The following is a 72,089-nucleotide window of genomic DNA, read 5'->3' on the forward strand; positions in this document are numbered from 1 at the left end:
CAATATTATTGCCTCTAGGGCATATTTCCAACATTAAGTTCATAACAAACAGAGTAATGCTTGAAGCGTGATGACATAATGTATACAAAGCAAGACCAAATAATATGTTCGAGGCCCATCGTTTTACCCTTAATGCTTGAAGCATGATGACATAATGAACCTACTACCAAGCACCTCTCCTATTGAAGATAAATCAATCTAATTGAAGATAAATCAATCTAATTGAAGATAAATCAATCTAATTGGCCAAAGTAAGGACACCAGAAGATTGAACCTACTACCAACCAACTCTCCCATTGAAGATAAATCAATCTAATTGGCCAAAGAAGATGGATAGATCGGAGAGAATTGCAAGGCTATAAAATCACACATAAATAAATCTCAGAAAATAACTCGAATCTGACCGTAAACCCATAAATCATTGGATCCCAACAAACGTGCCGCGAGAATTGTAGATCTCCAAAGAGCTCGTTGTATCAAAGATCAAAGAGAGACAGAGAAAGCCATCTAACTAAGAAAGCCATCTAACTAATGCTATGGACCCGTAGGTCTTGTGGGGACTACTCACACATCATCATGGAGGCAACATGGTTGATGAAGATTGCCTCCCCAATGGTTTCCCCCTCCGGCAGAGTACTGGTGGAGGCCTCCAGATGGGATCACGGAAGAACAAAGGCTTGTGGAGGCGGAAGAATTGTTTCGGGTCTCGCACTAGGGGTTTCTGGATTTTAAGAAATTTATAGTGTTGGAATTAGATCAAACGGAGCCACGTGGGATCCACAAGCTCACAAGATGTGACCCCCCTGGCGTGCCCCTTGTGCCTCCCTCGATCAACCTGTGGTGCATCCATAAAGCTTCTAGGGTATATTCTGGTCCAGAAAAATCACTGTAAAGTTTCATCGTATTTGGACTTCATTTGGTATGGTTTTTCTGCGAAACAAAGAAATAGGCAAAAAACAGGAACTGGCACTGGGCAGTAAGTTAATAGGTTAGTCCACAAAAGGGATCAGTGGGAGGAAGAATTTTGCTGCTCCAACAAATACTTTTCTAAAGGATCAGTGGGAGGAACGGCAATTGCGGCAATCCTTCCTATCTCATCTACACAAGGCAAATCTTTACCATGATGTTGTTTAGTAAACTTAGAGAAATTAAAACAAGCACTTATACTAGCTCCAATATCACACAACCCCTGATAACAATAAGTGTCAATCTAACAGGCACACCAATAGTTTGTTGAATAATAAAACTGGAATATCATCCATAAACAAATCTTTCATACCTATTTCAGGTTGTGTTTTAGATTGATCATAAGGTTCATGAGACTTCTGAAAATCGCATCCTGAGCTACTTGGATCAAGGCGTTTGATAACACAGTTTAACCATAGTTAAACAAAAATCCTCTACGACTGGAATAACAACCGGCTTGACCTTGGCATCCTGTAACGCCCCGAGTCCGATGCGCCAGGTGTCTTCCAGTTATTCGTTGTCTTTGCCATGTCATTTGTTTGCGTGTTGCATTTTGCCATGTCATCATCCGCATTGCATCTGCATGTTTTCAAAACTCGCGTCCGTCCCAGTCTCTCAGTTCCTTCTATTGTCCGTTCTAAGCCCAGACACACTTGCGCGCGCCCGCGGCACCTCCGAAAAATTATTTTATAAGTGGCCAGAAAATGTTCTCGGAATGGGACGAAAGTTGGCGTGCAGTCTTATCATAGCGTAGATAGACCGGCTGTCTAGTTTCATCGCATTCGGAGCTCGTTTGATAGCCCAACCGTTAAACATATAGCGGCATTATAGTCGGTTTATTCGTCGGACGTTTCGGTCCCCAAAACTGTCGTCGGGCCTCTCCTTCTCTTCTCTCCTCTCAGCCCAAGGCCTCTCGTCAGAGCCCACTCCCACTCTAAACCAGCCACCAAACCCCCCTCCGACCGGAACCATCGGATCGCGATCGGAGGTCCGGAAACACCTCCAAACCCCTCCTAACCCTAATCCTAGCCCCCCTTTCCTATTTAAAACCCTCCCCTTCCATTTTGGCAGCCACCTACCCCTCCTCCTCAATTTCCATGCCCCTAATCATCATCCGCCGCCACCCTCTTCGTGTTTCGCGCCGGCCACCTCCCCGCCGCCACTTGGCGTCGTCTAAGTGGCCGCGCCGCCACCCAGCGCCGCTCCTGCGCACTCAGAGGCCGCCACGTCGTCCCGCAGCCCCTCTCCATCGTGCGGCCTGCCGGAGGCCGGATCTGGCCCGCCAGGCCCAAGCAAGCCCGAACCGTGCCGCCGTGCCTCCCGAGCGCCCGCAGCCGCAGGAGCCTTGCTTCCCTCGTGCTCCCTCGTCACTGACCCTCGTGCAACGCCTCCCACCGTCGTTCGCTCCTCCGACGGGTCACCGAAGCTGGCCCTCACCGGCAACCGTGGCCGCCACCTCTGTCAGGTCGCGGCCTCCCATCGCCCTTCTCCATGCCCTCCTCTTCCTTCCTCTAGTTCCTTCGCTCTCCCTCACATCTCTCTCTCCCTGTTTTGCCGCAGCACGGAACCGTCGCCGCCTGGAGCTCCAACCCCGTCGGATCTGGCTGGAACCCCCTGGATCCGCCCATTCCAGCCATCAAACGCCCGGATCCGTCGTCCTTCACGTCGGATCTCGCGCCGCCGGCCGCCATTTTTCCCCTGCATCACGATGACCTGGACCACGCCTACACACACGCGAGCTCTGCCTTGCGTGGGCCTCGAGGAGCGCCAAAGCCCAGCAACCACTCCCAGCGAGCAGCACCGAGTCAGCCTGCCTCCTATGCGCCGTCGGCCCCACGAGTCGGCCTAGCTGTGCGCCCTCCTGCCGGCCTGCCTCCTCCACCGACTGGGCCTCAGCCCTTGGTGAGCCGCCCAAACCACCCCCCTATGCGTTGTTGGCCCAAGAGCAGATTCGGCCCGTAGATGTTTTTTTTTCAGTTCTGCGAATTTAGTAATTATCCAGAGGCTGCCAGTTTTACAGAAAAGCCCTTGCACTTCATGCATTTAATAACTCACAAACCGTGCATCAGATTAAAATGTTTTATATATGTAAAATGCTTAGAATTGCATCTAGTTTCAGAATATGTTACTTCCATCCATGTTAAAAATGTTTAAAATGATGTTTGTGTTTATTTTGCATAATGCCATGTTAAAATGATTTATTTCATAACTAAATAACCGTAGCTCGGAATTAAATAAACTTCATATGTAAATGGGGTAGAAAAATGCATAGTTTAACATGCTGCACTTTATTTTGATGTTTAACAACTTTAAAATATGATTTAGGGCAGAACAGTACCAAATTCAAAATATGCATATGGGGATTTTCCGGAATTGTTGTTTGTTGTTCCAGCCTCATTAAAACTTGCCTAGATAGGTAGTTTTATTATGTTTCACCTCTTGCCATGTTTAACAACATTTAATATTGTTGAGTAGCATAAACGAGAGAGAACTAAATAATTGAATGTGGTGTTCCGTCAATATGCAACTCATTGCATATTGAGCTCCACTTAATTTTTAGTATTGTTTGTTGCACTTTGCCATGCCATGCCTCATTAAACCGGACATGCATCATACTTGATTGTGCATCGTGCCATGTTTATGTGATGGTTGTTTACTATGTTGTTTGCTTCTTTCTAGTTGTGCTTCTTCTCGATAGTTCCGGTTACGTTGTGATTGTGAGGATCCGTTCGACTACGTTGGCTCGTCTTCTTCATGGACGCGTTCTTCTTCCTAGCGGGATTTCAGGCAAGATGACCGTCACCTTGGATATCACTACTATCTTTGCTATGCTAGTTGTCTCGATGCAATCTCTATGTCGCGCTACCTACCACTTGTTATCAAGCCTCCCAAATTGCCATGATAGCTTCTAACCTTTTCACCCTTCCTAGCAAACCATTGTTTGACTATGTTACCGCTTTGCTCAGCCCCTCTTACAGTGTTGCCAGTTGTAGGTGCAGTTGCAGGTTGTTCCATGTTGGAACCTGGATATCATGAACTTTGTTGGGATATCAAAATATCTCTTACTTAATTAATGCATCTATATACTTGGTAAAGGGTGGAAGGCTCGGCCTTATGCCTGGTGTTTTGTTCCACTCTTGCCTCCCTAGTTTCTGTCATACCGGTGTTATGTTCCTTGATTTTGCGTCCCTAACACGATGAGGGGTATGGGACCCTCTTGACAGTTCGCCTTGAATAAAACTCTTCCAGCAAGGCCCAACATTAGTTTTACCATTTTCCTTATCACCTACACTTGCATAGGGACTTGCCGGCCCCCGTGGATTTTTATTAGCCCCCCCTCCCCCGGGCCAGTGCTCCTCTGAGTGTTGGTCCGAACCGAGTAGATTGCGGGGCCACCTCGGGGAAACTTGAGGATTGGTTTTACTCGTAGGATGTCTCATCCGGATGTGCCCTGAGAACGAGATATGCGCTGCTCCTATCGGGATTTGTCGGCACATTCGGGCGGTCTTGCTGGTTTTGTTTTACCATTGTCGAAATGTCTTGTGCACCGGGATTCCGAGTCTGATCGAGTGTCCCGCGATGGAGGATTGTCTTCGCAGATCGTGAGCTTGTCATGGGCTAAGTTGGGACACCCTGCAGGGTTTAAACTTTCGAGAGTCGTGCCCGCGATTATGTGGCAGATGGGAATTTGTTAATATCCGATTGTAGAGGACTCGAAGTAAACTCTTTTAAAATACACCAACCGTGTTGCGTAACCGTGATGGTCTCTTTTCGGGGAAGTTCGAGAAGAGAACACAGTTTGGGCTATGTTTGAACGTAAGTAGTTCAGGATCACTTCTTGATCATTACTAGTTTGCGACCGTTTGCATAGTTTCTCATCTTACTCTTGTATTCATAAGTTAGCCACCATACATTGCTTAGACACTGCTGCAACCTCACCACTTGCCCCTTCCTTACCCATTAAGCTTTGCTAGTCTTGATAGCCATGGTTATGGGATTGCTGAGTCCTCGTGGCTCACAGATTACTCCACCAACAGTTGCAGGTACAGGTTATGCGACGATCATGACGCGAGAGTGATGTTTACGGTTTTGGAGTTCTTGTCTGCTTCTTCTTTGTTCAAGGGACAAGTTCCTAGTCGACAGCCTGGGCTAGCAGGGTGGATGTCGTTTGAGCTTCTGTTTATGTTTCATCCGTAGTCGGATGTTGATCTTATGTATGATGTATTGATGTAATCTTGCGGCATTTCTATGTTCTATATGTATCCCCATCTATTATGTAATGTTGATGTAATGATATCCACCTTGCAAAAGGGTGTCAATACGCGGTTCTATCCTTGGTGGGACCTTCGAGTCTCTTTAGGATAGTATCGCATATTGGGCGTGACAAGTTGGTATCAGAGCCTCGACCGACCATAGGAGCCCTCTTGATTGATCGCTGGCGTTGTTGAGTCTAGAACAAAACTTTTTGAGTCTTAGGAATATATATATATCGGAGAGTAGGATTTCTTTTTACTCCTCAACCCCTTCATCGCTCTGGTGAGGACTCCTAACGTAGATGTTTTAACATTCCTCTCCCCAATTTTCACTAAAAAAATTTAGGATCACGCGGGTATCTTGGAGTTGTTCCAATAATTTTGTGACGAGAACATTGTTCTTGGTGCCTCCTGTCATTTAGGGGTTGTGGCAGTGTCCCGGGGAGTTGAGCTCCGAGGTGTCGTCGTCACAATTTTATCGTTGCAGTTCCAGTATACCTGAGTTTTCGCCGACATTGAAAATCTCTTATATGCAGTTAGTGGTGAGATAACCTCGACGCCACCCAGTACTGGGGTGGGAGTTCAAGAGTATTGCCACAGCTCATATATCGGATGCTTTTCGAAGGTTGAGGTACACGATTTATGGAGTTTTCTTGGTTATGTGTTGATGGATGGATACAGTGGAGCGTAGGGCTTGCTAGTTGTGTGATATATATTGTGCCTCCATGTATCCCCAACACCAGATTGCATAACCAGAAAGTTTCGGGAGTTTTCAGGTGGGAATTCAAGTATCACGTAGGATATCTTTCCAATAGACACATGATACGATATGGGGTCTATCATATGTTTGTTCCGGCTTATTCCGCAAGCCAAATCCTTTGTTTTGTTTTGAGTTGGGGTATTCGAGTTGCTTCAATGTCAAGTGTTGATTCCATACCTTTCCTAAGTGGTGTTCTCATACTTCTATGTGAATACTAATCCTTCTTGATCATCGAGATTGTCTTGTCAATCCTTTTCAACCGGTGCTTTCATCTTCAAGTTATTCCATCCACTTCATCCTTGTAATATCAACTCTTATTTTCTCTACGGTGTCGTTTCCCCATCCCCATTTATCTTCTTTCCCCCCCCCCCCCCCTTTTTTTCACGGAGTCTAAAGTCGCTAATAGAGTATCCTTTTATTCATGATGAATGGTCATGCCAATTCTTTTCCAACCGACGTGCTCCTCTTCAAGTGGATCTGATCATTTTCAACATCCGCAAGATCAATTCTAAGTTTTCTCAACAGTGTTTGTTTCATCTGTACCAAGTTGTCTTTGTTTTCCCCGCCCCCCCCCCCTTTTCTTCAAGGACTCATATTTCCTAATCAAGTATCCTTTTTTTATTGATGGGAAGTCTCTCAATTCTTTTCCGTCAATGTTATTATCCGGTGACTCTCACGAAGATAGTAAGGAAGCTTACAGTTCATCATTCTTCATTCTCTTCCTTCTCTGGTGGTCTAAAATCAAGTTTCGTTGTTATTCATAACTCTTCCTTTTGGTTTACATGATTTCCATGTTGGAATTTCTTATCCATGGATGTCTTACTTATTCACCTCTCTCTATTCATATCCGGAGTGTTGGAGATATCTCAAAAGATTCGCATTTTCCAATTCTTAATCGATTCAAGCTATTTCGAGGTGGATATCTCGTTCAAGCCATTTAAATCAACCGGTGCATTATCTCTTCCGCAGCAATCCTTTCCAACGGTACTTCTTTTCAGTGGGCCCTAACCCATGGGTCTTTTTCCAGGATCTTACCTGACTCTTCTAATTTTCTAGAGTTATTCTAAAATTATTTTCGAAGTTTGACGTAAGTATGGATTTCATCAGCCAGATGCTTTTCCAAGATTGATTTCAAACCATTTTCATTGTTGGATTAACCTCTTCGCTTTATATTCTCCCAGAGTACCTCAACAATTTTGGTGGTGTTTCTTGTCATCATTCTCAACATTTGAAGACCGAAGAAGATTTTTTCCTCTAAATCTTGTCCGTTCTCTTAGAGATTCATGGTTCTAGCTTCATGTTATCCTCTCAAATTGTTTCTAATCATGCGATTCTTTTCTTAACCATCCGAAGTATTTCAGGAGTTGTTTTCCGTTTCGATTATCCGGAGGCCTCCATTTCAGAAGATTCCTTCGTTCCAAGCCTTCAGCTTCGTAAGTTCCTTTATTTGTACCGGTGCTTCGTTCAAGCATTCTTTAATCAGTTCGCGATCTCTTTGTTCTCTTGCTTCTGGATTCACTCAAGTACCTTCGTCCGTCTGTAATGTTTTCTGGAGAGTCATTCTCTTTTTTGTAATTCATTTTCTAATTCTTACGGTGGTTCGTTCTACATTCCTATTCCTTTGTTATCGTATCAATTCATTCGTTCTTTGTAGTCCTACCGGTGGTTCATGAAGACTTTCTCAAGTTTTGCGCGATATCGCCCCTAATCTCTCCCAATGTGAATAAGTAGTATGCAAATCCATTGCTTCTCATCAATCTAATTGGTGGAGGATAAGCATAACACAATTCTTATTCTTCTTTCATCAAGTTGTTTAATCTCTTCCTTTTGGAGTTTGCTCGTCATATCACATTCTCGGTTCAATGTGTTTCATCTTTTCTTTTCCAGAGTTCAAAGTTTTCTCGGTTATATCATCGGAACCTCCATCTTAATCATCGCAAGGCTTTAATCTTATTCTTTTCATACTTCAATTCCATCTCATCATTCTTTTGTTATCGGAGTTCTTCACGGTGGTTCGTAAGGATTTAATTCATTCTTCAAGAGTTCATTAAGATTCTTGTTGGAGGAGTGCAAGTATCTTTTCCTCTTGCGTCTCGAAGTACAATTAATTCTCCGTATTCTTTTGAAGTGGAGTTTTGTTCATCGTTCTTCTTAGCTATGCAATCATTCCCGGTTGTGGCCGATTACCACCTCATAATTTTGAGATATTTTTCCATAAGGCCACAACAAGCTTATTCTTTTCGTTGTTGAATTTCCAACAACTCCGTTCAATATTTCCTTCTAAGTTTGCTTTCGAACTCAATTGTGGTAGAAGATGTCATCTTCTTCTCCGTTCTTTTCATTCAACTCTTTCAATTCGTACGGAGGCCTTGTGTGGTTTCTCTCGTCTAGTATCGTTCCATCTTATCAAGTTCATGTTGTATTCTTTCCATGTTTAGCCGGAGTGCTGCTGGAATTCTTTCGTTCTTATTCCTATTCTATCTTGTCCTAACCAGAGTAGTTTCAGAGTCTTTTTCCTTGAGCTTTTGATTCTCGTCTTAATCATCGTTCCTCTTTTCTACTCGAGTGTTCTCGACTATGTTCATCTTCTCTCTTGCACTCTTGGTTACCTCATCCTCTTTTCTTCCGTCTCGGTTCTAAGATCTCGGGACGAGATCTCTTGTTAGTGGAGGAGAATTGTAACGCCCCGAGTCCGATGCGCCAGGTGTCTTCCAGTTATTCGATGTCTTTGCCATGTCATTTGTTTGCGTGTTGCATTTTGCCATGTCATCATCCGCAATGCATCTGCATGTTTTCAAAACTCACGTCCGTCCCAGTCTCCCTGTTCCTTCTGTTGTCCGTTCTGAGCCCAGACACACTTGCACGCGCCCGCGGCACCTCTGAAAAATTATTTTATAAATGGCCGAAAAATGTTCTCGGAATGGGACGAAAGTTGGCGTGCGGTCTTATTATAGTGTAGATAGACCGCATGTCTGCCGTCGCACTCGAAGCTCGTTTGATAGCCCAATCGTTAAACATATAGCGGCATTATAGTCGGTTTATTCGTCGGACGTTTCGGTCCCCAAAACTACCGCTGGGCCTCTCCTTCTCTTCTCTCCTCTCAGCCCAAGGCCTCTCTCCACAGCCCACTCCCACTCTAAACCAGCCCACCAAACCACCCCCCCTTCGACTGGAACCATCAGGTCGCGATCGGAGGTCCGGAAACACCTCCAAACCCCTCCTAACCCTAATCCTAGCCCCCCTTTCCTATTAAAAACCCTCCCCTTCAATTTTTGGCAGCCACCTACCCCTCCTCCTCAATTTCCGCACCCCTAATCATCAGCCGCCGCCGCCCTCTTCGTGTTCCGCACCGGCCACCTCCCGCCGCCACTTGGCGCCGTCCGAGTGGCCGCGCCGCCACCCAGCGTCGCTCCTGCCCACTCAGAGGCCGCCACGTTGCCCCGCAGCCCCCTCTCCACCGCGCGGCCCGTCGGGCCCAAGCAAGCCCAAACCGTGCCGCCGCGCCTCCCGAGCGCCCGCGGCCACAGGAGCCTGGCTCCCCTCGAGCTCCCTCGTCATTGACCCTCGTGGAATGCCTCCCGCCGTCGTTCGCTCCTCCGGCGGGTCACTGCTACCTCTTGAGCACCGTTGGTTTTCCCTTGAAGAGGAAAGGGTGATGCAGCAAAGTAACGTAAGTATTTCCCTCAGTTTTTTAGAACGAAGGTATCAATCCAGTAGGAGATTACACGCAAGTCCCTCGTACCTGCATAAACAAATAAGAACCTCGCAACCAACGCGATAAAGGAGTTGTCAATCCCTTGGTCACTTACGAGAGTAAGATCTAATAGAGATAATAATAATAATAATAATAATAATAATAAGATAAATATTTTTGATAATTTTATGATATAGATTAAAGTAAAGATTGCAAAATAAAATAGATTGGAAACTTATATGATAGAAGATAGACCCGGGGGCCATAGGTTTCACTAGTGACTTCTCTAAAGATAGCATATTACGGTGGGTGAACAAATTACTGTCGAGCAATTGATAGAAAAGTGTATATATGCATCACGTCCGCGACAAGTAGACCGAAACGATTCTGCATCTACTACTATTACTCCACACATCGACCGCTATCCAGCATGCATCTAGAGTATTAAATTCATAAGAACAGAGTAACACATTAGGCAAGATGACATGATGTAGAGGGATAAACTCAAGCAATATGATATAAACCCCATATTTTTATCCTCGATGTCAACAATACAATACGTGCCTTGCTGCCCCTGTTGTCACTGGGAAAGGACACCGTAAGATTGAACCCAAAACTAAGCACTTCTCCCATTGCAAGAAAGATCAATCTAGTAGGCCAAACAAAACTGATAATTCGAGAAGACTTGCATAGAAGAATCAAATATTATTCATAATACATTGCTTAGACGCTGCTGCAACCTCACCACTTGCCCCTTCCTCCAACAGTTGCAGGTACAGGTTATGCAACGATCATGACATGGGAGCGAGGTTTATTGTTTTGGAGTTCTTGTTCCGCTTCTTCTTTGTTCGAGGGATAGGTTCCTAGTCGGCAACCTGAGCTAGCAGGGTGGATGTCAGTCGAGCTCCTGTTTGTGTTTTATCCGTAGTCGGATGTTAATCTTATGTATAATGTATTATGTAATCTTGCAGCATTTGTATGTTCTGTATATATCTCCATCTATTATATAATGTTAATGTAATGATATCCATTTTCCAAAAGCGTGTCAATATGCGGTTCTCCATCTTCGTACCTAGCTTCACCAACAACTCTAAGCTCCTACAATTGCACCTTATGCCCAAGCTAACTCCACTACAAGTTCGAGTATAAGCTCCACCTTATAATCAAGCTACTCCCTCCGTTCCTAAATATTTGTCTTTCTAGTCATTTCAAATGGACTACACATACGGATGTGTATAGACATATTTTAAAGTGTTAATTCACTCATTTTGCTACGTATGTGGTCATTTATTGAAATATCCATAAAGACAAATATTTAGAAACGAAGGGAGTAGATGCTACTACAAGTTCCTACAAGTACGACACTTATACTCGAGCTACATGCTACTACAAGTTTGAAGCCTCGGGCGACTACTTCAAGTCGGCCACCTAAGTGCCTACAAGCCTCGGGCTAAAACAATCACCACTCCTTCAAGAATTCTCCACCGGGTCATCCCTGAATCCTCTTAGGGCACAAGATTAGTGTTGTATGGTGACAATGGCAAGCGATTTTGCATTAATCCCTTGGTATTGCAATGTGCGTTTTACTCAAAATCTGACCTCCCATAAGTCATTTACGTGGAAATGTAGCATATTTCGTACAAAGGAATGTTTACACAACAATTTGTTCCGAAGTGTAAAACAAGCTACAACAGGTGTGGTATATTTTGTACAAAACCCGGGACTTTGGACCACTAATTGTTCCAGTATGAACCTAGAGAACACCCATGGGTTTACAATATCGGGTTCCCTGAGCAATTTGACAAGCTGGCAACGTCCCCAAAGATCATTGGTTCGCGCTCTGCATCAGCTCAAACCACTGCGCAGCAGAAAACAGCATAGATATGAATCCAGCATCCATTTGTTAACTAAGGAATGACATGAGCCAAAAATGTGTGTTGCTCCATACCTGTCTAAGCAAATCGGCCAGTGTGCGAGGCAGCGCTTCGATGTTCTTCAGCATAACATAGTAAGGGAACGGAAATGAGTCCATATATTTTCCCAAGATTAGCTTGTCTCCTTCATAGCATGCTTCCTGGAAAGAAAATGCCGTCAGAATATAAACTACCTAAGTTAGATGGCTGTGCAAAACAATGTCAGTGAAAGTATTGAAGTACACACCAGTGAGTTCATAATGGATTCCTCATGACTATCTAGGAGTACATATGCAATCATTCTCCTTCTGTTTAGAACATTCCTGATACAGCGCCTCAAATTTTCCTGCTCCCATAAAGTAAACTTCAGCACTAAAACAATAAGCATTGTTTAATCCATAAGCAAATATGAAAGAAAAAGTGTTTATACCTTTTCATGGAACTTTCCATCAGATATTACAAGTATGAGTTGCTGAAGTGGATTTTGTCCTGATGGCGTGCGCGACCTTGCCACAGCAGCATCAAGCATTATATTCAGATGCATCAAGAGATCCGCAACTGGTTGATCCTCAATTTTGTTGTCTTGCTCAAAGGACAGACTAGAGATCATCTGCAGAGAGAGAGACAGAGACAGACAGACGTTAGTATTACTCTATTATAACTGACGAAAGCAAAAGAGATGCCCTACCTTGACTCCAGCTTCGGCATTGAAGATCTGATCAAAATCATGCAAGACTTTAACATTCCCTCTTTTCCCGAAACTTGCAACTGCAAACTGTCCAACCTCAAGCTGCGACATGGCCCGGCAAACTGTAACTAATGCTTCAATTGCAACTTTTCCACACTTGCCCTCGGACATGCTTCGTGAGTCATCGACAGCAATAACCACCTGGTAATTTCGTTTATTGGGTTTAGTTCGTCGCAACCATATCTTGTCCCTGCGAAACTGGCTCGCAATATATGGAATGACCTGACAGAAGAAAAAAATAATGTTTGTATAAGTGCACATTCTTGAGAGGGACATCAAGAGAAAAAGAGGAGAGCATGTTACAATGACTGACAAGGGGCAAAGAGAATACAAGTACCTTCTTCATGTTTATTCTCTTTCCAGTTCTGTAATCTCCTTGAAGCTTACTTGCAAGAGTTGGTTCCATGACAAGGCGCAATTGCTCAGCCAGTTCTTGGGACAATTTCATGGTAGCCAGTTCAAGATTTCTCCAGTCCATGATAGTCCTTTCAGTTTCTTCATTAATTATGTCCAGATCCATATGAGTAGACATCTCCCTGTCACTGGTTAGGGCATCCAGCTGAACCATCCTGTCATCTGTCAGACGCTGCTTGAATGAAACAACATCTCCAAAAGTGTCAATTATTTCATCTTGAACCAAATCCTCAATGGATGCATCAGTCTGAATATCTCTTCTCTCCAATCTGTTGGCACTTTCGGACTTGTTGGCACGTGATTGCGAAGTTTGAAGATGGGGCATTTCAGGCTTGTCATCCCCGGGTATCCTCTCATCGGGTTGTTCAACTTCGGCACGGGTTTCATCTTCTAACATAGGTTGCCTGACTTGCAGCTCGTCATTGATTTGATCAGCTGTCGCATCACCTAATGCTTGAGAGGTGCTCTGCTCACCCTCAGGCACATAACGAAATTCAGTAGCACTCTCATCATCAATATGGTGTTCAGTTTCGGGTTGATGATCCTGGGTATCATCTGAGACTCTTGCTCGTTCTTTCCAGTCCTCCAATGCGTCCCCAATGCTCCTGAAAGGATTTGTCTGCTTGATGTGTGACGGTGGAGCATCAGGCTGCAACTCTGGCTTGGAGTTGGACAAATTTCTTGAACCTTCACCAGAGTTGGGCATAGAGATTTCCAGACTAGGCACTTCATTACTTGAAAAATCGACAGAAGGAGCAACTCGACTGCTCATGTCCATGCTGTTGGCCAAGTTTGCTTCAGATTCTCTGTTGGAGTCTGTTTCCAATTGGTTGGGTTGTATACCTTGTGAAGGATGTGCAAGTGACTCCATTTTGTCCAACTGTTGCTTCTCCATGTTGTTTGGCTCGACATTTCCATCTTCATCATGATCCCCTTCATTATCAACCACATTGTTACCATCATGTGTGGCATCGTCTTCCTCCATATCTTCTGACGCAACTGCACTATCATCTTCTTGCTGCCCCTCTTCTGGGCCCATATCTTCGTTGTCAGGATTGTCAGCACCCATGCCATCGGTTTGTTCTGCATCATCCATGTTGACATCCTCATCATCATTGTCCAGTTCAGAGAGTTCAGGTCCTGTTCGATCATCATATGCATCAGCTTTGTTCATTACATCATCAGTATTCTCATCAGCATCCTCACAAGCACTTGGTTCATCATCCATATTATTATTCTTGCCTTGCTCGTTATCATCTGTCTCCACGGGATCTGTCTCCATGGGACATTCGTCCTTAGCACGCAATTCCCTATCATTCTCATCTGCCCCCTTGGCTAATGAACCCGACTCATACTTCTCGTCAGACGTCTTAGAATCATCATCTTCATTCTTGTCCCAGGATTTCTTGGCAACCATTTCACTGGCATCACCAGTGTCACCCATCTGATTATCCAAGTTGTCTTCACCCTCGCTGCCCGAGTCATTGCTTTCATTCTCAGAAACATCAGCTAATTCAGCAGCAAAATCTCCTTCCATTTCAATTGCTTGATCATCATCCTTAGGAGTTTGATCTGCCTTACACTGAGCATCCTGCTAAATATCAGCAGACGGGTTAGCTTCACTAAAAGAATCTAAGATTAAAACTATTGTTCAAACACACTAACCATTTCATTGGTGCCCTCAAGTTGTGATATATCATCAATTTTAGAGCTTGCACTCTCTTGACCTTCCCCCTCACCCATGCCAGTTCCAGTTCCTGTTGCATCTTTCTGTCCGTCTGAAGCATCTTCAGCTGCATCTTCGACACAACCAAACCCCTCCGCACATAGATAAATAAAAAGATCCCCGAGTGCATGAGTCATTTCAGATGTCTGGAACCATTAGGGGAAAAAGCCAATGAGAAGGGGGGGAGGGGGATCATTACAATCAAAGCAGGGGAAAAGGACAAGTAAAACTTTACTAAACCAAAGACAAGCTTACTCTTCTGTGAGCTTCCAAAAGTTCAGAAAGTATGCCTTCGGCTGATGACAGGATCACACGCAGCAAAACACGAAGATGCATTAACTGCGCCTCTATTATAGAACACATCTCAGGTTTGTAGTCCAACAATTTCCTCTGTTGGGTAACAATAAGGATCAGATGGCAAAGCAAAAAAATCCATAGGTATTAAAGGTGAAGGAACACACACCAAGAAGACAAACAAAGGGCGAAGGAACATACCACTAAAACAGAAAGATTTTCACCAGCGTCACAGACATGGTCCATTTGAAGATTCATGACATACGAATGCAAAATATCTTTCCAGGAAGTAATATTTCCCTCTAAGGAGGGTTCTTTAGTTTCATCAACGGATCTCCCAAGACCAGTGAGCTGTCCTACAACACCAACAGCTAGTGCGAAAGTTTCCTTAAAAGCTTCTGTGTATGAATCTTCAGGCTTTCGTTCATCAGAGAATAGTCCATACTTGTCTTTAAGTTCTCTAGAGAAACTCTCTGTTGCTATCTTCCCCTACACGACATTAACCCATGCTTAAGAACCAAACATCCATACAACACAAACGAAATGCATCAAATAGTAACACATGAGAAATTCCTCAAGCATGATTGCAAAATGAAGAGACAGAAATTTGAAATAACTACATCCATACAGGAGCAAGATATTATTAGTCCACCTGCTGCAACATCAGACCAAAACATAAATTCTTCTTTTTCTGCATTTTGGGGATGCCTATAGTAAAAAAAGTGTTCTGTAGTGCATAAAATAGGAAGAAGTCTACCAGTCACCCAGCAAAACAGGGCAACTGAAAATGTTACATAACTCTCAGTAACATTTCTGCAGGACCTACACTCTTAAGCATACTAGAGGAAAAACTAATAAGCATATCACCAGTACAACAATCAAAACACCAAGCATCCTTTGCATTACACGTCTTAAGCATACTAGAGGAAAAACTAATAAGCATATCACCAGTACAACAATCAAAACACCAAGCATCCTTTGCATTACACGTCTTAAGCATACTAGAGGAAAAACTAATAAGCATATCACCAGTACAACAATCAAAACACCAAGCATCCTTTGCATTACACGTCTTAAGCATACTAGAGGAATAAAATTAAGTATCCTTTGCACTGGTAATTAACACGAACCTTGTCCAGTAACTCTTCGAAACGAGAGAGCAGAACTTTCTTCACAGATCTCAGTGAAACATCCTGGTGGCATAAAACCTGTATATCCTCTCTAAATGTGTCGACAAGCTGGCAATTTGCAGCAACAAGTTGCTCCATCTCTATTGTAGCAAGAGGCATATTTTTGTGGGCACCAGCAAGGATATTGTTGGATCCAACTAAGAATTTGTCTAATAAATCCTGCAAAAAAATAGAACAGAATTATGAACTTATTCGAAGAATATTCGGCTCAGATGGAGCAACTTGTTATAGTACTCAAAGAATATCCGGCTCAAGTTATTGGACCAAAAAGGCACATTGCAATGTCATCAACTTATTCGAAGCATGCATAAAAAATAAGGCATAAATTCTCAGATGACAACCAAAAGGACCCCTACCGTTCCTGGTTTCAGCTAGCTCATACACATACGATACGCAAGCTGTAAGTGTCAAGAAACAAACAATCTTACCTTGGATTCAGAAAATCTTGTAATAAACTTCTCCAAAAGAGTTGACATCGCGGCAACTTCTACTTCAAAGTTGTCACAGGAGGCATGATGAGAACCTTTGAAGGTTTTGAGCAACAAGTTGGTGTCCATGGCCATAGCTAGCACATTGTCAAAAAATTGCTACATAAAAAGTGCAAAAACACGTGTCAATTAAATACATAGAATCCATACAACTTCAAAGCTCGAAGTAGTGGAAATCATACCTTTTGCTGCCACATGGAAATTAGCAGTACATTTTGGCAGGATGATAGAGATTCGCTCTTCCCTACAAAAGGATAGGTCATAAGTTTTCACTTAGGATAAGTCATAAGTTTCACTTACTTAAATATATAACAGGAAAAGAAAAGGCACAGATCTAGAGGTACCTCCTGAACCTAATAATAAGATCATATGCCGGAATTGGTTCAGCTGCTCAAATAGATCATAAGCAAGATGTCTTTGTTCACATAACGTAGTCAAAAGATGGTTCATAAAGGACGCAGCCTTATTAACCTGCAAAAGATGGCTCAACCAATTAAACCATAAACACGAATTCGATAATGCATCATCTGTGGCATCAAAACAACAAAACGTAAAGGAACTAACCTCTTGCAAGTCTAGATCTTTGTTAAATTTCAAGGAAATTTGCCTAAGTTGTTGCACCGTTGCCAAACATCTGAAGTACTGCTGATTTGCAAGCTTCCAGTTATTTGCGCCCAATAGGGTAGAATGAATAGTGCTAACATCTTCACACGCTTTTTGCGTGATCACTTGGAGTAAATGTGTTGTGTTGTATGACTGCTCCAAAAACAATGGGCTTGGTGCATCCAACTCGTTTCCCCACTAGAAGACATTAAGTTGTCAGAGTCAATTTTGCAGACAAAAATCAAGACAACATTAAAATAAATAAATTTCTTTTAATTTCACATCACAGCATTCAACAGCCAAACAACATATAGCGCAAGTGGAAAATCAGTTTTTGCCATTAGCAGTACCTCATGACTAATTGGCCTGTGCTTTGAGAGTCCACATTCCTCAAGTGTCTTGAACAAACTGGACAAAGCAGTTTTCTTCTGGTTCTTTTTACCATGCTTCAGTATAGAACCAAAATCAGCCGCGTTACAAATCCTCTCAAGTGCATACCAAAAGAATTTCAATTTGTCGTTGAGTTCAGCTTCATCTTGTTGGTGGTCCATATTGTGCACAACAGCATACACAGATTCTGTGAACAAAAAGAACAATGGTTCACAATAATAACACACACTAAAGGAAAATGAAGGGACAAAACACGTGGGAAAAGAACAAGTTTCCACAGAGGGGTGGGTGGGGGGTTATCACCTTTCACGTTGGGAACTGCAGCAGCACTATCGTTTGCATGCAATAATGTTTGCAATGACAGAGAAGCCTGGCTTTTCCACTTGTTGTACCACAAAAACCTGGAAGAAAGAGGGGAACCTAAGAACATGCAATGGTGCAGATTAAATAAATATATGGTCCTTATGGGACAACCTTTCACTAAGTTTCTCCGTGTCAACAGGAAACTGTGATTCAGGTATCTCAGGATCAAGCCAGCATGGAACTTTTCTTGCTGTAGCCTCTTCATTCAGTAGGGTAATAACAGGTTTCTTCAAAATATCCTATAAAAAAGTAAACTGCCCAATAAATGTATTTTCCAAAATTGTTATTGAAGATAAGCATAAATGTCAGAACAATGGAGCACTAAGCAATACACCCTTTATTCCTGTATGCAGGATGCATTAGGTTTTGTTAATATAAGGCTTTGGACATTACTCCATTAATACATGTTTATATGATACAAATCAAAGTTACCAGTAGGTACTTTTGAAAACGGATCTAGTGATACCAATTTAATGTCAATAATTCTTTTATGGAACACATAAAGTAATTCTTGGTGTGAAAACATTGTATTCACGAAACTTAATATGCCCTGCATACGGAAAGAGAGGGAGTGGTAGTTTAGAAACCCTATTATACATGATTGCTTCGATAATGGCAAAAAGACTAATGGAAGTGCTAACGACTAGCAGAAAAATGTTTCTGTTGTAATTACAACTAGAGATCATTCGAGAGGAAATTTCCAACTAGAAATGTAACTAAGTAATTCAATTGACTGTTGTTTGATGGGCACAATAGGGTTGCAGAAGAAGCCCTATTCACAGTAACAGAATAAGCTAAGCTGCCCTAGCAAATTCATTCACATGAAAATAACCACAGTAAGCAATTAGTACATACATTGAACCGTTGCAGAAGCTTAAAAATTTTCTGCCTCGTCCTCTTGAAATTTTCAATCGAAGCAAGACTGTATGGATCTTGATCCCATCGATAAAGCTTAACCTGATCTTTCAACTCCTTTTCAACTGATTCTTTACTGACCTCAATTTGCTGAAGAACACTGAGGAGCAAAAAAACCTATTATAATCAACCATTAAGAAATGAGCTAGCAATAACTTCACGTGACAAAAACTTACAGTGACAAAAACTGCATGTAGTAACCAAACACGTTGTACAGAATGTTCTGGATTTTCTTCACTGGAGTATGCCAAGAGAGAGAGAAGATATTAATATATTAAGGCACATTTTGAGAATGAAGGGACCAGTTTGAAAAATATCAGAGATGCAAAAACACGAAAAACCCAACTTCCATAAATAACATGAGATCAACTACACAGCAAACTCTAGACCTCACCTTAAATAAACACCCACACTAGAACCATCAGAAAATTCACCATGGAAGGCAAGGAGGAGATGCAATCGTGTCTTGAATTCTCCAAGATTTGATGTTTGGACGAACTCCTCTATGCTGCATTTTGGATCAAGCTAACATAAGAAAATATAGACAGAGACATGAACAGAGAACAAATGCAGAAGCACTGAAGCATACCTCTTGATTATAGACAAATCATCATTCGTTGGAATGTCACAAGACTTTGAAAGCAATGCTCTCAGTGGAAACCATAGCTGCACAGGTCCAACAATATATTATGTTGAGCAAAACTGAAACTATTAATAAACTATAATGGCACGCAAATTAAATACAAACTCACTTTTGCAGCATTAGTTTCATACTTTCCCTGGACCTCCTCAAGCAGGATAGGCCAACATTCTAACTCAAGCCTTTGCCATGAAGATAGAAGCATGAATATTGCTGGAAGATGATCTGTGGGGGAAAGAATTAGAGCAATTGAACAGCATAGCTTCGATTTACCAGAGATTTGAGATGCTGGAAATGTTACGGCCGTAATACAAAACAAATTATACAATTTTACCACAAAAATTTTACAGCACGTAAGCACAAGTAAATAAACAGTCCTACATTTTAAAGTATACGATGTTACCACCTGAACACAAAGGTGGGAATGAGAAACTAGAATTCGTCTTGCTACTGAAGATTCAGCCTTTACCTTTAAGAAAGAACTTGGAGTCATTTTCCTGCAATGTTTGAGCTTTCCCAGCCAAAAGTTGCAATCCAAGTAAGACCTGCAAAAATAAGGGGGCAGTAGACAAGGATAGCTTAGTATTGAGCAGCAAATTAGTATTATACAAGCAATTTATTGGGTACCAGACCTTAGAAAGTGGAGCACTCAGGGGCATTGCCAAAAGGGAAGCAATTATCTCCAATATTTTCAGTAAACCTGGATGATCGGGCCACTCGTCTAAAAAGGTCCTAACTTTCTCTTGAAGTGCAGTTAGTGGCTCAACCATTTTGAATAAAACAGGAGGATTCGGGTCCTGCAAATAAGCAAGTAAACTTAGTAAGAAGGAACGACTGGGCATCAAAGGTATAACTTGCAGGACTCGATACCTTGTAAGCATTATAACTATTGCTGCCTAGAGAGGCTGCACAGGTTCGCTGATATTCTAGACAAACACGGAGTAAATGCTCAGGCATGAGTTTCTCATCTAGTGTTGAAGAAGTCAATTCTGGCAGGCCTGGAAAATGATATCAAAAATCAGCAAAGAGTCCAGCATACACCACTGTCTGAAATCATAGTCCATGTACATACCTTTCAATATTCTTGCACCAAAATCGTACGAGTCTACAAAAGACTTAAGTTTCTGCTGATCACTAATTTGGAATCTTTCAGTCTGAAACAAATACATCAAGAAAAATATTAGTTAGCTATGAGAATGTACAAATTTTTCAGTCTGAAGTTCCTGCGTTCATCTTATTTATTATCTTGGCCTCCTATGTCAAAGAAATTACCATCTAAAAGAAGGTCAGAAAGCCAACACCCAACAAAGGTCAAGAAAATTATCAACTACTGTTACCGTGAGCATCCATATAGGCATTCGAACTGATCATGAAAGTTAACAGAAGATGCATCTTCTTTCTCATGTTACTATTTACCTTTTCAACAAGATCAGGAGATCCAAACAATTGGTTATGTGTTAATATAATACATTTCAGAGCAGACTCTGGAACAAGATCCCATTTGTCTTCAACAGAACCATCATCTTCGTCACTTCTCTCCTGAATAAAACAATAGTGTTCAATAAAAATATAAAATGAAAATACAAGCACTAGTAAGGAATACAGAACATTGGAATACCATAATTTTGAAAAACTCAAGCTCCAATTTTTCTTCATTATCTGGACCAGCATTGCCATCAGAGTCTATATCTGAAATTGAAGGCACATCTCCTTCAAAGATGTCCTGTATATCGATGATACGGGACCTGAACTTGTAATACTGAGAACCATCATTTTCCCTAGCCTTCACGCTAGATTTCATATTGATCCACATGCTTTCAAAATAATCGAAGATCTTCTTCAAAGACTGGAAAGAGAAACTGGTAAGACACACATTATTTCAATTCGAGGTTTATTAACCATGACGATAGGAGTACATACCAGATAAGAAGTTTTATCCATGATAAGGGAATGAAAGATACGGTATGTTGTCCGTACTAAAGAAACGTGATGAAATGTTACTAGCATCTGCGAATGGGATCTCTGCAATCAGTACAGAAAACACTTACAAACAGCTTCATTCTCCAAATACTTATAATCTACAGAAGCATAAAATTGAATAGGATAGAAGACGGTTCAATTAACTAACCACTTCATCTGCAACTTCGCCAACATTTAACTGACTCGACACACGAGACAGCTTCTCCAATATATCTACATCCTTGAACTCACTGTATTGAGTTTCCAATTGATCACCCATTGAATAATTTGTTAAATCTGGAACGCCCACTACAGTCATTCCAGCAACATGTCCATTGGGAAACTGCATAAAAGTAAAAACTGCACCCTGCAGAACAGAAAATGATAACAGTACAGCCATAAGCACCATATATTCATTGAGTGTGTTCCTATTAACATTAACCAGGGACATTATATTGCTTCACAACATCTTCAAACAGATGTGAACTATTGTTTGGTGAAGAACAAATTTGACTATATGAAGTGCACTCTAGACATTATATTCTAAAAGATTGTCCATGGAAGAAACTTGCATATTTCAACTTCAGCTGCAAACATATACATACCAGAACTTTTTCAATATCATCTTCTTTCACCTTCTTCAAATATTCTCTCTCAAGAGAACCAGATAGAGCAATTGCCAAGCCAAGTTTCATTTCGTATACGGCAACTTGCACTGGCTGAATCAAATCCACATATTCCCCATACTCTTCTGTCAGCCTCTTAATAAAGTTACTTGATGTTATCTGTCATAGAATGATTGCACGACCAATCAATTTTAACTGCGGTTATGAGGAGTGGAAGAGAAGAATAAAAACAGCCCCATGGCTATAGCTAAGACATTAAAATCAGTCCCAACAAATCTCACCTGCCAATTGCAGATTCTATTGACCTCCAATTGCCCAGCACCATTGCAGTTTAAATGAATTAACAGATCCTTGCAGTCAGACAACCGTCCCTCAAACTCACAGCATGCTGCAATCAAACTCTTGTGTTTAGACTGTCGAGGTCGAAATACAACCTGCAATAGTGTATGAGGACAAGTAAGAATCTCGTCCATTTGCATGCATAGATTACATAATGCAAGATTCAATAATCAAGTTGAGGGCTTGGCATGCTTCATCTTATGCAATAGCCAATCGATCCAAACATTTAGAGATAAATTTCATATTAGCCAGCTATTCCAGCTTGTAGCATCACCAATTCACCACCATGGCCAAGAAACCACCGTAGCACCATATCACAGAGAGAACAATGTACATTATGCATTTTATCAATAAAAAAAAGCACATGCATACAAGATTGAATAATCATGTTGAGGGCTTGGCATGCTTCATCTTGTGCAATAGCCAAGCGATCCGGACATTTAGAGATAAATTTCATATTAGCCGGCTTTCCACAGCTTGTAGCATCACCAATTCACTACCATGGGCAAGAAAACACCGTAGCACCATATCACAGAGAAAACAATGTACATTGTCATGTTACTTCCGGAGATAGGACATTCATCTAGCTGTGAAACATGAATATTTACAATAGTGCATCTAATTCCTGACCAGCAAAGAATTAAGAAGTGAAAGAAAAAACTAGCAGCATGGTAGAATCGGCAAGATACCACGGGATTAAAAAAAGTATGAAACATCTAGAACTTAGAATTGAACTGCAAGCTCTGGGTGCTATGCTATTATAAACAGAACCTTTGACCGGAGATTATTCTCTTCAGTTTTCAGCTCTTGCATTAACTTCTGATCATGACAATCTCCTGCTAAGTTAGAGCCCGCCAATTCTTCACATTCATGACGAACCTATTAGAAAAAAGATGTCATAAATTTACTTGACCTTTTCTTGAGTAAAGACAATGTCTTATGAACACCCTCTAGGTATATGATTTTATAAAACAATCAAAATACAGTTTCAGCACTAACAAAATAGCAATGACTTTATATGAATGACTGATACAACATAGAAAGTTGGATTATATGAGTTCACGATGCTTGCATTGCACCATTCTGTATAGCACAAAACAGCTTACAGGAGCTATGTGCCATAAACAAGAGATTTTTACCTTTCCCTTGAGATCTACGAGTGAAATCTTCTCCAGAATCTGAGAATGCATAAAAGCAGATAGGAACGCAGGATCTGGATTGTATGAGCTCAACAATAGCTGGAAACGCAACATCCCAATATATACCCAGGCAGCCCCAAGATGCAATAAAGAGTCTGCAAGCCCAAAAAGATAATTAAAAATAAGTGCACAGCGTCTGCTAAAATGAATAATCAGAAACAACAAAGAGAGCAGAATTCAAAATATTGTAGCAAGCCCTTCACGTTGAGACAGCCTGTTGCGGAATAACACGTATGAAGGATTTGTAAACTGTAATGGGTGGTGCTGTGCCTAAGTGTTCTCCGTAGTCACTCTTTATCCTGTGCTAAACAGGATACTATCTCAACAACTCATCAGGCCAGAAAGCAGCACATAATTGAGCTAACCAATGTAAATCCATATATATTCCGTTAAAAAAGCAAATACATATATCATACCAGCAAGTTTAGACACTGTTGAGGCTGAATTGGTAAACTTGCGTATATCACAAATCATTCATTCTAGTTCTAGAGATCCAAAAAGAACATACCACGCGAGTACGATGAGTACAACTCCAGAAGCAGGGACCCTATGAGTTTATTTGACCCTGAGAATGAAGCAAGTACTCCATGACTTGATGAAGATAACAATGCACAAGCAGTATGGAGGCATTTATCCTGCGATAGAGCAAGACATGTCAAGAAGAATGCAAGGCCAGAAAATTGTTTCAAGAAAAACAAAAGGTCGGCAATCAAGGGTACCATCTACCAAGATGTACTGTGATTATTAGTGACAATGGAAGACGCCACATAAGAAGAAATTACAAAGACCATAATATGATGAAGTTCAGAAATTACCCTGTATAATGTTGGTCGATTATGTTCACATTACTCAGCACCTAAGAACAAAACCTACAACCATACTAACTTGTGTTGCTTTGGATGCACACAGGCATCGGTGTGAAAGGATTTCTTGTTTGCCATTTACGTGACTGTAGACAATCCTTCAGTTTTTTACTTGTTTTGCGCCCTTATTAACTACCCATCTTTCAATCCCCAATACCAATAAGAATTTAATAGGCACATCTGGTGAAAAACTTGTCCTTGGAAAACATATCGAAAAGTATTCGCAACAAAAGCTTCCAGTGATGACATATATTTGGATTGAGATAATATTGTTAGATTTCTATGCTAAAATATAACCCACGGTTCAGGTTTCAAGCATGAAAGCTGGTAATCGCAGTAAAAAACAAGTGTGTACAGGAATTCAAGGTCACCATTATCATTCATTATGTAGTGTGCCCACAAATTTTCCAAACAGAAATTAATAAATTTCAACAGTAGCTTAAAATCTAAACCATAAAATGTCCCAAATAAACGCTGGCGGAGTCTCTGGCATAGAAAATGCACTTCCGCGTGTCAGCTAAAATGGTGACTATGATTAGAATTAAAAGAATGTAAATAAAGTACATGCAACTCGCAAGTAATGTGGTACACAAGACTTTAAACAACATCACAAGGATGATACACAAACCTCCAGATGATGTTCCGATTGTTGAAACAGGATGTGCTCCAACTGGCTGTACTCTTCTGGCTTGAGATGCTTCTTATGGGCAAATATGATCTGCAACAGATTGTCAGAACTCAGAACAGCAACTAAAAGGGATGGTTGCAAACCAAACAGGGATAGATAGAACATTACCTGTTTGAAGAGGGAATCAGCAGCAGAATAGAGACCACCAACTAAGTTTCCCGCATACGAGACACCTTCCCAGAGACTTCTAGATGACATTCTAAGCATTAAACTGTTCTTCTGATAATCCATCACACATAAATCACCGCGGCTGCAGAAACAGACAAACAATAAGAATATTGTCATCCTGTAGAGCATGTACAATGGGGTGTTGTCAGCTTTCTCTTAGGGATGCCACGTAGGGTAACTGCTAAGTTGGAAGAGAGAAAATAAATAAGGGGTGTCCCTTCTCTTTACTAAGAGATGACCTCTTAGCGCTTAAGATAAGACATTTTTCTCCATTGTACCACTGCCAGATGTCATCTCTTAGTCATACGTTTGCTTATTTAATTTTGATCACCACATAATTCTAGGCGCATGCAAAAAGTAACTGCAACAGATAACACTAAAGAGATAAACCATTGTATAATGTGCTTTTATTGTCATAACTAGATGAAGACATGGAGGCTTAAACAGAGGACTGCCTTCTCAACCACTGTACATGCCCTTAAGGCACAAATATCAGCATAATCACCTCCAAGCAGTAGCGCATAAATGAGAAACAAGGAACAAGCACTATGTGAGATGACATACATAATAGTATTGATGGCGTCCATTTTTGTCAGGTGTGCTAGATCAGAGGTTTCATCGTGTGTAAGAGGGAACAGGGCCTGAAAATGAATAAAATCGTGAGGAAAGAATCATGGTTGTATTAAAATACTTACGGAACTGTATGTAAAATCTAAGAGAAAAACCTTTGGACTTCCAGAGCAATAAGTCCACAGAGACGTATGATAGTTGTACCATATTTCAAGAAGCGAGCTAGCAAATTTTGCATCGACTGCACAGCATTTAAGTGTCAACTTCAAGTTATAACCCAAAAAACAGACAATGAGTTGCACCCAAAGTAGAGATATTGATTTTTACCATTCTCAACTGTGTCCCAGGTATGATGAATCCACCAAACGATCTTATGCTGGGTAAACTCCAAAGGAGATCTTGACGATAACTCCAATGAGTAGTCAATAGCATATGTAAGCAGGGCTTCTGAGTTTGCTATACTCTGTGTAGCAAAAGAAAAAACTGCATAGTATTACAAATGTCTGCCTCCTACTGATATCTCACAGAAATTATTCAGTTATCATGGGAAAGAATAGACAACAAATATAATGGGTTCAAGAGCAACAAATTGTATGATCGATCAATGGAGAGGACAAAATAATCCAAAAGTTAAGTGAGAGGGAGAGAGACCTGGCGAATTTGAGAAGAATCTATTTGTATCCACTTGGATAGGCATTGAAGTAAAGCAGTGTCCAAGTTCAAGCTCTTCAAATTGAGCAAAGGAAGACTCGCTAACCAACCATTGAAACCACAAGTGTTACACAAGATATCAGATGAGACTGAGCAACAGACTTTAACTTCAGCATTGGAAGTCTTCAACAATAATCCTAGATTATTCCTCTCATACTCAACCTTTCGAACAAGACTCTACATCAGGAAAATGTAGTAAGACAAACAGTTGAGGATAAAGCCATCTTAGGAAAACTACAGGTAACTAAAAAACCTTATGAATTTCATCCAACTGGGCCAGAACTGTCGACTCCTCTTCCTCAGGCTCAGATACAGCACATAAAGCTATATAAACACCTTGACACAAAAACAATAGTCATAAAGGGTTAATGGGTCAGAATGTTTCAAACTGGTAATATTATACTTAGCAAATGAAGTGAAAATACATATTAAGAAAGCAACTAGACCTTCGTCAGTTAAACAAAATTGTGTTTCAGCTACATCTAAAGATCAAACCACAACTAACATAAGAGAAAAAGAAGATAAAGTATATTGCCGAACATAAAAATAAAAATGAGGAAAACTCTTCTTTATAATAAGTGTAGCTCTTCCTACAAGTCCTCCGTATAATACCCTAGAAAAAGTATTAGCATCAAGGAGATCTCTTGGAATAATAACAGGAGTACCTTCCAACGCAAGGCATCTAAGATCCTGATTGGCTGACAACATGGCATCAATTATTTGTTGCTTATCTGCAAGCAGCAAAAGGTAATTAAATTTGGATGGGACCAAGATAAGAACAAGTGATTCTTTTTAGCTGCCAAATCTGCAATATATTACCATCAAGCTGTTTCTTTGAAAGATTCTTGCATGGCCAAACAGCTGCAGAAAATGCTACAATTTCTTGGAATTTGTAGAAGACTCTTCCAGATGATGGTACAAGAGGATGGCCACCATGGATCCACAAAGTTGGTTTGCTATTTTGTGAATTGAAATCTTGGAGGTTGTTCAGATTGACGCTTTCCATCTGTATGATTGTGATGTCAGTTCACAATCATAGTATATTACCAAGAAAAAAATGATAATGATTATAACTTACCAGAAAGATACCAACTACTTCTGGGAATTTTGGCTGCAGCTTCAGAATTTCCTTCCTCAGAAGATTCCAAACAACTGGTAAGCCCTCAAACTGAGACGAGACTATCATCTTCCATATTGATCTGTGATAATCCAGGATACGAGTGTATATCTGCAGCAGCTTCCGAGAGCTCACAATCAACTTGAGTACCTCATCCTCCAAGCATCTGAGGGACTTCAATGCCGGCAACAAAGCAGCTTTTAGAACACCAAAATCAGGAAGAACTGTCTCAGATTGCCATTGCCATAATGTAAGCCGCAACAAGTTCAAACCATTAAGAGCCTTATGAAGCCGCTTTTGGCAAGTTTTAAGGGTGTCACAACCAGCCATATCCAGCAACCTCGTCGACAGCAATGGAATAGGATGAACAGCATCAACCTTGTGATAAGCAGTTATTTCCCCATAACATTCGAGGATGCTATGCCAGACAGGATGCTCGGATTCTTGCTTAAGAATATTACCATAGTTTTCAAAGAAGCTGCAGTATGGCTGGAGCAGACCATTATACCATTTAAACCATATCCCATACAAATCAAGATCGCTCTTCGTAGATTGCTCCATTACCCAGTTTGCGGCAATGAAAAGCATCTGATCAGCTAACTCTGAATTAAATCCCCCAGTTACACGAGTCTTAAGAGAATGCTGACCGGACAAAGTCGGAAATTGCAGTGCATATAAGCTTGAAGCAGGAAGAACATATGGATGGATGTTACTAGGTCCTATTAAGGATGAACTACCTTCCAAATTGTTTAGTTGATAAGCAGCATACTGGGCACCCAATGATTGTAGATACATGCAGTTTCTTTGGACACAAGATTCTTTCGAGTACCAAATAAAATCCCTTAGTTTCAGTTCAATTGGCCAACCACCAGGCAAGGACAACGAAAAATCACAAGGCAAACCAGCTGAACAACCGTCAACATTGGTCAAAAACCTTAATTTTCCCTCCTCAACAACATCAGATCCACTAACTTGACCCAACGAGGGTAGGTAAGTGTGTTCCCAACTTAGATGTAGGCTCCAACTAAGCTGATTTCCTTTAATAAGAAGTTGTTGGAACAGTTGAACCCATCGTGTGATCTCAAGAATGGTAATATTTATACCAAGACGTAATCCCGCAGCTTTTGCATAGAGGTGTGCTTCAGTCATTGATGAAATCAATTCCATTCTAGGTATACCACAAGAAATTAAAAATCTTGTCACGTCCTTCCTCTCACTAGTCTCAGGCACATTCGGGCACCCTTCCAGACACCGACTTTGCTCCATCAGAAATATCTCCACTCCTCTATTTCGCATGGCTCTTGAAACTTCACCATACTTCGCATTAACTGTCAAAAACATTCTGAAGTTAGTATGAGCCTTCAGAACTACAGGATTTCCATCAACGAGACCACATTCATTCACTACAATGGACCTTTCTTTCTCAAACAAAGAATTTATTCTATCAAGTACCTGAAAGATCAAAGAAACAAAAATTAGCAAAACCAAATTGTAGGATAAATGACAGAGTACAAGAGATTAGTAAACATACAGTAGGATTACACAAATTCGCATTGTCCAGAATAACCCATTCACCGCGTTCAATGGCCCTGATCAAGTCTCCAGCGACCCATTCAAATTTAACTGGTTGGTATAGAGCTTCTTTCTGCTGCAAGCTGTAGATGGACTTCAGTGTTTTACTCAAATCACCTTTGGTCAGTGATATAGGCAAGTCAAGCAATTCCAGATCACTCTTCATCTGCTCAACTATGTCTATGACCAAGCTCAATGGTGGCAAAGATGCATTCCTGCCCATCTCAATAAATGTGGAAGTGTCGATTGAAGAATACTTTTTCGCAACCACAAATTTAAACCATTTCTCAAACAAACCCTTTCTGACCATAATCAAATCCTTCTTCCAACGTATATCCATACTCAAGCTGAAATATTCATTAACATAACGCTCAACTTGTGATATGACCTCTTTGTAGTGTCTGAAGAAGTTATACTGTTCAAAGCACCCCAGCAATTCTGACACATCAGTTGCAGATGACAAATTCAACTCATTCAATGTATTGCCAGACAGCTGAGCAAGCAAGCGGATTAACGAGGTTTTCCCAGATGAGTGTTGTCCGACAAGAATGCACAACCAACCTTGATGGATACAGTGGATAGCAGCTTCAAGGCTATGAAGAATACCAGGAAGTATGTTTAGTTGGTTAATCTGAACTGCATATGACCGGGAATTATTTCTTCTAATAGACGCATTTCCAACAACTAAGCAATGCGCATTGACATAAAGCATTTTCGACTGATGAATGCTAGGCTTTATCTGAAAGACTTCTTCAAAAAGCTTGAGAACTTCATTGCGGTCAACCGCAGTTCGCATTCGTTGAAGATATACAGTATTTAGAAAGCAGTCATTCTTTGAAGTATCTGGCGAATCTGCTATCATCTGACAAGACCTCATAATATCACGTAGATTAAATTCCCAAGGAGAACCTCCTTGGCCATACTTCCTGTGTATCATGGTATCTGTGAAGAGCCTATTGTTAAAGCAAATCAGGTTTCTGAGCAGATCATCACCGAGTAATGGATATTCTGATTTACAAATGGAAAAATAATCGTCTTCTTTTAATTCATCAACATAAACCTTGGTGAAGCGGTTCAAGAAAGACTTGGGGAGGCCTTTCCGCCCACCACCCTGTGATGAAGGATTCTGGCACGCAAAGACACGAAAGGACTGTGGACATTTGTAGGTCTGGCCAAGCTCGGGTATATAGACCTCTGCACGGTGGTCTAGAATGGCATTAAGACCCTCTAGGACAGATTGGGGGGCCAGATTGAGTTCATCCAACAGAACCCAACTTCCATTCTTTAAAGCCTGAAGAAGAATACCATCCGACCAGGCAAATTCTATTCCATTCTCCCCTTCAAGTGGTAAGTCCGAACCTAAAAGATCCATCATATCTGTCTGCTCAGATAGGTTTATTCGCACGACATTGTGACCAGAAAATCCAGCTAATGACATAATTAAGCTTGTTTTACCAACTCCAGGACTACCTTCTAACAAAAGAGGTTTGGGTAATTGCATGCCACGCAATACTCGCAAAACATTCTTGCTGGTAGTGGGTGCCGTGAATAAAAATCCCTGTTGCTTACAAGCAAAATGACCTTTAGTGATATAGAATGGTGCAATGCCAAAATCATCTGGATGATTACAATCAATATCAGTTTTTGTTATATCATCACCCCAGCCATAGTTCTTTAGATCATTCAAGCCTGAATTTAAGGGTTTCCCCTCAACCTTCTGCAGCTCTTCTAAAATAAAGGACATGCATGTTCTTCTCAACTCAGTAGCCTCCGATTTAGCAAGATTCATTCCCAATGTGAGCCCATCAAGTAGTACAAGGAACAGACCATGTATTAAAGCTTGTTGTGATCCAAGTTTCATCTCTGTCAAATTGATAAACGAAATCCAGGATAACAGATCGCGTATGGTGAGCATTCTTCCAGTGTGCAGGTGGTTGAACCACTTCAAGAAATTAACAATACAATCTCCAAAGCAAGAGAGTTCAGCTTCGCTGAACCTCTCTACAGCTATGCTCTTGAGTTCATCAACATCTGTAACAGCTGGAACCCACAATTCTGTGAATCGGTTTCTTAGTGCTGGAGAAAGCTCTTTTTTTCCATAGTCGCCACCTGGATTCATTGTTGCAAGGATAAAGAAATTTGGATGTGCTACAATCTTCTCTAGCACAGAACCACCTTGCTCGGCCAGTGACTACAAAATAATAAAGAAGACACAAATGCACAATCATAATTAATAAAACTGAATTTCAAAAGAGAATAGTTGATTGTTCAACAAGCCTTTGGAATCAAAGACAACAATTGCATGATTGGATAAGCAGGGGTAAGCATGAGAGAACTATTGTTATGGCGCTGCTAGAAGGAGGGCGCAAGAAGGCCGGCCGGGGGCCTTTTGCCCACGGCCGGGCAAGATGGAAGGATTTCCTTCTTAATTCTTGCTTGATTAGATTGATACATCTCCTCTCTTTATATAGAGAGGTTTACTTGACTCCCAAGCAAGGCTTACTTGACCCCTAAGAAAGCGACTCTTATCTCTAATTAACCCTAAGACTAACGGGCCTATTAGGCCCATTACGTACTCTAACACTACACCCCACCTGGACATGCAGCTTGTCCTCAAGCTGCAGCCTAAGAGCATTACTAGTAGTACCCCTAAACCCTCAAACCCTCATAAATAACCGCTTTTTTGCGGGTTGCAACAAAAAAAACGCAAAGACTAGAACCCCTAAACCCTCAAAAAAAAAGTAAGGGTCCAACCCTCAAACCCAATTTCGAACCGTAGAAGTGAGGGCTGGAGGGGGGCGCTCGACCCCAGCCCGCACTCCCTTCCCCCGTCGCGCAGGAGGGAAGTTTCCCTTCCCAACCTCCCGCCTCCCGGCCTCCCGCGCCGCCGGCCGTCGCCCGCCGCCAATCCGGCCGGCCCCCCGCCTCCCCTCGACGCCGCCGCTGTCCCGCCCCTGCGCCACGCTCCCCGCCGCCGGATCCGCCCTTCCCCGCCCCGCCTCCCCTCGACGCAGGCCAGAGGCAGGCCGGCCTCCTCGAGCCGCCGCGCCAGACGCCCCCGCCTCCCCTCGACGCCGGCTGTCGCCCGCCCCCAACCCGCAGCAGGTATGCTTCCTGTTCTTCCTTTTTGTTTTATTTTTTTCCTTTTTGATTCATTGTTGGCACCCACAATTTATTGTTTGTTGTATTGTGTAGATGGAGGTGAACAACAACGACATGGACTCGTTGTCCGATTCGTCGGGTTGGTCGTCATCCGACGATTCGGACATCGACGAGTTGTTGCAAGACGACGACGTCGAGATGATGAGCCTCCTCATCGACGTGCAATCGTTTGAAAACCGCGTGAGGCTGATGGATCAGAGGAGAGGGTCGAAGATGGGGCGAGTCACCATCTACCGGAACCGCGCTCTCGGACACGAGCATTTGATGGAAGACTACTTCGCAGAGGTACCTACATACCCTCCTCGTCTCTTCCGCAGAAGGTACCGAATGCAGCGTAGTTTGTTTGTGAAGATTGTCAACGATTGTGAGGCCGCCTCCTATTACTTTAAACGTCGTAGATCCGCCGCCGGTATCATGGGGTTTAGTGCATATCAAAAGATATCAGCAGCAATGCGGGTACTCGCTTATGGCATACCCGCGGATTATACCGACGAGTATCTTCGCATTGGGCAAGATACAACCACGGAGTCAGTCCGTAGGTTTGCCAAGTTGGTCATTCGGCTGTACGGTGAGCAGTATCTTCGGGCACCAAACGAGGAAGATACAAAGAGATTAATGGAAATGAATGAAAAAAGGGGATGGCCGGGGATGCTAGGTAGTCTTGACTGCATGCATTGGAGGTGGAAAAATTGCCCAAAGGCATGGCACAGAATGTATTGCGGTAAAAGCCGTGATGCTACCATTGTGCTTGAGGCCGTAGCATCTCAGGACACATGGATTTGGCATGCATTCTTTGGGTTGCCGGGAACACTCAATGATATCAATATCCTCAATAGATCTCCTTTGTTCAAAAGATTAATTTCTGGGGATGCTCCAGCTTGCAACTACAAAATCATGGACAATGAGTACTCAATGGGATACTATCTCACCGATGGCATCTATCCCGAATGGGCAACTCTTGTGAAGTCCATCAAGGAGAAAAATGGGGTGCCCTTAACAAGAAAAGAGGCTCATTTCACCAAGGCACAAGAGGCAGCCCGCAAGGATATTGAGAGAGCTTTCAGTGTTTTGCAAGCAAGGTTTGCCATAGTTCGTGGTCCAGCTCGGTTTTGGGACAAAAAAACCTTGATGAACATCATGAAATGTTGTGTGATTCTACACAACATGATCCTAGAGGATGAAAGAGGGTTAAACCTCCCTTGTTTCTATGACAATGTTGGTACCCGTGTGCAACCGGAAAGAAATCCTTCTCGCATACACGCTTTTCTTCAAGCACATCGTGAGATTGAGGATGCAACCACTCATGGTCGGCTCCGGGATGATCTAATAGAGCACCACTGGCAGTTGGATGGGCGGCGCATTGGCCCATGATGTATCTTTGTTTTACTTTTCTATGTCCTATTTGATTCGAACAATTAGTGTAATTTGCTCAAACATTGTTGTAATAATTTGAATGATTGTTGTTTTATTCGATGTTGTAATAATAACTAGAATGATTATTGTTTTATGTCAAATGTGATGGAATTTGTGATATGTCATATGATGAAATGTGATGAAATGTGTGATATATGAAATGACAGTTTTAAAGGTTGGGGTTGACGCAAAGACTAGAACCCTCAAATCCAACCCTTAAAGCAGTTTAAGGGTTGGGTTTGAGGGTTCTAGTCTTTGCCCCTGTTTTTCAACCCTTGAAAGTGTCAAAAAGTGGCACTTCTCAACCCTTAAAACTGCTACAAGGGTTTGAGGGTTTAGGGGTTCTACTAGTAATGCTCTAACCAACTTATAACCATGACTCGACGCAACCCAAACCTAACACCTAAAAACAAGCCTTTTACATCTCGGCTTGTTTTATTATTCTCAACCTGAAATGGACTGGGACGATTTATTTTGGACCTCTTAACAAAAAGTGGATACCATCCGCACGTCGGACGTGCACGTGTACAGCCACCTGGATCCCATGGACACCATCTGGACAAAAGGAGTGCATGTGTATGGCCACCTGGAAGTGGTCGCAAGAGTGACCAGCAGAGGCGCCCTTGCGGCGCCCGGTGACGGAATGCAGTGGTGCTACGTGGTGCGTTGTTGTCGGTGACACCATGCCTTCTTCCTGCCGGACGGCTGTTGGTCTGCACCGCACAGGGAAGAGTGGGGGGCTTGCGATGGAGAATGACGAGGAGGGGTGCGCCCCCCCAACCGCCAATGTCGCAGACTTGGAGGTCGCTGCCCGTGGGGAAAACAGCATGCCCGCTGCCCGTGGGGGAAACCGCATGCCCAAGATCCCCGGCGCAGCGGATGAGATCGAGGTCCTTTGTGCAGCGAAGGGCAACTTGGAGGAGCGGCAGCTGCAGACCACGCATCTCCCGCACACGCCGACGCGCTAGGAGGCCGCGCGGAGTAGCCTGCAGCCTCACCGCCGCCGACACGTGGCGGGTAGCGATCCAAGACGGAAGCGGTGACGGCGACGGCGGGGACTGGACTTGGTGGAGCGGGACTCCCGCCGACGCGGTCGATGCGGGGCCGGAGCTAACCGGCGGTGGCTGCGGCGGTGGCGCACCGGGCAGCGGCTGCTGCGGCGGAGCGCCGGGCGCGGCGGAGGCCGGCAGGAGCGGCGGCTGCCAGTGCAGCCAGGGCCAGGCGGTGGTGGCGATGGATGGCAGCTGCAGTGGCCCGGCGAGCGCGGCGAAGGCCGCCTAGTGCGGCGGCTGCCACGACAGCCAGGACGGGGCGATGGATGGCAGCTGCAGCGGCTGCTGCAGCAGCCCGGCGAGCGCGGCGGGGGCCGCTTGGTGCGGCGGCTGCCACGGCAGCCACGGCGGCGCGGTGGCGGTGAAGGGCGGCGCAGCGGGTGTGGCCCATAGGACCCGGCCAAGAACAGGTGGATCTCCTGGACCGCCTGTGTTAGGTCCCGCAGCGCCCCGGACACCTCCGGGGTGAGGACGACGGGGGCGGGCGCGACGGAGGATCCCGGCGCGGGCAGGAGCGGGGCGACGGTCGTGACCGGCAGCGGAAGAGACGGGTTGGGCGGCGGTGAAGACATGATCGAACCGAAGCTAGCTGATACCAAATTGTTATGGCGCTGCTAGAAGGAGGGCGCAAGAAGGCCGGCCGGGGGCCTTTTGCCCATGGCCGGGCAAGATGGAAGGATTTCCTTCTTAATTCTTGCTTGATTAGATTGATACATCTCCTCTCTTTATATAGAGAGGTTTACTTGACTCCCAAGCAAGGCTTACTTGACCCCTAAGAAAGCGACTCTTATCTCTAATTAACCCTAAGACTAACGGGCCCATTAGGCCCATTACGTACTCTAACAACTATTAAGAGGTACTATAAAGGCACAGAATAGTGTAGAGTTACATGAATCTTAGGGCCAGTTCTTTTGAGGTGCAGCTTATTCATAAGCTGCGATGGGAATAAGCCTCATAGAAGCTGCCGTGGAAATAAGTCCATGAGAATAAGCTATACAGTTCTTGTCTCAGCTTATGTTCCGAGTTCTCTGGAGAAAAGTCTAGAATACCCCTAAGATGTAATTGTATGACATTTAACTGAATTTTCTGTATATTGTAGCAGGAACTTGGACAACTTCATTCATACTCTCTTGCACTTGCAGAAAATACTAGCAGGACCAAACCAAATAACAATCAAAATGCTAGTGCTTGCATACAAATTTCTGAATGCATTCACTAGCAACATTCATCCTTTTTTTACAGCAAGTAGAAACTTGGACATGACCAAAAACTTCCTGTCAACAAAAATCAGCTACATGTATAACTATGTATACAGTTACCTGACATGTAACTGACAATTTCTCATGAAAATTCATATGCATCTCCGTGAATACTTCATTTAATCGCCGTGAGATTGTCAAGCATTTGCTGCTCGATGGACAATCAGAGAACTAGCAGTAGGTGGCCATGGCGTCCAGAGAAGTGCAGGTGTCGGGGCAGTGTGTTGACGACAACGGCGGCGATGTACCAGGGGCTTCTTTGCCATGGGACGAGAGTGAGCGGAGTGGGGCGTCGGGGAGGAGCAGCCGGCATCGATCCATGCGGGGAAGGGGTCGGCGTCGATCCAGTCGAGCCCGGAAGCCGACGCCCACGGCCGCCGAAGGCGGGCAGCCGTCCTGCTTGCCAGAGGGGTAGCCGGTGTGGAGCAGAGCAGAGGGAGGCGGGGGAGGAGCGCGTCTACCCAGCACCGCCGGCGTCCGAGAGGCGAGGCGAGGTCAGCGGCTGGAGGCGGGGTCGACGGCGGCGGGGAAACCCAAAAAATTCTCAATCGCGGGAGGAGAGGGATGACAGGGGTGCAGAGCGCTGCGGGTGTTTTTTTCCTTCAGGGGTGGTACAGGGGAGGGGCGCGGTGGCATTTCAGCTGTAATTGTGTTCAAGTGCGAGGGCAAAGGGATATACCGCTTCGGTTTTTAAGTGATTGCCGCGAGAAGCTGCGGGAAGCTGCCCTGCCCCCAGCTTTTTTCCATTGTGAAGGAGAGAGCTGTGGAAATAAGTTAAGCTCCACTTCTGAAATGAGTTCTTTTGGGCTTTTGGCTTATTTTCACAATAAGCTGAAATAAGCTGCAAAAGAACTGGCCCTTATGGGATAGGTCAGGTCAGGGCTATGAAAGGAACTGTCTTTTATGAGAACAAGGAAGAAGAAACGTCATTGCACTGTAGTATTTGCTATCTCTAAACCCCTCTCTCATCCAAATATATGTACATCCCTTCTAAAACCCAATCCTCTTCAAACCATGTCATCTAACCATCCCCGCAAAAAAATGTTTGTAGTTAGTAACAAGATAAGATCTGCCTTTGCATCATGATAAGAGAAATCGATAAAGAATTTTAACAAAGACATGTGCCTAAGTTTATCTATACCAATATAAAAAGACCCAAATGGGCAGATCCAAACTATCTCGACCGTCAAATCATGTTATCTAGTGGTTCAAATCGCTCCAATGTTGAGCACCAAACACGTTTTGACTCAACACTATCCCTTGAAATCTGCCATGTAATTAATATCTTACCATTCCCACGAAAAAATAATTGATATCTTACCAAATACCAACATGCAACAGATATATCTTACCTAAAATAACGTGCAACTAATATCCCACCTAATATAAATGTGCATTGCACGTACATTATTACTAGTAGCTTAAAAACTACGTTACATGAATGGATGAAAACCTAAAATTTTACCAGATTGCTAAGGTTTTACTGTAACTAGATTCCACAGCAAAGCACGGCAATGCAAAGCTGGCTCAAACACCTCTACACCAGGAAACTGAACTTAACAATATCATCAGTGTAAATGCACAAATACTCCCTCCGTCACATATTAATACTCCCCGAGTAACATTTAGAGTAAAGGTATATGTGTTATCTAAAAATTGTGTTATTTAGGCCCTATAGTTTGCACGTTTATCATCTATTAGGTGCCCAAATTTGCAAGGTTGTATCACTTAGGTCCATAAGCTTGCGAGTTAATCCATTAGGCCCCTAAATTTGCAATTTCAGCTCCTTTTTTATTAACCTAATTATCCATGAGTTGCTACTTTAGTAAGAAAAGCAGGCAGTTCCAGCATAAAGAAGCAAACTGAAGAAAGCATACCAATTTTCTTTCAGGTTCCAGAACACTGTTCAGCCGTTCAAGTACACTGTCGTCAGCCAAAGAAACTTCGTCAATAAGGAAAAGATCTCCGCTCTTCATTGCTTGCAAAAGTGGCCCATCCTGCCAAAGAAAAATTGCCTTCGACTTCTGATGAAGATGCATCAATTTCAACTTAATTTGCTCCATGTCATCAATATCTTGAGGTGGCACCTCCGGAAACAGTTCCTTTTCTTTTCTGTATCTATCAAGTATTTCATTCATACGATTCACGACGCTAATGGCTCCAGATATATCAGATGGAAATAGCTGTGAACAATAGAGAATCAGTTACCTAATTTGAGAAGTGTATATCTGCTGTTGAAATACCACATGTTAAAAACAAAGAACATACCACATCTCCAGCAACATGAATGAAAATTTTCATTCCCTTCAATGTTGAAATAAGATGCTTGTACTCCAACGCTATTGTTGACCTATCACGCACAGGACAAAATCCCTGCAAGTAACAGCATTATGCTAGTGAACCAAATATCTGAAGCACAGCAACAGCAAATAACAACTCATGGTAAAAACTTGAGAGACAACAAAACCTACCCCGATGAAGTCTGATGTCTCAGTATATTGGTGGCAGTTCAAAATGTGTAACTTCACTCCAAGAACAGCACTCAAGACCTGGCATACTGTTGTTTTCCCCCCACCAGTTTCACCAACAAGGAGGACAGGTTCCCGTGACCTGTAACAACGCTCAATGAGGAAGAATAGCCTCCACATACTTTTCGTCCAAGTGATACTGCAAAGCTCAAAAAGATATTGCATTAGATGCGGAGAAGGCAAAAACACATGCTGTAGCCTAAAGTAAATGAGAACTCACTGTCCAAAGCTTTCTTGTACTCTTTGTCTTATAGCATGAGAAGATAAGCTCTCCCCGTAGATGCTTTCCTGCAAAGAAAAAAACACTCAATTAGACGACTGGCTCAAAGGCCATGCAGCAATCATCAAACAAGTATCAACATACAGAAAAGCATAAATATGCCATGCAGAAACTCTACTTCAATATTTTTTTGCATTAATAAATAACATAACAGGGAAAGGTCACTGCAGAGCAAACAATGTCAAAAGAACAAAGAAGTATTTTCTAGAATGAGAATCCTCGCCCATCAAATAACATCCGTCCTCTAGTAGAGTATGTCAGCATATAGTTTCCAATGTATTGCAAAATTTCATACATGTACATCAACTACAAATCGACACCTTCTAGTACCTCACATTTAGAAAAACAGTCCAGTTCATTTTTACATTGAATACCTGCTAAGCAGCATCCACACATTTTCAGAAATTTAAATCATGTTATTTTAGTATCAAGTGCCATATAACATGATATCAGTGCAACATTATGATTTATCCACAAGTGTTTTTAAAAAAGTGGACTTTCATCTACCATGACATCGAATAGAAGAAAGAAAGTTAATGAATAGTTAGACATACGCCATAGAAAGATTCAACTTACCAAGTTATATAGATCAGGGATGTTGAGTTTAACACGTAGGTGACGTTCCAATGCTTCTTGAACAACTATTTTCTCATTGTCGTCCCTCAATCTCTCTGCAAGAAGTAAATACCCATCCTTAGCCAGATCCTCATATGACTTCCCCTCGAATGTTCGGTACCGATTGGCCCAACGGAATAAATCTCTTGGTGTAATGAAACCATGTCTGCCGGCAAACACTCTACTGTTTTGTCTATGCATTTGCAGATCTTTCATAACTTGAACCATTTTTGTGGCATAACTGCGAGCAACCATACAGCGCTGCTCCAAAATTGTGATTAGCTCATCTTCTGGGATTTCATCAACATTCACTTCAATGAAACGGTTGCGGAATGCCCTAGACAGCATTTTACGTCCCCCATAGAGCACAGGTGGATTTTGAGTAGCAAAAAGCATAAAGTTAGGATGAGCAGGAATAGTCTCTTGAAGCTCTGGAACAAACAGCTCCCTGTTGTCATCTAACAGCCGATTCAAAGCTTCCAAAACATCAGAAGGTGCAAGATTTAGCTCATCCAACACAATCCAGTGCCCCTCACGTACAGCCTTCACCAAAGCACCCTCCTGAAACTGAAGCTTCCCGTGACTGTCAGGGACATACGTACCAAGATATTCTTGAAGATCCGTATGCTCATGGTTGTTTATGCGGACAAATTCATGGCCAGTTTTTGCAGCAAGATACCTCACTAAGCTAGTTTTGCCACTTGATGTTGGACCTTGCAGGAGAACAGGATATCTTTTAATGTAAACAGCCCGGGCAAGGTTGACAATGTGCTCAGTAACACTGCTGGTTAACACATAGCTGGACAAAAATTCATCTGATTCGGAATCATTTAGTTGCTTAGGCTTTTCAACAAAGTAGTCAGCAAAAGAAATGCTTGGTGGCACTCTTCCATTCAACAAAAGAGATACTATTAAGTTCTTAATGATTTTTGCACTAGGGACATCCAGCATTGTAAGAAAGAACATACAGAAGCCATCATAAAGAGCTTTTCTGAAGCCAAAAGATTTCTCTGCCATTTTTACATAACCTAATGCACGAGAAAGAGATCTCAGAGTAAATTGGGGCTTCTGATTGGCTCCATCCTGCAGCTTCTCCTCAGATTCCTTTTTCGCCGCCTTATAGAAACAAACAATGCTATCTATAACTCCTTTAGCAGTATGCAGACCATCCAAATATTTACTGACAAAAAGACGGAGATCATCATCATCCATGAGATCATCAACAAAGCATTCTGTAAATCTGCTCCTAAAAGCATATGGCAACTCTCTTTTCCCAGCATCCGTTGCCGGATTCATGCAAGCAAACATACGAAAGCGAGGATGACGTTCAATATAATCCACATCACCCCTTTCAGCAAGGCACAGCGTGCCCTTCTCTCCATCCAGTACAGCACCAATTCTCTGAAGAGTCTCTGGAGGTGCAAGGTTGACCTCATCAAGCAAAATCCAATGGCCATTTCTTAAAGCTGAAACAAAAGCACCCTCTGCAAACTGAAATGACATGCCACTTGCTGAACCAAGTTGACTATGGGCAACATTTAGCCTGGAAAAAAGGGAGTCCCATTCACCCAAAGACCTTTTTCTCTTATTGGAACCCCCTTCAAGTAGCTTATGAGCATTCTTAGCACACTTCGCCAACGAATTTAATAATTTTACCCAATTCTTCTCCATTGCATATACATCAAAATAACGTAAAAGATCTTCATTCCCCTGAACAACCAAACAATTCAATTAATAAATCAATGTAGATGATCTCTATGGCTTGCATCGTGTATGCAAATCTTAGGCTTATGAACAAGATAATCTTGGTCAATAATGCAACTTATCGTTCACTTCACCCACAAGCTTAAGCCAACCTTGCAATAAACCACGAGCCACAAAAAGAAAGTTTATATGTCTTAAGCTGAACAAAATAACATTTTTAAGATTTGTCTTGGTAAGCGCATCTTAAACTTATGATCTATTAGAATATTAGAAACAATAAGATCCCAAGCTAACTGCAAGCTACATTGAGCAGGTTAGTACGGGGCAAAACCATAAGAAGCTAACAATGGCCGCACCTTTTTAGAAAAACTTTGAAAAAATAGATCCTTGAACTCCATATAAAGAGGAAAGCATATTGACCGAGCATCTGTAGGCTTAAATCCACCAAGGAGATCAGATATATCACTTTGCTGGCTTAAGTTCTGAAAGATGTCAAGACAAGATATTAGTATATTGCAAATCTCAAAAATTGTGCGACCCCGCTAGATCATATAAATTACAAAAGAGAAACACATTTTGGACTTTTTATGCCATGGCAAAAATGGAAATACAGATTTTATGCCACTAGCTGATAATCTTCTGTCCTTTCAAACATTTGCAAACAGTAACACTGACACATGCTGTATTGCTGTGCCCAACTTCCACCATGGCCACTGGTGAAGCAAATGGTAGCCAGGGCAGCACTACTGAATGGTGTAGAGGTGCTTTAGGAGATTATATCCTTTCCACAATATTAAAACTTTTGCACCAGCATAAGCAGATACAATCAATTTCTGGGTAACAAATTTGATAATCAATGGATTTGCAATGGTAAACAAGTTATGCTTTCAACACAAGGTAATTTGTTACTGTTTGTCCGTACCACTACAGTCAAAGGTTGTTTAAGCCAGGAAGCAAGATTTTGCACGAGAGTAGTCTTCCCCGTGCCGGTTTCGCCAACAAGAAGAACAGGCTCATTGAACTTTATTGAACATGCAACCCTCTCAAGAACATCTAGTGCGCTGCGAATATCAGCAAAAGGCCCCTTCTGAATTAATGCCTGCATAGTTTTTAAACCCAGCGTGAGCAAACAAACAGAAGCTTACAAAATAATACTCCCTCCGTTCCTAAATATAAGTCTTTGGAGAGATTCCACTATGGACCACATACGGAGCAAAATGAGTGAATCTATACTCTAAAATGCATCTAGATACATCCATATGTTGTCCATAGTGAAATCTCTACAAAGACTTACATTTAGGAACGGAGGGAGCACCTCTGTAGTGACCTAAAACGTCTTATAAAAGTTTACAGAGGGAGTATGTACTAAAGAAAGGAATAGTAATTACTGGTTTGTCGCTGCATTGCAGAGTAACTCTGCCAACTTGCAAGTCAGTGTGCCGAGCCTGTGTTTTAGGAACTATTAATTTTGTCAAAACCAAATAAACAAAACATGTGTTATAGATAAGAAATTGCTACACATGCCTGAATAATGGGCTTGTCGGTAGGATGCATGGTTTCTGCCTGATGAAATAAACCCAATATTCTAGCAATTTCTCTTGCTACATATTGCCTTTTATCCGGAGATGATAAGGAAGCAGCAAAAATATCAGCAGCCTGGATTTAGGAAGACAAAGGTTACTGAGAGCCTGGAAAGCTCATGGTATCCCCATGGGAAGTTGTTTCTTATGAATCACTGGTTCCCACTAGGAAAATGGCATGGCAACATGAGTGCATATCAAAAAAAATCATCTTTCCTACCATGTACTTTATGTAGGTGCCTTTTCACAGACAGCAGTACTGTTCTACATTATACAGCATAACCATACTGCAAGTCCATTAACACTATATCCTTAAATAAAAATACTGTAGACAAAGTTTAGCTGCCAACATTTGGCCTTGTATCATGGGATTGGAATTCAACTCCAAGAATAGTAGTGTTTTGGAGTATTGCATCCAAAGTGATCGTAAAATACATGTCTGATGATGAAGAATTATACAATGGTTCAGTTCTCAAAGTGTTATTACATTCATAAAAGCAGAATAATCAAATAGTCATTTTTTCTTCTCAACGCATGCATTCGGATACTCGTAAACAAAAATACTTTCAATCATGTCCAAGATGCAAGTTGAACAAGCTGGTTTTCATCACATTAATTCTAGTTATAATGGTATTGGAGTATAGATAGGGCAAACCAAAACATGTTTAAAAGTGACAAATCTAGATTATGCAGTCACAACATTTGACTGCAGGCTTCCCACAATGACAAGGGCCGGTAGCCACAGGTAGAATGTCAAAATACATATTAGAAGGAAGAGAAAACAAAAACCTCATAATAGATGAATTGGTAACCACTAGATGCAAGTCCCAGACCCTCAAAGTTGAGATCAACTCCAACTATTCTCTTGCACCATTTGAGCAGGTCCCTAACAAATGAAGATTGTAAGGATTGTTCTCATCGAATGTTAAAATAAGAAATACACTGTAACAGCAAGAATTATGCACCTTAATGAGAATCTGTGTAGAATGCCATCAGAAAAACCTCCAGCTAAGTTGAGCCCACCAAACTGGTAAGATACCAGAGAATTGACCTTCTCAAAGGTATCTACATGGAGATATGTTAGTTACACAATTCACAACAACAAAAACGACAATATAATTCTATCTACCTATGAGTTTAGAGGAGATAGTATCCAAGCTTGGGTAGCATCCATTAACTATATTAACCATGTCTTCACGGTTAGGTTCTCCCAGCATCACTTTTCTCCACAGGCCACTATAGGTTAACCTCCCTGATTGAAAAGATTCAAACAATGAATGATTGTCAGATTACAGGTCACTACTTTGCTCATTGAAGATGAGAAGTTGTGGGGTTGTAAAAATGTACAACTATCACTCTGTGGTTGAATAGTTTGTATCACGACTCTGGTTTTATGTAATTTTCAAGTACACACCTATGAGCAGAAATGTTTTGTGGTGCATAGTAAAGCAAGATGTGACATATTATGCAGTATTTTAATCAAATGGACAAACCTTCCAGGGCATGTGAAAAATCATGCTTTGAGGTGGTGACAGTAGCAAATAAACGGAAACCATCGGCAACTTCAACTGCCTGCGTTAGAAATTAAAAATCCGCAACTGGTAAGCACCACCAGGCAAGTGGCATTCATCAAAATGTACACATATTCGGTACTTTTAACAACAGAAATAATACACCTCTTGCAGTCGCATTGTAGTTATAATTACGTTAAACAATTAAAAGAAAAAGGCAATTTCACCTCCGCATGCCCAATTGAGAAGGAGCTTGAACCTTCCAATAAGGGTAGTAAGATTGACTGCACATCAGTGGGTGCCTTGTCGATGTCTTCAAACACAATCCAAAACCCTTTGACAATGGCCTGACCCATAAGATGGTAAAGATAAATATGTGAGAACAATCCCCCAGAAATATATATAGGGTCTGACCAAATCAAGGTGCCAAGGCACTGGTGCCCCAGATAATTTACCTATATACATATACATACATACATACATAAAGAGAGAGAGAGAGAGAGAGAGAGTGAGAGAGAGAGAGTAATGCTCATGTACAGACCTGTGTGAGAGAACCAGGAGCCCACTTGAATTCACCAGGTTTTTCAGTGCAAACATAACTCCCAACTAATGTCCGGCCATCCATTTGCTCGTCCATGTGGATAAAAAGTACTGCAAACATAATTGGCAATAAGCACTTAGTAAAAAATATGCACTGAGAATTACCAGTATCAGGGATGACATGATTAGTTGAGTTCCAAAAGTGTCGAGAAGATATAGTTTTCAATGGACAAAATTACAATGAAAGAACACTTTCATTCAAACTTACTATGACAAGTGCAGACCATGGGTTTGGCTTAACTCAAGTACTGCATGATAAAACAGGGAGTTCACCTCTCTATTGCTGGAACACAACATTCCTATGCAGCTATTTTCATGATATAAATATCTAACGAACCTCTATTTCCCCTTTCTGATTGTCAAGTGCAAGTGTCAACACATTAACAGTGAAATAGATTGTGTTGTATACAAAACTGAATACTGGCTGTACATGTTTTTCTGGAATAAACAGGCCAACATGTATATTAATAAATTTCAAGTCAGAAATTAGCAGACAATAGAATGCTTTACCGGTGAGTATACAACAGTTTCCATGGTATACTCCCTACAGGTGAGTACGCAACAGTTTCCATGTGCGCTCTCTTTTATACATATATAAGTACATAATCCTATAGAAAAATCAATTGGGCAGAACCTTCAGGGTAGTTTTGAACTTGCATAAAACCTTCTAGCAGATTTCTAAATGTTATACCAGTTGCAGGTTACAGATATATACCTCGATTCCCGCAATTCTTTGCCAACTCATTAATGAGTGCGGTTTTCCCCGCTCCAACCGGACCATAGAGAAGTACAGGCCACCTCTGGCTAACTGCCATCAGAGCTACCTCATGACTCTTGTGCATAGTAGCAGTGAGCACAAACGGACTAACAGAGAAAAACAACTTAGAAATTGTATAAGCAAGATGAATCTAGCAAGCCATAGAGCAATTGTAGTTAGATGAAATGAAATGCTCATACCATATGTTACATCCAATGTTATATTCCTTTCCCGTTGTAACCTCTGACCAATCCAACAAAGTATCAGACAAAGAAGTTAAATCAATGTTAGAATTGCCTTCCTCAGTCTGCAGATACAAAGAGGCTTTCTCTAACGAAGTGTCCGTGCAAAACTCCTTCCATCTACAAATCAATAAGTGTACCATTGAGACATGGAAGTCGACATCAAGAGAAAACAATATTAAAACAGAGTGTGAAAAGGAACCTCAGTAAACATGTAAATGCATCATCCGCCCCAAGACCAAAACTTGCATTGCCCATATCACTTGCTTTAAAAACCACCACGAGTATTTGTATTGCACACCATCTTAAATCCAATACAACACTATGAAGTGAGTCGTCCGCTAGCCTATAATCAGTTGTACCATTTACAAGGTCCAAAAAGCAAGACCAGTCCCATTGTTCACAAAATACCCTGGGTTCCAATTCTAGAAACCGGTATGATACTTGGGTGGCATCAAGGAACAGATGTAATCCCTGAAAGCAAATAACAATAATCATGTCACCGCACTGATAAAAATGGTTTATTAGTATGAACTCTGCGGAAGACGCGCCTAGAGAAAAAGGCTAGTAGTGCCACATGCAAAAAAAAAGAAATGCAGCACAAAAATCGCATTATGTCTCCACAGAATGTATAAATATTTTAGCAACACTAACTTGCCACTTTTTAAACTCACATTAACACACTGCATTCATCAAAATAATGTTACTTTGTCACTGATTTAGTACAACTTTGTACTTGTACTAAATCGGCGACAATTAATATGGATCAGAGGGAGTAACATTATGTGAACAAGCAAATAAGTTGCTGAGGTAATTTTGCAGAAAGGAGAAAAAACATGGGCTTCAAATTTACCACATGAATATTAATACCTTAGTAAACGATGAAACACCTTCACAAAGAAGTCTCTGGAATGGCGGTGGAGAGAACTTGAAATACTTTAATACGCGTCTGCAAAAATAACAGTTTTTAGCTAATTATATAACATAGAGCAGCTCATCATCACTTACATGCCATGATTGCACGAAATAGTTAATGTAACTGTGGAAGATGAAATTTATAATAAGTGAACAGCAGTTATTATAAAATTAATCAAACCAATAAACCAAATACGTCTTGTGAATTCTAATCCATTAGTTCTCTCTGATGGGCTTATGTGATTTGCTGAGAAGTAGACCACTAAATCACTGCATGCTACTTTTCAATAGAATGAATTTATCACTAGTCCTTAGGATGTACTCCCTCCGTTCCTAAATATTTGTCTTTCTAGAGATTTCAACAAGTGACTACATACGGAGCAAAATGAGTGAATCTACACTCTAAAATATGTCTATATACATCCATATGTGGTAGTCCATTTGAAATCTTTAAAAAGACAAATATTTAGGAACGGAGGGAGTAATAAATAACTCTAGCACCAAGTGAAATAATATCACAACATACTCCCTCCTTTTTGGTTTGTTAAGGCACACGTGTACTCCTAGATCATTTTGATCAACGAAATGTGAGTTATGTGCCACCGAAAGTATACTATTAGAAACGTCTTTCATATACAAATTGAATGGTACTGTTTTGTACAATATAATACATATTTAAGTAGTAAAATTGATGATCCAAGAATATGCAAACGCCTTGTAAACTGACAGTCCTGCCTGAAAATTACAATACCTGTGTAAGCATGCTTGAATTCTTGATCCTATCTGAGACTAGTGGACTGTAGCTTTACAGATTTCTCAAGATAAAATAACTAATAAAGCCTGCCATAAAGTTTTTCTGTGTGACTTGGACTTGCTACATGTAATTCCAAGATTTAAGTGAACCATTAAATACCTACCCAGAGAGACTGTCAAATGCAGTAACTATTGTCCATACTCACTATATACAGGCATGGACGGTACACGTGGTATTGCCTCAATTCTGACCAGAGGAGATTTTAGAGGAGATTTTGATCATTTTTCAAAGTATATATGTGGAAGAAATGGAATTTCATGAAGACCTCTGTCCATGTCACTTTCCAAGCTAAACGGCTAATGGCAGGATGGGGCAACAGCGCTGAATGAAGTTTAACTAGCCAAACATAGACAGCAGATCCACCAGAAATCATTTAGGGTAAATTCCGCATGAAAATCATTGAATCATACATAAATCTATGTTAATTGTTGTGAATACCAAGGGTCGTTGCTAAAGGAAATAACCAGGACACAGACAGTGACACAAAAGGAAGCAACAAATTTTCACGCACATTCAACTCTGAGGACAGCATGGACATACCATACACAATGATCCTGGTCAAGCAAAAATTGTCCAACTGGCAGATCAAAATGACCGCATCGTTATTGTTAGCTAAGACCTGAGGTTAGATGCATTAACTATTTTGATAACATTGCATTGGTTATTGGAGATAACTAAGAGAGGACTCGTCCTGTTACAATTAAGAAAATTAGATGAATTATTAGTCTAGACCGCCTCTCCTTGATTTAGTTCCTCTTTACCTCAGCAAGAACCATCTGCCACCCTCTTCAAAGGGTCATTCTTCCTTCAAACCAGTGACGCCAACCTCTTTTCTACATTATTTCCTCATTAATGTAGTAGTGTACGACACAAAGGTAGCTATTTTTGTTTTCCCTATATAAATGCAAGAGATACCACTAATATAATTTATCAAACTGCGAGTATCTACAAATTGATTTCCATTGCCCTTCAGTGTTTAGCAGTTGCCTTTTAACAGGATTGTAGATAGCCTCAGCAAATGGCATATCACTTCACATACTTTCTCAGTGTCAATGCAGAACTTTGTGTGACGCAACCCCTAACTTTTCTGATAACTGTAAAGTCAAATGTAATGCGACGCTCCCCAGGAACATGGGAGGTCAATGGGTTCGTGTATGTTGAAATAGACCTGGTCCCAGAGTACACGATATGGGATATTATACCACAAAATATAAACAAATACAGAATCTAACTCAAATGAACACTGAAGACAATTTGATACAGAGCCTGACTCAGATGAACTCAAAGGTCAAAACTGAAAACGATTTGCCAGATTCCACACATCGTCAAAATTCTACAGAAAAGACGTTTATACTGAGTACAAAGCATTGAAAGTTAAACCTTCTGTGTGACTCGACCCATTAAACGAATGCAAACATTTCTAGTGGCATGGAAATTTTGGTGTGTCCATACCTAATAGAAGGTCAGTGTTGCGGTGACTTTGAGTAATAACGAACTAAATGACGAGTCAATTTTTTGTACCGAAATACAGATGTGCAAACAGATAAACACGTTGATTGTAGCACTCGAAATTTAAATTCCATTGAATCATGCGAGAGTGGCGTGGGAAACGACAGCCAGTTTACCGAATCAAGTGGGGCGCAAGGTCGAGGGCCCGGGAGAGCGCGAGGCACGCGAGCTCGTGCAGCCGCAAGCCCCTTCCCCTGGAGAGGTAGAACTCAACGACGCGGGTATCCCCCTCCCCGACCTCCTCCTCCTGGCTGGATACACTGTCGACGAGGAGGGCGGGCGCTGCGGTGCGGAGGAGCTCAGAGGCGTGGTCGACGAGTGCGGGCGCGAGTGGACGGAAGCAGCCGATGATGGGGACGGTGTAGCGTGGGTGGAGGAGCGGCTCGGCGAGCGCTGCGGCGAAGTCGTCCCAGGTAGGTGCGGCGGGCGCAGACGCGAGGGCGAGGAGGCACGGGTCGGCGCCGAGCGCGGGGCAGCGGGCGAGGAGGCGCGAGAGGGCGGCGGAGGTGGAGAAGCTCCGGTCGAGCGACATGTCGGGCGGCAGCGACACCGGCAACGGCGGTTGGGGGGAAGGGAAGTCGTCAAATTTCTGTGTGCGTTGCGTATATATGGGGGCGCTGGGTTTAGGGTTTTAGGTCGAGTCTTGCCGGTGCGGAGGTAGCGCCGTGGCGGTCACGTTCGGCTCGGTTGGGGACCTGATTAGGGCGGTTTGGAGGATTTTTATAAAAAACACATAGAAATAAGGATCTTGGAAGAAAAAAATTATAATACGTTCGGTTTGTAGGAAATGTGTATAGGAATTTCGTAGAAATACTATTCATTTCCTGTGTTTTTGAAGAAAATTACACATCCACTCAGGCATCCTTTGGTTCATAAGGTAGAAAAATTGTAGGAATAGAGAAGTCATAGGAAATGAGATAATATGTATCTCAAACCCTATGAGTAGGAATAGAAAAGAAGATGCCCTTTAATTCACATCATATGATTTTTTTTTCATTGAGTCTAGGCTAATGTTTATTTTCCTATAAAATGTGGAGAATAGGAAGAATTTCTCCATAAAAATAGGGTTCCATTCCTACAAACCAATGGGCTCTAAAGGAATTTTTCCTATAGAAATCATATCCCATAAAATTCCTACAAGATTCCTATAAACCAAAGGAAGCATCAAAACTTATTTTGCGCATAGGAACGAGGCGAGTCAATTCCTTAGGGTGGCAAGTGTCATCCTATAAAATTCTTATACTAGTCCTAATTCCTACGTTATGAAATCCTCCAAACTGAATGAGTCCTAAAACTTTTTTTTTCCTCTGTATATACTCTACTACTACTCCCTTTTGTTTCAAAATAATTAAAGTCTTGAGATTTTTATATTTTACTCCCTCCGTTCTTAAATATAAGTCTTTTTAGACATTTTAAATGGACTACAACATAGGGATGTATGTAGACATATTTTAGAGTGTAGATTCATTTATTTTGCTCTGTATGTAGAATGTAGTTATTTGTTGGAATCTCGAAAAAGACTTATATTTGAGAATGGATGGAGTATAAATTATAAGCTTTTTAAAGTTTAATCAAATCTATAGAAATATATACTCCCTTTGTTCCTAAATATTTGTTTTTTTAGGGTGTGCTTGGCTGCAGTCATGGGCCGAAATGTCACGGGTTCAATCCATTCTAAGGCCTCGTTCTCGCGTTCGGTTATCAAGTGGAACGATCATCCCCTCGTTCCCACAAACCGAATATTCGGGCCAAATCCGAAACGGAGTGAGACCTCCAAATCGAGCGGACCACGCCGAACCGCTCTTCTCCTCGCGCTCGCGCAACCCTATCTCTCTCGGGCGATTTGATTTTTTGCCACCCCTTACTTTGGACTTTGATAATTTGCCAATCCTTACTTTGTAATTGATCTGGTGACACTTCTTTGTTTGGACTTTGATCGTTTGCCACTTTTCAACACAAAACAAACTTTGTAAATAATAGACAACATAAGTGAACAAAATAGAGGACTATTATACCCTTGTACCTCTCTGATCCAAACATACCACAGGATGAACTCGTACTCCTGTACCTCCCTCCTCTCCTGCACCTTCCTGCTGCTCCTTGCTGGCCCTTGCTGCTCCTCGCCGGCCCTTGCTGCCCTGCTGCTGCCGCCCCCTCTTGCTCCCCTCATGCATCTTCTACCCTGCCGCTACTGCCCCTACCACTGGAGTCTCCTTTTGCTGCTGCTCCTCGTCAAGTTTTGGTCCAAATTTGCTCAAACTAGTTGAAATGCATAGATTCGTTGAACCAATGATCCAAATTGCATGAAACTTTCTCAGATTAGTCACACATATATGAATGATTTACTGTATTTTTTTCAATTTTTTCTGACAACTTTTAAATTTCGGTCAAAATGTGGTCAAACTAGTTAATCTGAAAGTTGAGATGCATTTTCCCGTTGAACCAATGATCCAAATTGCATGAAACTTTCTCAGATTAGTCAAACATATATGAATGATTTACTGTAATATTTTCAATTTTTTCTGGGTTGTTCGGAAAAAAGTTCAAATTTTGGGCAACATATTGGCCCAATTTGGACAGCATTTTGCTTGTTATTTCACTTTTCAAGATATGTATGCACAGAACAGAAAATTCAAACATATATTTCCAGATGAACATATTCATACACCATGACACAATATCAAGACAATATAGCAAAATAAAGCAGTTTAACATGATCATACACCATCTACCATAAGGCCATAATTTCTGCCATGTTTTACAACCAAAAGCAGGAGGCCATTGTAACTGCCATGTTACAACCAAAAGCATAACACAATAGTTGCTGCCATGTTACATCCAAAGTAAAGGATGCTAAGTTTGTCATATTACAACCAAAAGCATAGAGAAGATCAAGCACAATACTAGTACTTCCTTCTCTTTGGGGTCAACTTTCTAGCTTTCGAGCTTGAGGCCATGTCATATGTTATCATGGTGTCCTCCACAGTTGGGGTAGGTTGCTGCGACGCCTCATCAGCCAATGCCATGGCCAACATCCTTCTTGTGACTGGATTGGGACTTCCTTGGAGACTCTGTGGCATAGTGATCATGTGCCTGGTTGGAGTGACAGCCACATCAAGTTGTGGTGCTGCATGTGTTGCCTCATCAGCCAACGCCGAAGCCAGCATGCTGCATGTATCGAGAAATGTAATAAGTGCAAGTTAAAATAGACATTGTTGTAGTATGTGGATGTGTTACCTTCTTGTCACTGGTTTGGGACTGCCTTAAAGACTTTGTGGCATGGTGATCATGTGCCTATTGGGAGTGACAACTTCAGGTTGTTGGGATGCCACTTCAGGTTCCAGTGCTGAGGCATCATCATCAACTGGATATCTTGGTGCTCTCTTCTTTCTTTTCCTGCACAAGGTAGTACACAGTAAAATAAGTGATGAAATAAACATTGATCATTACAAGTGATGAAATAAACATAGATCATTAAACGTACCTTGGCCTTGGTCCATTCAGCGGACAGGTGGACTGCCTGTGGCCTAAAATGTGGCATCTTTTGCATCTATTCTTGCTGCCTAGCTGTTTTGGTTCTTTCTTCTTTTTAGGACCACCATCTCCACCTTCAAGGAAGCTCTTGTACATGTTTTTTCTAGGCCTTCCAACACCTATTTTCTTGTCTAATGGAGCCTCCATGTCAAATGGAAATTGTACATGTGGCCATTGAGACCTATCTGTCAATGGCTCAACCTCTCCAGCATATGCTGCCCAAAACTTCTCTAGAGAGAAATAGTCATGCACATAATCCTCCCATTTGGGGTTCCTTCTATCCAGCAAGAAAGCAAGTGCATGCTCACAAGGCTTCCATGTGTGCTGCCACTCCAAGCACGTGCATTCGCTTTGGGTAGTTTTCACAACATGTCGCAAGTTGTATTTACTTGTATCCCTCACCTCACAACTTGCAACTCCAGATTTCCCAACTTTCAAATGTTTAAGTCCCCTTGTCCTATTATGAATTTGTTGGATGATGGCTGGAATAATTTTTCCTTTCAGTTTCATTCCAATCTTTCTCCTTTTCTCACGAAGTTTCATGACTAGCTCTCTAAGAGTGTCAGCTAGCTCATCAGGTGGCAACTCTTTGTAATCTTCAATCCAGCCATTAAAAGACTCGACAAGGTTATTATTGATGTAATCACATTTAATTGAGGGGTCAAACATGCATCCCATCCATTTTAAGCTATGGTATATTGAGAGATACTCATGCACATCAGGTGCTTCTGCTAGGATTTTATTCATGTGGTAGTTAAAAACTTGTGGCCTATATGCCCTAGCAGCTGGCCACATTCTGCCAAACACATCTCCTTGGAACTTTTTAGAGAAGTTAGCCATGAGATGCCTAAAACACTCTCTTTGATCTGCACGAGGGAATATTTTTTTGACTGCATTCTCTAAACCTTTACATGCATCTGTGCATATAGCTAGAGGGGAAACATGACCTAATGCCCTGTTTAGTTGTGACATGAACCATGTCCAATTTTCATCGGTTTCACCGTCAATGAATGCAAATGCTAGAGGGTACATCCAATTATGCCCATCTAATGCTGTACAAGCTGCTAAGTGACCTCTCCATTTACTGGTGAGTGCAGTTGAATCTATACTAAGATATGATCTACAACCAACTTTAAAGCCATCAATGCAAGGTTTAAGAGCCATAAAGATTCGGTTAAAGCGAACAATACCGTGAACCATCTTCATATCCACCTCTACAATGCTGCCTGGGGATCTCTTCTCAACTTCTGCTTTGAAGTTAAACAAATATTGAAAACTCTGCCTCATGCTACCATATATCTCTTTCTGTGCTATATCTTTGCCTTTCCACACTGTATGATACTCAATGGTTGTGCCATATGTATCTTCCAAATGCCCCAACAGCTCTTTGCATCCAATAGTAGGGTCACTCTGTATAATGGGTACAGTCCTCTGTGCTACCCATCCTTGAGATGTCATGCTGCTTTTTATTCTACCAGTAGAAGAGCACTTGTGCTTCACGGAAATCTTGGTAACCTGCAATACAAGAAGAAACACATCACAACATAGGAAAAACTTATGAAAAACATAGAAAAAACAACAACAATAACAATCCTTAAATAGAACGTTAGTACCCTTATGCTTTGTCCATCAGTCCTTATTCTAGCTGTAATCCTCCATGGACAACCCTTGGCTCTACATTTGCCAAGATATCTTTTCTTATCAGTCTTATATCCCCAAATGTCAATTTCCCTTTTAATTGCATATTGTCTGATAGCCATCCTAAAATCTTTCATTGAAGGAAACAAAGCACCAAGATACATCTGCGGGTTCTCTTTGTCATATGCAATCTCCTCCTCTGGTGGCAGCCTCAATGAAAAGCTGACGATCCTCCTCATCGGTCATGTAAACTTCCTCACTAGGTGGAGAAGGTGGTGGCTCGGGGACCGCCTCATCGTTGATACCAAGAATATCACACATATTCTCTTCGGTTATGAGAATGTCGACATCATTGATACCAAGAGGATCGCACATATTGTCATCACATATGGGAGGATCTATCTCAATCAAGCTCCAATCTATGGGTGGTTCTTCCTGAGTAAGCACAGAGGACTCACATCTCTCACTACTATCAACCACATCACAAACACTTTGAAATTGCATTGTAGCTGGGTGGTCAACATCATCCGGTGAAAACTCCATATCATCTGGAAAAACTCTATACTGACTCCCCATTGTCTGTGCCAACTCAAAAGCTGACAAGTTTGAATTATCAACAACCATAGATGAGCTAGCACTGCATTCTACAGAAGTGTTTGTTGTTGCCTTCTTACTAGCAACACTTGGCTTTTGGGAGCTGGTGGGTTTTTGGGTTTTCTAGGAGCACTTGGCTTTTTGGGGGCAACTAATTTTTTAGGAGCTGGTGGTTTTATGGGATTTGTTGGGGCAGTTGGCTTTTTGGGAGCCCTCTTCTTTCCTACTTTCTTTGCAATCGGTGCCTCCAATGTAACAACCTCAGCTAACAGAAACGATTTCTTGGCCTCAAAGTCCCAATGATTGCCAATAAAGTGCGAACTCAGTTGTTGACCATTAAGTACAAGATCAACAGTGCTCTCAATGGTGTCTAATGCAAACAACCGCACCTCTTGGCCAATCCCCATTTTGATATGTTGTGCCACAGCTTCATTGAAGCTAACCCATGACATACCGGAAATGTTAAAATCAAACACAACATCATGCTTGTCAACAACTTGCTCGCTTCCATCATCAAGCTTGTAGACATAAGGAGCTACTCTAATAGTTAATGTATACACCAGCGGCGGCTGATGCGGCCTACTCGATAATGACCAATAACAAACAACATACGATGGAGTTAGCGTTTGTTCACTAACGTGCATTCAGATGAGCACCAAAAATAAGCTACTTTGCTTTCTCACCTCGGCTTGGGAACAAGCAAAGGAGGAAAGTCGAAGCCGTCTGCAACAACGTGCTCACCCCTCTCCGGTTCAGCCATCTCCAACACCTAGCTCATCTGAGTTATGTGGCCTGTAACAGCAAGAAATCAAGCAAACATCATGAGATATACAACAGCAAGTAAGCAGCTCGTGTACAGAATGACTTAGAACATCAACAGGGTCAACTTGCTCGTGTACAGCACATAGCTGCAGCAGCAGAAGCACACAAAGCAGCGGTGGCACACCACGGCCACAACCAAGCCAGAAGCCGCCTCGCCGCCTGCCCTAACCCTAGGGTCGGCCGCCGCTGCTCCGCCTAATGGTTACCCTAACCCTAGGGGCGCCGCCGGGGAGATGAGCGCAAGAGAGGGAGGGAGCAGGAAAGAGGAAGGGGGGAGAGGGACTCGCCAGGGCCGCCGCCGTCGAGTATCCCCAGGGCCGCCGTCGTCGCTGTCGTCCAGTAGCCGCCGGGGTTGTCGTTTGTGCTGGAGAGGGGATGAGAACGAGCTCCTCTATTCCTGGTCAATCGAGATGTAAGGGCAAGTATGTCTTTTTCTACAGGACCCATATGACAGAGGGTAAAATAACAAACACCCAGATAAAGAGTGTCATCAGATTAAATACAAAGTAAAAAGTAGAAAATAGTCAATGTACCAAGTAAGGGGTGGCAAATAATCAAATTGCCCATCTCTCTCGTACGACTCCTCTCCCCATCTCTCCTCTCCCGCGATTTGCGCCGCTGGCCCTCCTTCTCCGGTCTGCGCCGCTGGCCATCTTCCTTCGATCTACAACGCCGGCTCCCTCGTCTCATCCTCCTCTGAAACACAGTCTCCCTCTCCTCTGAACCACGCGTGGCGAGCGAGCGGGTTCGTGTCGATCTTGCAACAGGGCAATAGCGGAGCCACACGTCAGAAAAGCGCCGCGCCGCCATGCTCGACGGAGAAGCCGGCTGTGGTCGCGCGTGGGGACGCCAAGGCCAAGCCGCTTATCCAGCCGGTCGCCACGCTCGGCTGTTGTTTTTCTTCTCTTGTAGTTGTTATTTATCTTGTGGTTGAATTCGATTCTTGTATCTCACACCCCTGTTCGTTGCGTGGATGGATGGATTCTATTCATTGATGCTCAAACAAAAATTGCTTGAGTCCGGTTCGATGATTCTCACACCCCTGTTCAGCGAGGCATACTGCAGTTTTGTTGTCCCGGTTCAGTTCTGTGAGGCAAACTTCAGTTGCAGGAACTACTTATCCAGAAAAGAAAAAGTTAAATGTACAATGACTTTGTTTTACGTGAAACTTTGGCACCGATTTAAAAAGTAAAAATGTTTATCTCCATGTATATGTAACGCCCTCGATGCGGCTATATCTCCCGCGTGTCGAAGCACGACTTAGAGGCATAACCGCATTGAAAGCAATGTCGCAAGTGAGGTAATCTTCGCAAACAACCCATGTAATACAATAGGGGAAAAGATACATAGTTGGCTTACAATCGCCACTTCACACAATTACATGAATAAAGCATTACATCATCCAAATACAAACAAGGTCCGACTACGGAACCAAAATAAAAGAAGAACCCCAAATGCGACAAGGTTCCCCGATCGACCCCAACTGGGCTCCACTACTGATCAACTAGAACGAAACAACACAAAGGACAAGATCTTCATCGAGCTCCTCCTTGAGCTTGGTTGCGTCATCTGCACAGACTCATCGGCACCTGCAAGCTGGTTTTGGAAGTATCTGTGAGTCACGGGGACTCAGTAATCTCGCACCCTTGCGATCAAGACTATTTAAGCTTATGGGTAAGGAAAAAAGGTATGAGGTGGAGCTGCAGCAAGCGACTAGCATATATGGTGGCTAACATACGCAAATGAGAGCGAGAAGAGAAGGCAAAGCACGTCCAAGAATCTATGATCAAGAAGTGATCCTAGAACAACCTACGTCAAGCATAACTCCAACACCGTGTTCACTTCCCGGACTCCGCCGGAAAGAGACCATCACGGTTACACACGCGGTTGATGCATTTTAATTAATGTCAACTTCAGGTTTTCTACAACCGGACGTTAACAAATTCCCATCTGCCCATAACCGCGGGCACGGCTTTCGAAAGTTCAAAACCCTGCAGGGGTGTCCCAACTTAGCCCATCACAAGCTCTCACGGTCAACGAAGGAATATACCTCCTCCCGAGACGTTCCGATCAGACTCAGTATCTCAGTTCTTCAAGACACTTCGACAGGTTAAAACAAGTCCAGCAACACCACCCGAATGTGCCAACAAATCCCGATAGGAGCTGCACATATCTCGTTCTCAGGGCACACTCAGATGAGACATCCTATGAGTAAAACCAAACCTCAAGTTGCCCCGAGGTGGCCCCGCAGTCTGCTCGGTCGGACCAACACTCAGAGGAGCACTGGCCCCGGGGGGGGGTTAGAATAAAGATGACCCTTGAGTCTGCAGAACCCAAGGGAAGGTGGTAGGTTGTTAGTGCAAATGGTAAAACCAAGGTTGGGCATTGCTGGAGGAGTTTTATTCAAGGCGAACTGTCAAGGGGTTCCCATTATTACCCAACCGCGTAAGGAACGCAAAATCTGGGAACATAACACCGATATGACGGAAACTAGGGCGGCAAGAGTGGAACAAAACACCAGGCATAAGGCCGAGCCTTCCACCCTTTACCAAGTATATAGATGCATTAATTAAATAAGATATATTGTGATATCGCAACAAGTAACATGTTCCAACAAGGAACAAACTTCAATCTTCACCTGCAACTAACAATGCTATAAGAGGGGCTGAGCAAAGCGGTACCATAGCCAAACAACGGTTTGCTAGGACAAGGTGGGTTAGAGGCTTGGTTCAACAAAGTAGGAGGCATGATAAGCAAGTGGTAGGTATCGCAGCATAGGCATAGCAAAAGAGCGAGCAACTAAGCAAGCAAAGATAGAAGTGATTTCGAGGGTATGATCATCTTGCCTGAGATCCCGCAAGGGAGAAGAACGAGTCCATGAAGAAGACAAATGGACGTAGACGAACGGGTCCTCACAAACGCGACGTTATCGGAACCAACCCGAAGAAGCAACACCGGAAAGAAGCAAGCACCATAGTAAACAACCACCACATAACATGGCATGATGCACAACCAAGTATGATGCATGTCCGGTTTAAATATGCATGGCATGGCAAAGTGCACAAACAACCCTACAAATTAAGTGGGGCTCAATATGCAACGGGTTGCATATTGACGAAACACCACATCAAGTTATTAAGTTTGATCTCGTTTATGTACCCAACAATATTAAATGTTGTTAAACATGGCAAGAGGGTGAAGCAAAGAAAACTACCTATCTAGTCAAGTTTAAATGAGGCCGGAAACAACAAACAACAAGTCCGGAAGCTCCTCATGTGCATATTTTAAGGTTTGGTACTGTTCTGCCCTAAACCATGTTTTAGAGTTGTTAAACATGCAAGATGAGTGCATCATGTTAAACTAGGCATTTTCCCACCCCATTTACATATAAAGATTATTTAATTCAGAGCTACGGTTATTTAGTTATGAATTAAAGAATTTAAGCATGACATAGGAGCAAATTTAAACAAACAGCCTTTTAAACATTTTTGAACATGGATGAAAGTTGGATATTATGAATCTAGACAAAATTCTAAGCAAGTTTCATATATAAAACATTTTAATCCGATGCACAATTGTGAAGTTATTAAATGCATGAAGAATAGGGACTTTTCTGTAAAACAGTCATCTCTGGAATAATAGACAAATTCGCAGGGCACAGAAAAAAACAGCTACGGGCTGAATCTGAGAAGAACTGGGCTGCTCACCGCGGGCCTTAGCAGGCCGGCTGGCCTAGCGGATCTGGTGCGGCTGCTAGGTCTGCGCGGATGGGCCAAGGGTAGGTTGGGCCTTGGAGAGGCAAGGAGGCCCACGCGAGGCGAAGGAACTGGGCAGGTCGGCTGGCTCGGCTCGCTGGATCTGGACCAAGTCAACAAGGGGCGGCCTCGTTCGTGAAGCAGGGCGACGGCTGCGGTCAACGGGCAGGGGCGGTTGGATCGAACGAAGAGGAAGGGGGCGCAGTCAACAGCGAAGCGAGACCAGGCGCTGGGTTCGTCCTCCTCGCGTGCGATGACGAATCAGAAGGGGGTGGCGCAGGGACTTGCTCCGGGATGCGAGGAACGGCGTGGGAATGGAGGCAGCGACGGGGATCTCTGGTGGCAGAGCTCGACGCGGAGGCCGGCGGTGGCTTGACTCCGGTGGCGCAGGGCTGATGCAGGGCTCGGGCGCGAGGGCGCCATGGCAGGGAACGGTAGCAGCACTTCGACGAGTGGCTCCTTGGGAGGCGCGGGCATGGCCCAGGTTGAAGAGGCCGGTTCCCGTCCGGATCGAGCCGATGCGAGGTGGTCGGGCGGCAAGCTCCTGTTTAGAACAGAGAAAGAGAGGCAGGGAGGTAAGAGGAGGGAGGCAGATAAACAGCAGCAGGAGGAGAAGGGTAGCTGTGCTCATCTCGTGATCGCCGGCAGCGGCGCCGGTCGCCGGATGATGAGGCACGGTGGAGGAGCACGGGGAGGCTCGTGGCTCCAAGGATACTGGCGCGGTGAGGAGATCGGGACTCGGGCAACCCGATTGACCAAGCGCGCAAGACCAGGGAGACGGTCGAGGAGGATTTTGGATCGGGGAAGATGGAGGTCGCTGGTTGGATCGATGGGGATCCCGAGGTGGAAGCGCCCAGGCGGCGGTGTGCGGAATGGGTGGATGGATGGGACAAGGCTAGGGTTCCGTCTATTTATATAGCAACGAAGATTTTTGGTTAGGGGTATTTGGAGCCTCCGATCAAAATCGGACGGTCGCGAATAAAATCGCTAGGGAGTCCAAATAAGAAAACGGTGACGTTTGGGGATGATCCGGATCCAACAGTGATGACTGCCCGGGTCGGGTCCGGAACAATTTCGGACGCACACGTGAGGGGTTCGGTGCACTGTGCAGAGAGGGTTTCGGACCGTGCGGTCGCATCGGACAACTCCGGAAGCGAAGAGGGGAAGGAGGATGGACTAGGTGGGCTGTGGCAAGACTGCGAGGGGGAGAAAAGAGAGAGAGGGCCCGGCATCTGTTTCCGGAGACCAAAAACGCACGACGATAGACCGGCTATAGTGCCGCTATAGTTTAACGTTTGGGCTATCAAACGAACCCCGAATGCGATGAAACTTGACAGGCGGTCTATCTACACTATAATAAGACCACACGCCAACTCTCATCCCATTCCGAGAACATTTTTCCGGCCACTTATAAAATAATATTTCGGACATGTCGTAGGTGTGTGCAAGTGTGTCTGGGCTCAGGACGGACAACGGAGAGAGACTGAGGGAATCCAGACGAATGCAAGTTTTAAAACATGATAATGCAATGCACATGATGACATGACAAGATGCAACACGCAAGCAAATGACATGGCAACGACGGCGAATAACTGGAAGACACCTGGCACATCGGTCTCGGGGCGTTACAGTATAGATGGGCACTTACAAATCCATTCCATCCCATCCATCAAACCAAACATCAATATGTAACCATTCCATTCCTTTGAATTATCCGCACCAAACATGAGAATGGAACGGACCCATTATACTAGAATGAAACTATGACATTCCATTACACTTCGTTCCCGAACCAAACACACCCTTAGAGATTTCAAATGGACTACCACATATGGATGTATATAGACATATTTTAGAGAGTAGATTCACTCATTTTGCTCCGTATGTAGTCACTTGTTGAAATCTCTAGAAAGACAAATATTTAGAAACGGATGTAGTATATAATAATTATATAAAATCAAATACATGCATATATATAATATGAAAATATATTCCATAATTAATCTAATGAGGTAATTTCGGTTTTGTAGTTGTTGACATACTTTTTATATAGACTTCGTCAAACTTTAATGGATTGACTTAGGACAATTCCAGAACTTCAATTTTTTGCCAGCTCCAATGCATGACCGCAAATGGACACGGTTTTTGTCCGCTTTTCATCCGTGTGGGTCGGCCAAAGGGGCGACGACCGGCCTCTTCTCTGTTTGCGTGGGCAGTGCGCCCAACCGGCCGGCACATTTGTTCTGCGTGGATAGCATACCGTCACATAAAGTAATCATCATATGCTACCACTCCCTCCCGAATACGATTGAACACATGTCTCGCCATCCGGAAGCGGCACCGGAAAATCTTGGGATTGGAGTTGAAATACGTGCGAGTGGAAGATTTGACTCGGGAAACAGCAACCATGGAAAAGGGAAGGGCAAGAACTACGACTCGGATGATTGGAGCTGAAATATGTGCGAGTGGAAGATTTGACTCGGGAAACAGCAACCATGGAAAAGGGAAGGGCAAGAACTACGACTCGGATGATGAGAAGAAATCAAAGAAGTTCTTCAAGAAGAAGGACAATTACTCCAAGTCCTCGTCAAGATCTTCCTCACGAAACCCTCCAAGTCTTCGTCCAACCACGAGAACACCTCTCTCAAGGCCAAGGGTACATCAGCAAGGAGATGGACTCTGATGAAGAAGAATCATCCGACTCCGAAGAAGTTGTTGAATCTGAGGATTATTTGGACTTTAGAATGGCTGGCATAGCATGTGCTTCTGGCCCAACAACGAACTTCTTCGAGAATCATTTGAGCGACAACGAGTGTCCAGCCTTCTGCTTCATGGACAAAGCTTCGAAAGAAAAGGACTATGTGTTAGAATACAACTTGTATTAGGATTATGATTCCTACTCGGTTTGTAATAAGGCTAGGTTAGGTGCGGCTTAGCTCTTATATATACTTCTTGTACCAGCACAATATTGCATCAATAATTATTCAATATAATTATACATGGTATCAGACTTTCGATCCTAGGGTATGGCTAACCCGCCAGCCCTGCCACCGCTGCCGCCGCCCGGCTACTTCGAGCGGCGCGCCACCATCGTCGCCGCCAAGGTCGCCGCGACCATGGCCTCCTCCGCCTCTACCTCTACTCTAGCTCTACCTCCACCAATACCCCCTTCCATCTCCTTCACCGACATCATCTCCGATATTAGCCCCTACATCCCCGTAACCCTAGACCTCGCTGCTCACAACTACTACGTCGACGTACACCTTGGGCGATGCAGTCTCCGCTCTCACGTTGCCGACGACTCTCTTCCTGAACTTCATGATCTACAATGGGTCAAGGATGATCTTGCCATTATTTAATGGATCTACATGTGAGTCTCCACAGAGATCTTCAATCTCGTCCACTGTGACGGTGCCTCCGCCGCCGATCTACGGGCGGCCCTTCGTCAGCTCTTCCAGGACAACGTCGATGCTCACGCCAACAATCTCCACACCGAGCTTCAGAATACAGTGCAAGGTGATTCACCAGTCAGCGTCTACTGCCAACGCCTCAAGGTGATCGCGGATGAACTCCGCGAACTTGGTGATCCGATCGACGATCGCCAGCTCATCAACGTCCTCCCCGTTGGGCTTAGCGAGCGGTTCGAGAAGAAGACCTCCTTCATCCCTATGATGCATCCGCGTCCCTCCTTCGCCGAGGTTCGCTCGATGCTCCAATGGGACGATCGTGCCCTAACTACGAAGGACTCCCGTCCTCAGGTCCTCATTGCTTCTCCTCGCCCGCCTGCGTCGACGCCGCCACCGCCACCTCCACCAATAGCACCTCCTCAACCATCCAGCTGGCGTCCAAGTCCCAACTACCGAGGCAAAAACCCTAGGCCACCACAGTTCCGCACGATGCCCGCTCCTGCTCCGCCCCCGGCTCCACCAACTGCACCACCACCGCCCCCGGCTTCATCAACTGCACCACCACCGCCGCCCAGATGGCGCCCATCTCTTGATCCATGGACAGGGCTAGTCCAGGCGTGGCCTATGCCATGGTCCGCCCCTACGCCATATGGTGCCCCGCCTGCCTATACCGGTGGCTGGCAGCCCGGTGCTCGCCCTCACACCGGCGCGCCCGTCCTCATGCCTCGACAGCCGACGGCCGCCTACCATGCTGCTCCCTCTACACGCCACCTATCTACAACACCAGTCCGTATGCATCCTATGGCGCTCCATCGCCCTCCTACATGCAGTGGTACAATGACGGTGTCTCTCTCTTTACGCCGATGCCGCTCCTACTGCCGACGCCACCACACCCGCAAGCTCCCATGCCTACACCGGCCTCTACTTCTACTCCGAGTTGGGACCAAGTTGCTTTTCTACAAGCCATGAACAACTTTGCTGCACAAGGGAACTCAGGTATGGATTGGATTTTTGATTCTGGTGCTTCTCGTCACATGTCTGCATCGACTAATTTGCTTTCTTCTTGCACACATTCGTCTTTTCCCTCTATTACTCTCGGTGATGGATCTTCTATTCGTATTTACTGTGTCGGTCAGGCTCAAATCCAATCCCCAATTAAGCATTTGCTTCTTCGTGATGTTCTTGTAGCTCCTGCTCTTATTTAAAATCTGATTTCTGTACGCCAAATCACCACTGATAGTCATGTTTCTGTTGAGTTTGACCCCTTTGGTTTGTCTATGAAGGACTACCTGACCAAAGCCGAGATCGCTCGATTCAATAGCTCCGGTGATTTATATTCTCTCCATGGTGCTCCGATCGCTGCTCCTCCAACATCTATGGTGGCCTGTTGATCTATGGCGCCAACGTCTCGGCCATCCCAATAAAAATGTGTTATCCACATTTCTTAGTGAATTTTCAATACCTTGTCATAGAGACTCTCATAATTCTTCTATGTGTCAGTCATGTCAATTGGGCAAACATGTCCGCCTTCCCTTTAGTTCCTCTCAATCCTCTAGTACTTCTCCTTTTGAATTACTTCATTGTGATCTCTGGACATCACCCATAGAAACTGTATCTGGTTTTAAGTATTATCTCGTGATTCTTGATGATTTTACTCATTATGTTTGGACTTTTCCTTTACGTAACAAATCCGACGTTCATAATATATTCCTTAACTTTCAGCGCTATGTCTCGGTCCACTTTTTCCTCCCTATAAGATTCATCCAATGTGATAATGGTCATGAATTTGACAACTTTAAAAATCGAAATTTCTTTCTGCGATATGGAATTCTCTTGCGCTTCTCCTGTCCTTATACCTCCCCTCAAAACGGCAAAGCTGAGCGTTCTCTTCGTACTCTTAATGACATCATTCGCACTCTGGTTGTTCAATCTTCTATGCCTCCGAAGTTCTGGGCTTAGGCCCTCCACACGACCACATATTTACTCAATATTCGTCCATCCAAAGTTAACCCACAAACTACTTACTTCTCTTTATTTCTCTCTCATCCAAATTACTCCGACGTTCGCATCTTCGGTTGTCTTTGTTTCCCAAACTCCTACTCCACTTCTCCTAACAAACTTTCCCCGCGCTCTACCCCATGTGTCCATCTAGGTTTTTCTGACGAGCACAAGGGTTATCATTGTCTAGATCTTGTTAGTGGCCATGTTCATGTGTCTCGTCATGTAACATTCGCTGAAAACATTTTTCCCTTTTCTGAGCGTCAACAATTAGATCCCAACTCACCCACGCCGTCCACTAGTTCCTCTCGTCACAATCATCATCCCTTCTTTCACCCGCCGACCTATCCAGCGAAACCAGCTAAATCCTCTACCGTGGTAGCGGATCCTGCCACGACCACTTCTCTCATTACCTCTGCTCCGGCAAAGGAAAAACCATTACACTCTGTCGCGGCAGACCTCCTGCCACCGCAGTCTTCACCGCCATCTCCCGCGTCCGCTTCCTCCGTTGCGCTGGACACGTACACCACATCTTCCCCACCCCTCCTACTCATGCTATTCCCGTTCCAGCACCGACTAACGATCATACCATGCGCACACGTGCCAAGTCCGGGTTTTGCTTACCTGCAAAAGATCGTCTCAATCTTCATGCATATCTATCTCCTTCCTCTCTACCCAAATCTTACAAATCAGCTCTCCTAGATCCTAACTGGACCACAGCTATGAAAGATGAATATGATGCCCTTCTGCAAAATAACATGTGGCAGTTAGTTGCTCGTCCTTCCAATACAAATATCATTTCAGGCAAATGGGGTTTTTGCCATAAATTTAATTCTGATGGGAGTCTTGCACGTTATAAGGTTCGATGGGTATGTCGTGGTTACTCTCAGCAACACGACATCGATTATGATGAGACTTTCTCTCTAGTTGTCAAGCCCGGCACTATTCGCATTGTCCTTAGCATCGCCGTCTCTTCTTCCTGGCCAATTCATCAACTAGATGTCAAAAATGCTTTTCTTCATGGCTCTCTTCAAGAAACGGTCTATTGTCAACAACCTCTTGGCTTCGAACATTCCTCCTATCCTAATCATGTTTGTCTTCTTCAAAAATCTCTTTATGGTCTTAAACAAGCACCACGTGCCTGGTTCCAATGCTTTTCTACTTATGCTCAAACCATCGGTTTTACCCCTTCCCGTTCTGACACTTCAGTCTTCACCTTTCATCACAACAACAATACTGCTTACCTTCTTTTATATGTTGATGATATTATCCTCACAACTTCCTCACAACAATTTTTAGATCATATTATCTCTCTTCCTCGCCATGAATTCTCTATGACAGCTTTAGGTCGTCTTCACCACTTCTTAGGTATTGCTGTTATCCGTGACTCCTCTGGTCTTTTCTTGTCTCAACGTCAGTACACTCTGGATCTTCTTTCTCGTGCTGGTATGCTTGATTGTCAAACTTACCGTACCCCTGTTGACACAGGTTCCAAACTCTCTGCCAACAGTGATCCTTTCTCTGATCCTTCTCTTTATCGTAGTCTTACCGGTGCACTTCAGTATCTCACTCTCACTCGTCCTGAAATTTCTTTTGCTGTCCAACAAGCTTGTTTATACATGCATGATCCTCGTATTCCACACTACAATCATGTCAAACGTATTCTTCGGTATCTCAAAGGCACACTAGACTTAGGTCTTCATATCAACAAATCCTCTCCCACCTCCTTGACAACTTACTCTGATGCAAACTGGGTTGGTTGTCCAGATACTCGTAGGTCCACATCCGGATTTTGTGTTTTTCTTGGTAACAATTTGGTTTCTTAGTCTTCAAAAAGGTAGGTTACGGTCTCCCGCTCGTCTGCTGTAGCTGAGTACCGCGATGTGGCTCATGCGGTTGCTGATACGGTTTGGTTGCGCCAGTTGCTATCGGAGCTGCACCGTCCTATTGAGCAAGCTACCATTGTTTACTGTGATAATATTTCAGCTGTCTACATGTCAGGGAATCCGGTTCAACACCATCACACCAAGCATATTGAGATCGACATTCATTTTGTTCAAGAGAACATGGCTCTCGGTCAAGTTAGCGTTTCCACGTGCCTACTTCTGCTCAGTTTGCTGATATCTTTACTAAAGGCCTGACGACTACTCCGTTCCAAGACATTCGTTTTAGTCTCAACGTCGTCGAGCCTACCGTTGACACTGCGGGGGGATGTTAGAATACAACTTGTATTAGGATTATGACTCCTACTCGGTTTGTAATAAGGCTAGGTCAGGTGCGGCTTAGCTCTTATATATACCTCTTGTACCGACACAATATTGCATCAACAATTATTCAATACAATTCTACACTATGTCTCCGGGTGTACCGAATGGATCATGGATAGTGGATGCACTAGTCATATGACCGGAGACAAGTCATTGTTTGTCGACCCCGACTTAATTGCTTCATCTCTGAAGTATATTACTTTCGGTGAAAACAACAAAGGAAAGGTAATTGGGCTAGGTAAAATTGCTATATTCAAAGACAAGAACATTGACAATGTTTTACTTGTTCAGTCTCTTGGATTCAATCTCATGTCAATTGGCAAGCTATGTGATCTAAGCATGCTAGTTCTATTTTCCATCACCAAATGCGTTGTCTTTATGGCCACTGACAATTCCATCATCTTAGAGGGAAATAGAAAAGGTGATTTATACATTGTGTATTTCTCTAAGGGACCCTGAGTCCAGACTTGTTTGCTTGCAAAAGCAACCGAAGGTTGGCTATGGCTCTACAGATTTGGTCATGCAAGCATGAGAAATTTGCAGACCCTAGTGAATAAAAATCATCTTCATGGCATTCCTGATGTGAAATTCGACAAGGGTTGCCTATGTGTTGCGTGTGAGGACGGAAAATTGGCCAAGAAGTATCACTCATCAAAAATTGTCATGATCACGACAAGACCTCTGGAAATTCTTCATATGGACTTATTCAGGCCTCAGAATTATGCCAGCTTCGGTCGCATTCATTATGGTCTGGTTCTTGTTGATGATTTATCTCGCTATACTTAGGTATTCTTTCTCAAAGACAAGACATGCACCCAAGACATCTTCAAAAGATTCGCCAAGAAAGCTCAAAATGAATATGATGTGTGCATAAAGCACGTCAGAAGCGACAATGGCATTGAGTTAAAAAATACTCATATTGAGGATTTTCTCGATGAAAATGGTATTAGTCACGAGTTCTCTGCTCCATACACTCCCTGATACGTCTCCAATGTATCTATAATTTATGAAGTATTCATGCCATGTTTACAATATTTTTATATGATTTTGGTATGATTTGATTAGAACTAACCCGGACTGACGCTGTTTTTAGCAGAACTACGGTGGTGTTGTTTTTGTGCAGAAATAAAAGTTCTCGGAATGCGATGAAAATCAACGGAGATTTTTTCTGGGAATTATGAAAAATACTGGAACGAAAATCCACCGGAGGGGAGTCACGGGGGCCCCACGAGGGTGGGGGGCGCGCCCACCCCACGGGGGCGCCCCCTTGCCTCGTGGACTCCCCGAGGTCCCCCCTGACGTGAAATCAACGCCAACTTCTCCTATAAATACAGAAACCTCCGAAAATTAACCTAGATCGGGAGTTCCGCTGCCAGAAGCCTCCGTAGCCACCGAAAACCAATCTAGGCCCTCTCTGGCACCCTGTCGGAGGGGGCCATCATCACCGGAGGGCATGGAGGAGGATCCTGGAGGGGCCATCATCGTCATGAAGGCCAAGGACCAGAGGGAGAACCTCTCCCCATCCAGGGGGGAGGCCATGGAGGAGGAAGCACAAGGGGGAGAATCTCTCCTCCTCTCTCTCGGTGGCATCGGAGTGCCATCGGGAGGGGAATCATCGCCGCGGTGATCGTCTTCATCACCATCATCATCACCATCCTCATCTCTTTTACGCGGTCCACTCTCCCGCACCTCGTTGTAATCCCTACTTGAACATGGTGCTTTATGCCACATATTATGATCCAATGATGTGTTGCCATCCTATGATGTTTTGAGCAGATATCCTTTGTCTTTGGGTTGATTGACGATCTAGATTGGTATGAATTGTATGTTTTACTTTGGTGCTGTCCTATGGTGCCCTCCGTGCCGCGCAAGCGTGAGGGATTCCCGCTGTAGGGTGTTGCAATACGTTCATGATTCACTTATAGTGGGTTGCGTGAGTGACAGAAGCATAAACCCGAGTAAGGGGATTGTTGCGTATGGGATAAAGGGGACTTGATGCTTTAATGCTATGGTTGGGTTTTACCTTAATGATCTTTAGTAGTTGCGGATGCTTGCTAGAGTTCCAATCATAAGTGCATATGATCCAAGAAGATAAAGTATGTTAGCTTATGCCTCTCCCTCATATGAAACTGCAATAGTGATTACCAGTCTTGTTAACAATTGCCTAGGACAATTCCGCACACCGATCCACCATTATTCCACACTCGCTATTTATAATACTTAGTAATATATTCTAACTTTATGATAACAGCACCTACTTTCATATTTTAGCTCTCCGATATCATACAAAGTTATCCACTTCATACCCACAACGTAGTTTTATTTCTCGTTTCTAGTTGGAAGCAAACGTCCGGTGTACATAGAGTCGTATCAGTGGTAGATAGGGCATGAAAGAATATTGATCTTACCTTTAGCTCCTTGTGGGTTCGACACTCCATACTTATCACTTCCACCTTTGGAAATTGCTACGATGATTCCCTGCACTTGGGGATTATCAAGCTCTTTTCTCGCGCCGTTGCCGGGGAGCAATAGCGTGGGGTTGATATTCTCGTGTGTGCTTGTTTGCTTTCTTCACTAAGTAGATTTTGTTTTTTCTTTTTTGTTTCTGTTTAGTTGTGGGTGAAACATACAAAAAAAATTAAAGAATGAAAGTACAAAAAAATTACTTGCCTCTCATGCCTAAAAAGTTTTTCAAAAAGAGAAGTGATTGGAAAGTTATGCATTGAAGAAGTGAGGGTCGACCTTGAGCACTCGTGATCATGCTCACGGAAACAATGTAGAATTTTTCATGGAAGCTTCTCTGAAAATAATTATCCCCTTGTGTATATCCATTGTATTATAAAAATAATGTGCCAAGCTTTGGTTTTAGGATGACTAGATTGCTTGTTTACTATGTGCAGAACAAAAAACAGAAACTTTGGCTGTAGCGCATGATTTTACATTTTTTACCAGAAAGTCAAATGGGTCTGAAACTTTTTGCACATTACTTCTGTACAAAAGTTTCAAATTTATTTCATAATTTTTGGAGTTACATAAGTTTACTAAAGCTCGAAATTACTACAGACTGTCCTCTTTTAGACAGATTCTGTTTTTCGTGTGTTGTTTGCTTATTTTGATGAATCTATGGCTAGTATCGGGGGGTATGAACCATGGTGAAGTTGGAATAAAGTAGATATAGTTCTAATATGAAATTGGAATGAGTTTGAAACAGTACCTAAAGGTAGTGATTTGCTTTATTATACTAATGGATCTCACAAAGTTTTTGTTAAAGTTTTGTGTGGATGAAGTGTTTGAAGATCGAGGAGCTATCAATATGAGAAGAATAAAGAGAGGCAATATTTCAAGCTTGGGGATTCCCAAGGCACCCCAAGTAAATATTTCAGAGGATACTCAAGCATCTAAGCTTGGGGATGCCCCGGTTGGCATCCCATATTTCTTCTTTAACAAATACCGGTATACCTCGGTTTTTGTTTCGTTCACATGATTTGTGTCATTTGTGTTTTTCATTTTATTTAATAACCATGCTAGTATGAGATGTCCCTTCATCAATTTATAGAATACTTTGTGTGCTTCACTTATATCTTTTAAGTATGATCTTATAGAATTGCTATTTGAGCTTCACTTAAATCCTTTGAGTATGGTTTTATAGAATGCTTCGTGTGCTTCACTTATACATTTTGAGCTTGGATATTGGTTAGTTTATATTAATTGTAGAATGCTCCATGAACTTCACTTATATATTTTGTAGTATGAATAATACTATCATCTAAAGCGGGTTTGGAAGAGTGTCAACTTTAGGAACTAGTGATCCCGCTATTCCGAATGAGGAGAATTTTGCTTATGTGAAGAGTGGTAAAATTTATATGCTTGTAGATGATGAAAAGAATGCTTTGTGTGATGGTTATATTGTTGAAACCATTCATTATGGTACTGAAAATTATTATGAGGGAGGAATATATGCTTGTAGGAGTTGCAATAATATCAAGTTTCCTCTCTATGTGCTTAAAGTTTTGAAGTTATCTTTGTTTTTCCTTCCTATGCTAGTTGATCCTTGTTCCTATAAATTGTGTGCTCACAAAATCCCTAGGCATAGGAAGTGGGTTCGGTTTAAATGTGCTAGTCATATTCTTCATGATGCTCTCTTTATGTTTCAGTTCTTATCTTTTATGTGAGCATCATTGAAATCATCATGCCTAGCTAAAAGGCATTAAAGAAAAGTGTTTGTTGGGAGACAACCCAATATTTATCCTTACTGTTTTTGTGTGTTCTCATGATTAAGCTACTGTATAATCATGTATTATAGCTTTTGTTTCAATAAAGGGCCAAGTAAGACCTTTGGGAAGACTTGGGTGAAAGTTATTGTGATCTTGCTGTAAAAAACAGAAACTTTGTGCTCACGAGATTAGCTGCCATTTTTTACAGAAGAGTGCTTTGGTGCTGATTATTTCTGCATAAAATTAATAGAAAAATTCCTCACGTCCACCAATTTATTTCATAATTTTTTGAGTAGCAGAAGTATGGTTAGTGTTCAGATCATTACAGACTGTTCTGTTTCTGACATATTCTGTTTTCATTGCATAGTTTGCTTGTTTTCTAGTTTCTATGACTTATATTTCTCAATATAAATTGTAGAAATGATATGGTACAGTAGGCATTGTGTGAGAACAATTATGAGTCTTGTCTTTGACAGTACCAAAGTGAATGGTTTACTCTTTATCATACTAACCTATCTCACGAAGTTCCATTAAGTTTTGTGTGATTGAAGTTTTCAAGCTTTGGGTGAGATATCGATATGAGGAGAATAAGGAGTGGAAAGAAGCTAAGCTTGGGGATGCCCAAGGCACCCCAAGGTAATATTCAAGGAAGACTCAAGCGCCTAAGCTTGGGGATGCCCTGGAAGGCATCCCCTCTTTCGTCTTCAAAAACTATCGGTATACCTTACTCGGAGCTATATTTTTATTCGT

General features: G+C 42.8%; 1 protein-coding gene across 2 annotated transcripts; it reads right to left on the bottom strand.

Moving 5' to 3' along the window:
* Positions 1 to 11,221: 11,221 nt before the first annotated feature.
* LOC125555588 (midasin) lies at positions 11,222 to 49,700 on the bottom strand. 2 transcript variants are annotated; one of them, XM_048718500.1, is made up of 66 exons: positions 49,227 to 49,700; positions 46,743 to 46,821; positions 46,075 to 46,346; positions 45,831 to 45,992; positions 45,589 to 45,737; positions 44,815 to 44,924; positions 44,501 to 44,620; positions 44,256 to 44,334; positions 43,892 to 44,014; positions 43,728 to 43,827; positions 43,552 to 43,648; positions 42,707 to 42,838; positions 42,571 to 42,627; positions 42,105 to 42,281; positions 41,539 to 41,664; positions 39,440 to 41,188; positions 38,804 to 38,871; positions 38,527 to 38,722; positions 38,324 to 38,428; positions 37,933 to 38,238; positions 29,129 to 31,360; positions 27,559 to 29,049; positions 27,300 to 27,486; positions 27,146 to 27,211; positions 26,734 to 26,816; positions 26,421 to 26,657; positions 26,097 to 26,232; positions 25,925 to 26,010; positions 25,764 to 25,840; positions 25,140 to 25,281; positions 24,972 to 25,061; positions 23,989 to 24,115; positions 23,421 to 23,575; positions 23,053 to 23,160; positions 22,224 to 22,376; positions 21,922 to 22,101; positions 21,486 to 21,683; positions 21,278 to 21,379; positions 20,976 to 21,203; positions 20,774 to 20,896; positions 20,430 to 20,511; positions 20,228 to 20,355; positions 19,990 to 20,154; positions 19,827 to 19,902; positions 19,470 to 19,582; positions 19,307 to 19,383; positions 19,112 to 19,225; positions 18,894 to 18,962; positions 18,658 to 18,817; positions 17,914 to 18,041; positions 17,743 to 17,840; positions 17,400 to 17,626; positions 17,011 to 17,247; positions 16,791 to 16,917; positions 16,629 to 16,690; positions 16,387 to 16,545; positions 15,899 to 16,117; positions 14,970 to 15,257; positions 14,730 to 14,864; positions 14,414 to 14,620; positions 12,672 to 14,339; positions 12,275 to 12,556; positions 12,017 to 12,196; positions 11,834 to 11,932; positions 11,622 to 11,747; positions 11,222 to 11,531 (listed from the first exon to the last, which is right to left on the bottom strand). In XM_048718500.1, the coding sequence occupies exons 1-66, from the start codon at positions 49,640 to 49,642 to the stop codon at positions 11,499 to 11,501; spliced, it is 16,083 nt and encodes a 5,360-aa protein (XP_048574457.1). In that variant the 5' UTR covers positions 49,643 to 49,700; the 3' UTR covers positions 11,222 to 11,498. The 2 variants fall into 2 exon arrangements, with proteins under 2 accessions (XP_048574457.1, XP_048574449.1); XM_048718492.1 differs by having other exon boundaries at positions 12,672 to 14,342.
* Positions 49,701 to 72,089: the final 22,389 nt, after the last annotated feature.

Source organism: Triticum urartu, chromosome 1 (genome assembly GCF_003073215.2).
Source record: "Triticum urartu cultivar G1812 chromosome 1, Tu2.1, whole genome shotgun sequence".
NCBI lineage: Eukaryota > Viridiplantae > Streptophyta > Magnoliopsida > Poales > Poaceae > Triticum > Triticum urartu.

Coding starts and splice junctions, on each gene's coding strand:
- LOC125555588 (XM_048718492.1), bottom strand. CDS start 49,642: ATGTCGCTCGACCGGAGCTTCTCCACCTCCGCCGCCCTCTCGCGCCTC. Junction 24,116..24,971: donor AATCGGAACATCATCTGGAG/GTTTGTGTATCA, acceptor GCTCTATCGCAG/GATAAATGCCTCCATACTGC. Junction 18,818..18,893: donor TACATGCAGTTTTTGTCACT/GTAAGTTTTTGT, acceptor TTTGCTCCTCAG/TGTTCTTCAGCAAATTGAGG.